The sequence below is a fragment of the Leucoraja erinacea genome, chromosome 2, assembly GCF_028641065.1.
Source record: "Leucoraja erinacea ecotype New England chromosome 2, Leri_hhj_1, whole genome shotgun sequence".
Lineage (NCBI taxonomy): Eukaryota > Metazoa > Chordata > Chondrichthyes > Rajiformes > Rajidae > Leucoraja > Leucoraja erinaceus.
The window spans coordinates 67,256,027-67,328,115 of NC_073378.1; positions in this window are offsets into that span (position 1 = coordinate 67,256,027).

Below are 72,089 nucleotides of genomic sequence, written 5' to 3' on the forward strand. Positions count from 1 at the left end.
GATATATGATAAGGGAATAATGTTTAGTACATGGTAAAGCCAGAAAAGGATAGTCCGAGGGACATTAAAGAGGTAGATAGTAGTTCAGCACTGTTCTCTGGTTGTGGTCGCATTGGATTCAAGTTAACAATTCACAAAGCATTTATTGCTTCTTCTAAAATGAATACCAAATGCTAGCTTCCCCTGTATAGCAGTGTTTATAGCTTGCTTTCTGAAAGTCATAGTTCTATTTTTTAGATTATATTTTTGTTGCCTGGATTCTGCAACTAATGGATATAGTTTTTCACTATGTTAGCAGTTCCAATTAATAACTTTGAACATTTCAATCTATAAGCTTGTGTGTTTGTTTGTATTATATAAGATAAGCAATCGAAACATGTGTAGGCCTTTGAATTGCTCATATCTGAATGAATGGCTGAAGACTTTATTGTCACATGTGACAAGTCACAGTGAAATTATTTGCTTGTATACACAAGGTATGCAATAATCGCCCCATAAAGGGCGTCGACAAATTTATTAAGTATTCCGCGCCAGGTCCACCTTTGTTCTCCCCTCCCCCTCCCTCATGCCGGGTCCTCCATTGTTCATTGCTCTTCCCCCTCCCTCATGGCAGTCCCCCCATGTCAGGTCCTCCTTTGCTCCTCCCCCCGGCAGCGGCGTCCTCATTCCCACATGGTCTGACCTCTCCACTATTGCTGCCAGTTACCTTCCTGATGTCTCTGTAGTGCCTAAACAGGCCCTAGCCGCATGTTCCATCAACCCAGGGTCTGATGGCCGCGGGCTCCGTCGACTCACGGGGTTCTGACTCCAACCTGCAAGGCTCCACCAACCCACGAGGCTCCTAATCTGATCCACGAGGCCCGGGCTCCGATCGCTATTATACAATAAGATTGTGGCTGAACTTTAAAGTCAGTGTTACCTTGCAATAAGTCTATATACCCAAATACACAGACATGCAAAATGGTTGATCTCATGTGGCTGATGATAGAGAGTTAAATCCAAACATAATGGGTCATAGTGACCTGAAACCAGCTTGCTGTCCATGCTGCACACTTACTTTGTCTGGAAGCCTCTAAACAATCAGAAAAATTATGCCAACTTGAATCATCACCTTTCCTTGTTCACCAGAGATGCTGCCTGATGTGTTGTGTTATTCCAGCACTTTGTGCATTTTTGTAAACTGATATATGCACGTCCTTGTGTTTTCATACTTATCTGCCTGCTGAACTAAAAATTTACAGAGGTAAACTCAATAATTTGTTTTTGTAGAAGCAAGGAACTGAGGAAGCTGGTTTACAAAAAGGACAGAAAGTCTGAAAAAGGATCCTGACCCAAAACATCACCTATTCATGTTCTCCTGTCTGGCTTGCTGAATTACTCCAGTGCTTTGTGCCAAGTTCGGTTTTATTATTGTTGAAATTTCAGCCGAAAACTTCAAAGATTTTGGTTTACCCTGCCAACAAAATATGATGTTGGAATAATGTATATATCTGCTGATTTGCAAGACTTTGATTCTTTTAAGACTTTCTACATTTTATGCCAAAGGCACGCAATTGATAAACACAAAATCCACATTCCACTATAATCTGGCTGTTTCTATATGAATTAAACTGCAGAAATATACATTTTGACCCTACTAGTCCATGTATTTATCCTGTTCATGAGCTGTAGTCTTGGAAGCTAACAGCTTCTGCAGGGTTTTATGTTAAACAAATACAGAAGGCAGCCCATTAACCACAATTAAACTAATCTCTACACATCCATGATTACTGAGAATGTTTACATTTAAATATTCTTAATGTATTATTTAACCTCAAGATCAGGCTGTTGATAAAGCAGTGTCACTGTCAAAGTTATCTTACGTTTTTACTCTTTACATTTTTAATCAGAAACATGCTTGTCTCTAATCTACGTGCCTCAAGAGTACCATGTTTTGTGAAATGATTTAAAAACATATCACTTTACGTTATTTCTAATCAAATTCACATTTTATTAAATTTAATTAAGAAGCGAGAAATTAATTTTAACTTTGTGACAAGAATGTGAGGGAGCAGGTCTCACACATTTGGGAATCATTTCTTGAAGGTGTGCAACATTTTTTTTTTTTAATCCAGGAATAGAGCTAATTCTTTCCCATGCTGCAGCTTGTCAATTTTTGCCAAATTACCCCATCTCAATGGGACAGGTGACTGCAGTGCTACTTTGGGTGCACAGCCTGTGGCATCGGTTTGCATCCTGGAGGCTCTGACATCTGCTGAATGAGGACTAGCCCTCTCCCTTGGTTAGCAACTAGCTGATCTGGCAGCCCTCAGCAGACAGAACGCAAGCGTTCACCAAAACATTCACCAAGCCTCACTTGGTCTTGTCGACGTAACAGAGGCCACATCATGGGCATGATGCTAGGATCAAAAGATGATGGGATGTAGGCAAAAATGCAGAGTTGAGGTTAGAATCAAATCAGTCATAATCTCGTTAGATGACAAAGCAAGACCGAGGAACCAAGTGGCTTACACCTGCTCCTAACTTGTGTATATTTGTATGCTACCTAGAGCTTTGACTGACACAATGGAAAACAAACAGCTGTAGATGTTCTTCACTTACTGAGCACAAACAAGAACAATTTTAATGGTGATAATTATTTGTGATTATATCAATTACAAGCTAAAGAATCAGTAATTAATTTGATTATGAATAATTTTTGATGAGAGTAGTTGTAAAGTATAAAAATGTAAGATTGCAATGCCTACTTAATCCAAATATCTTGTCAATGGTAAGGATGGTTAAAAAAGCTGAGTGAGGCTCCCAGTGCAGCATAATTTTGGAAGTTAACCCTTAAAATGTTCTCCTTGGTAGAAAATACGATCCTTCAAAGCACAGACCTCTCTGTTACGTTGCTCAGTCTCAGAATATGATTAGAATTAGATGAGAAGCAATGTCCATCCTGGCCCTCACTCTCTCTCCAGTGCTACTCCTTCCCATCCTAATGCCATTTTTTTCAGTCTGCTCATGTCACTTAGCTTGGAATGAAGTGAGGAACAATCAGATGGAAAACTTAATTGTCTCATCTGGTAATTTATTTGCTTATAGCCCTGTTCAGAGTAACTCAATCAGATCTGTTGAAAGATTAGTATTTTAAAGAAGAAAGATTGTTATGTAAATGGGAAGCCTGAAGAAAGGTCTCAACCTGAAATGTCAACTATTACTTTTCTCCAGAGATGCTGCCTGACCTGCTGAGTTACACCATATTTTCTGTGTCTAACCGGTTTAAACCAGCAATTAGAAACATAGAAACATAGAAACATAGAAACAATTACAGTGCACAAGAATCAAGAGTGTTTAATTGTCATATGTACCAACAACAAAACAATGAAATTCTCACTTGCAGCAGCATAACAAGCCTGTACACACAATACCCAGTGAAAATATAATAAACAATTATTCAATACATTATTAATCACATGCAATAAAATCCAAAGTTTTTATTGCAACCAAGGACAGTCCATACTTCATAGTTGAGATTAGTGTAGCGATTAGGAGCCTGATGATTGTTGGGAAAAAGCTATACTTGATCTTGATAGTCATGATTTTCAGAATCCTATACCATCTTCTTAATGGCAGAAGTGATCCAATTGTGGGGAGGTCAATATCCATGATGGACCAAGCAGTGTTCACCTCCTTTTGTAATCACCTCCATTCCTGGCCAATTAAATTGCCAATCCAGACTGTGATGCACAGTCAATTTAAACTCTTCACCCTATACCTGTTGATGTTCGAGAGTATTTGTTAAGATACCAAATCTTCTCAATCTTCAAAGGAAGTAGAGTCTTTAATTAAATTTATCTCTAATTGCATCCATTTGCTGGACCTAGGATAGATCTTCAGAGAAGTACACACCCAGGAACTTGGTTATTGACTCTTTCCACTGCCATGCCATTGATGAGCTCAGGTTTGTGGATCCTCGGCTGTGATATGCATCATAACCAACCTCTCAAAACACTTCAGATGTTTGTGCCACCAGTCAGTAGTCATTGAGGCATGTCACCTTACACTTCTTGAGTTATGGTAATATTAATGCCCTTTTAAAGCAGGTAGGTTTAAGAAGATGAAACCAGACAGGATCTTTGAGGAATGTAAAGCAATTAGGAATGACAGGTTGAAGATTTCCAAATAAAATCCAGGCAGTTGATTCATGCAGAAATTAAGAACATGGTCTGGTACACCTTGAGAGTTGGACATACAAACTCCATAAGTTTTAATATTGTTTTGAATTTTCACACACTGCACAGGTCCATCAAAAGATATAATTTCTGAGCTCTCAAAAGGCTGTTCATGACAAGTAGCACGTTTAACATAAAGCATAGGGATTCTCCAAATCACTTTGTGAATAATTATCCCTTAACATCACCAGAATCATCTTACCCATTCAGTTGTTTTACGACTCTTCACTGGGCCCTGCTGAGTGTAGATTAGCTCCTTTGCTTGACTATGTAATAACATATTGTCAATCAAAACTAATTGGTCATGAAACACTCGTAAATCTGTGAAATGCATTATATTAATGATTTTTTCCTTTTCCTTTCCTTTCTTAGTCTCTTTCAAAGCCTTGTATAAACTGGATTATGCAGGGAGACTCAAAAACAAATTAAGTTAGATACCACAATAAAAAAATAAAGAACAATATAGTTCACACTCCATTTTCTCAATGAACCTTATAATGTGTATCTCAGTTTCAATTTGAGAATTTACCTAATGACCAGTTTGATCACCTGTCATTGAAGCACTGGGATCAAGACGTAGTATTTTGATCGTGGCATTCTTACCACAGAAGGCTGTGGAGGCCAAGTCAATAGATATTTTTAAGGAAGAAATTGATAGATTAGTACGGGTATCAGGGTTGTGGGGTAAAGACAGGATAATGGGGTTCGGAGGGGGAGATAGATCAGCCGATGGTTGAATGGTGGAATAGACTTAATGGGCCAAATGGCCTAATTCTGCTCCTATCAGTTATGGACTTAGTTCAGGTCAAGCCTGCAATCATCCTCAAGCTATATTTAGTATGTATGCAGAATGTATACTGGTCAGAAAAACCTGTTAGTGAGCACCAGTGTTAATAAGACTCTTAAAAAGTGAAGTAAATTGCAGTTCCAAAGAATTATTCATCAATTCTAAGCAGAATTAAGCACCTGAGGATCCAAGCCTTAGTTAGTAGAAGAATGGGTGTAGCTGGACCCTGAATTCATTATCTATAGGGAGAATAAGGTAGGAACATGTACTTGGATAATGAGTTAACATAACATAATCATGAAGACTATGGAACAAGAAAAAATCGCTGTTTCTTTGGTGGCATATCCACAGCATTTAAAGGGCATCCTTCTCTGCCATAAATGTCAACTATACTTGAACAGTAGGATGGCACAGAGAATAAAGCTGATTCTACAGCCCCAGTGGCCAAAGTTCAAACCTGTCCTGCACTGTTGACTATGTACAGTTTACACATTTCTTTATGACATATGGGTTTTCTCCCACATTCGCAAGATCGGTGAGTTGGGAGGTTAATTGTCCATTAGAATTTACTGCTAGTGCATAGTGAATGGTAGACTGGGGTGAGTAACTGGGAATGTAAGGATTTTTTAAATTAGTTTAATCTAAGATTAGCAAATTTGTAGATGACACACAGCTGGATTGCAGTGTGAACTGTGAAGAGGATGCTATGATGATGCAGCATGACTTGGACAGGTTGGGTAAGTGGGCAGATGCATGGCAGATGCAGTTTAAGGTGGATAAATGTGAGGTTATCCACTTTGGTGGCAAATTATTATCTAATTATCTAAAGGCAGATTGTTATCTAAATGGAGTCATTTTGGAAAAAGGGGAAGTACAACGGCATCTGGGGATCCTTGTTCATCTGTCAATGAAAGTAAGCATGCAGGCACAGCAGGCAGTGAAGAAAGCAGCATATGTTCACCAAATGTATTCCCGTGATGGCGGGATTATCATATGTTGATAGAATGGAATGGCTGGGCTTGGAATTTAGAAGGATGAGAGTGGATCTAATTGAAACATATAAGATTATTAAGGGTTTGGACATGCTAGAGGAAGGAAACATGTTCCCGATGTTGGGGGAATCCATAGAATTCTATGACTGAAAACAGTAATACGTACAGTTTAACAGTAACATTATGTAGCTGGATTTTTCTATAGAGCTCACATAGTTTCTCAGGAAGAAAGGAAGGTGGGAAAGTATCCAAGGCCTGTGAAAGGATCCCCAGCCCCTATCTATTGTTCGGAACTATTATTGTCGCATCTGCAACTGGAGCATCTTGTTAATGACAAGCCCTGATATCAGTTAAAGGTGCGGATTGAATAGAAAACACCTTCTACAGGCACTGTTAGTGCCACATGGGGCCGATCAATTGTAAAAAGAGACAAGTAAACAGAGCTTCATCTGCAGCTTCTGTGAAGGTGCAAAGGATTCAGCAAATTACACAAGAATTCGAATAATCGCTGAGCGTTCAGATGCTGCGCGCTCCTCCTGCACCAAAGGGGGGGGGGGGGGGGGGGGGGGGGGGTGGTGAGGAGTGTGTGTCGTCACACACAAAGATCTTGTAGTGGAGAGCTCCGCTATAAGATCTTTGGTCACATACAAAGCACGCACCTCCACAAACAGATGAGCATCTTCTTGAATGAAGAGCGCGTGGCCGCCTCGACAAACAGTGGTCCCGCCCCCACAAAAAAGTATTGTGTGAGGAAGGGGAGGACGAGGGTGGGTGGAGAGGGAGAGGGGGAGGGGGGGAGGGGGGGGGGGAGAAGAGGGGGAGGAGAGGATGGGGGAGAGAGGTGTGAAGGGGGGGGGGAGGGGTTGGAGCGTGCGTGCATGAGTTGAGAGAAGATAGAAGGGCAGAGAGAGAGAGAGGCTGGTACAACAACAAAAAATCTGGATAAACTCAGCGGGTGCAGCAGCATCTATGGACCGAAGGAAAAGGGCAACGTTTTTGGCCGAAATCCTTCTTCCGGGTTTCGGTCAAAATTCAATTCACTCCATAGATGCTGCCGCACTCGCTGAGTTTATCCAGCTTTTTTAAAGTCTACCTTCGATTTTCCAGCATCTGTAGTTCCTTCTTAAAGACAGAGACTGTGCACGGTAAGGGAATGAGGAGGGAGGGGGGAAGAGTGTGGAGGGAGGGGGAAGAGTGGGATGGGGGAGGGGAAGAGGGGTGGGGGGGAGATAGGGGAAAGAGTGTGGGGGGGGGGGGGGGGGGAGAGAGAAGTGGAAGAGTGGGGAGGGAGGGGGAGGAGGGGGGGGGAGGGAGAGGGGGTAGCAGAAGTGGTGGAAGAGGGACAGGGGGAGTGGTGGAAGAGGGACAGAGGGGTAGGGGAAGGGGTGGTGGAGAGAGGGGAAGGGAGGGGGAGACAGGGGTGGAGGATGGAGAGGGGTGGGGTAAGGGGAGAGAAGTGGTAGAGGGAGGGGTAGGGGGAGTGGTGGAAGAGGGACAGAGGGGAAGGGGGCGGGGGAGAGAGGGAAGACTGGATAGACTTGGTTTATACTCTCTAGAAACTGTGACCCCTTGTTCTGGTCTCCCCCAACATCCGGAACAATCTTCCTGCATCTAGCCTGTCCAACCCCTTAAGAATTTTATACGTTTCTATAAGATACCCCCTCAATCTTCTAAAATCTAGCGAGTACAAGGCGAGTCTATCCAGTCTTTCTTCATATGAAAGTCCTGACATCCCAGGAATCAGTCAGGTGAACCTTCTCTGTACTCCCTCTATGGCAACAATGTATTTGAGCATTGGGCATTGTGACATCACACGATGGAACATTCACCATTGGCTGGGGCTCCTGCAAAGGCATATAACCATATAACGATTACAGCACAGAAACAGGCCATCTCGGCCCTACAAGTCCATTCTGTTTGGTCTTCTGTGAGCATCGGGCATTGTGACATCACACAATGAAACGTTCATCAGGGGCTGGGGCTGCTTCTATGGGTGAGAAGCCAGTTTATTTTTGAAATATTGGGGTGGGGGGGGGGGGAGAATTTGATTAAAAACATGTACTTAAACACGACAAAATGTAATGAGGAGCGGATACTTAGAAAGAAAAGTGAAATCTCTACCGAAATGGAAAAGATGTCGGCGATTGTGCGTCTGGTTTCGGAGTTGCAGTGAATCAAAGGAAGAAATGCACCCGGCAGCCATCCATGTAAATGGATCCATTCCGATTGGACATCTGCGAGCACCGGCCATTGTGACATCACACGATGGAAACAAATCAAAAGGCAGAAAGGCAGCCGGACTTAGGGCACACAGTTTTATATAATAATAGATTAGGCTGGACTGGTTAAAACAAAACTTCAAAACAGTCTTGAAGAAAATAAACAACTGATGAGGTGCAAACAGTAGGCTAGCAAAAATTGAATGAAATACAACTCAATTTTTCAATGCAGTTTGAAGGATTTAACTGACTTTCATATTAGGGAGGAACCAATGGAACTTGTACTGCTGAGAAATGTTGTTCAGCAGCAAATGTGTAGAAAGTATGTGCTGGTTTATATTAAAGATAGCCACAGAGTGCTGGAGTAACTGAACGGGTCAGGCAGCATCTCTGTAGAAAAAAGATGTGATGTTTCGAAAAAGGGTCCTGACCCGAAACGTCACCCATCCTTTTACCAGCAGTGTGTTTATCTTCTTGTTCAGCATCAGACAGTTATTGAAGTATTTGTCAAAGCAGCAACAACATTTCATAAAAGGCTGCCAGATCCCAAGCATCTCTTATGCCTCTTTTGGATAGGACAGAACAGGGCAGGCAGAGACAAACTGCTTTGAGTGGTGTCAGAAATATTTTAAATGTCACTTCACATTCTCATTATATCTGCTGAATTTAATTTATTTATTTTGCATCTCTTGCAATAATTGAAGCTGGTATTCTAAATCTTACCCCTTCTGGGACATTTACCTCTAGGACATCAGTTGAAATGTAAACTGATGTGCAACAAAGGAACTAATTTTCCAATATATTTCGTGATCGCATCTTATGTTACATATATTAACAATGCCTCTGGTGTAAAAAGGAAAAATAAACTGTTTCCTCTTACTTTGAAAACTATAAAGATTTTAAATCAAACATTTGTAGGCTGTGTTTACCAACTTTATTTTGGCAACCACCAATCTATTGCCTTTATGTTATCATTTTATTATTGCTGCATAATGTTATTTTAAAGGAATTCAATCATCACAAAGTTCAACGCTTCCATATTTGGTAAAGCAGCAGAATAAATGCTTGTATTTGCCTTAAAATATTTAAGAGTTAATTAAGATCTCCGGAAGTGGCGGCGCTTTTATAAGCTGCGGCTAGCCTGCAGTCCGTCTGTCTTTACTTTTTTCTGTTGTTTTTTTTGTCTTGTTTTGGTTAAGTTTCAGTTTGTTGGGTTGTGTTAGGGGGGGGGGGGGGGGTGAAACATGTTCTCTGTCTCCTCCTTCAGGGGAATGCAACTTTTTTGTGTCGTATCCCCCTTCTCTGCCTCCGTCTGTGCTGAGGCCTAATGGCGGAGCTGACGGCCTCCAGCCAGGACTCACCAACAAGAGGCTGGCTGTCTTCGGGGCTGAGGCAGCGGTGGCCCGACTTGCTGGTGCGGCGTTCTGGCTTTCAGCGGTGGCCTGGAGCTAATGCAGCGGGGCTCGGAGTGGAGACTGCGGGACCCGGAGCTGGGGCGGCGGCCCGGAGCGGAGACTGCGGGACCCGGAGCTGGGGCGGCGGCCCGGAGCAGAGACTGCGGGACCCGGGGCTGGGGCGGCAGCCTGGAGCTGGGGCGGCTGCCCGGAGCAGATTCTGTGGCGGGCCGTCTCGGAACGCAGACGGCATTCCGGCTTTCGGCGGCGGCGACATCACCACGGAGGTCCGCTGGACTGGAGGGTGGCATCTCCGGGCTGGATCGATCGCCTCAGCGCAGAGGGAGAACAAGGAGGGAAGTGACGGAGACTTTGCCTCCATCACAGTGAGGATGTGCTTGGTGAACTCACTGTGGTGGATGTTTAATTTGTGTTTATTGTATGTTTTGTTTTTATTGGTTCTGTGTATGACTGCAGGCAACATAATTTTGTTCAGACCGAAAGGTCTGAATGACAATAAAGGAATCTAATTCTAATTCTAATTCTAAAATAAAAGAACCACCTCTTAATTAAATAGTTACATTATAATTCATTGAAAATAAATTAAATACATGCAATGGTTGGAGGAAGAATTGATGCTGCTGTCATTTTCTGCCGACCAGTTATGTTAAAGGTAGACTACTTCCAAGTCGACAATTGGCCCTGATTTCCCAGTGATGACATTAACAGTAGAAAGTCTAATACCTGGTGAAAGGTTACTTGACAAGGTGTTGTTGTGGATAATACTAAATGGTCACCTTTTCATTTTTAAATGTTGAAATGTCAGATAAGGAACATGCCTTCTATGTACAGCCACATCAAAACTCCATTCCCAGCTTAATATAGCAATGGCTATAGTTCACCATTTGCACACTGTCTAACTGGAGACTATGTTGTTTGTTCCAGTTGCAAAGCATCCAGGGCTTCGTCCATCTCTCAGTATTATATTAGCCATCCTAGCTAATATTTCTGAAGTAAGCTCTCATTCCAGAAATATTACCATGTCATTAAATGAAGGAGTGAGTATAGTTTAGTTTTGTTTAGTTTAGTTTTGTTTAGAGATACAGTGCGGAAACAGGCCCTTCGGCCCACCGAGTCTGCACCAACCAGCGATCCGCGCATATTAACACTATTCCACACACACTGTGGACAATTTACACATACGCCAAGCCAATTAACCTAAATACCTGCACGTCTTTGGAGTGTGGGAGGAAACCGAATGTCTCGTAGAAAATCCACGCGGTCACGGGGAGAACATACATAGAAACATAGAAAATAGGTGCAGGAGTAGGCCATTCAAGCCTGCACCGCCATTCAATATGATCATGGCTGATCATCCCTCAGTATCCCGTACCTGCCTTCTCTCCATACCCCCTGATCCCTTTAGCCACAAGGGCCACATCTAACTCCCTCTTAAATATAGCCAATGAACTGGTCTCAACTGCCTTCTGTGGCAGAGAATTACAGAGATTCACCACTCTCTGTGTGAAAAATGTTTTCCTCATCTCGGTCCTAAAAGATTTCCCCCTTATCCTTAAACTGTGACCCCTTGTTCTGGACTTCCCCAACATCGGGAACAATCTTCCTGCATCCAGCCCCTCCAACCCCTTAAGAATTTTGTAAGTTTCTATAAGATCCCCCCTTAATCTTCTAAATTCTAGCGAGTACAAGCTGAGTCCATCCAGTCTTTCTTCATATGAAAGTCCTGACATCCCAGGGATCAGTCTGGTGAACCTTCTCTGTACTCCCTCTATGGCAAGAATGTCTTTCCTCAGATTAGGAGACCAAAACTGTATGCAATACTCCAGGTGTGGTCTCACCAAGACCCTGTACAACTGCAGTAGAACCTCCCTGCTCCTATACTCAAACTCCATACAGACAGCACCATAGTCAGGATTAAACCCGGGTCTCTGGCACTGCAAGTGTTGTAAACCACTGCGTCACCGTCATCCAAGATTCACAGAACTCAAATTTACACTTATATGGAAGTTCAAGGGATTCGTCTCTCATTGTGAAACTTTGTGGCTTTCTCTTTCCATTCAACAGCTAAGTCTATAATGGGCAACCAATCCATTTTTAAGAGTGTGTGCTCACACACTCTTTAATTCTCTACTGATCGACAATATATATCTGTTTCTTAAACTGGTCTCCAAAGTTGTTTTATTTTTCAAACCATTTATTTGCGGGAAGGCAGAATTCACCTCCAGTGGCATCCCACCACTAGCCACATGTTCCCATCTCCACCGCTTGTCGTTTTCCACAGAGACCATTTCATCCGCAACTACCTGGTTAACTCATCCCTTCCATTCCAAACCACCCCCTCCCCAGGTTCTTTCTCCTGCAACTGACCGTCCTTTCTGGTGAGGCAGAGGTTCACTTGCACCTCCTTGAACCTCTGTATCCGCTGTTCCAGCTGTGGACTCCTGTCTATCAGTGAGACCAAGTGCAGGCTCGACAATCTTTTCGCTTAACACCTCCGCTCAGTCTGCTGGACCTACCCAATCGTCCATTTGCTAAAATCAAAATTCCTTTGCGAATAATAATTGCGGTGCCTCTGGATTTCGAAGTATATGAGTAGTGAAATGTTTGGCCTATCCAATTCGCCCTCAATCTCATCTGATCTTGATGGTGCGTTTCTTGTAGAAAAGTAATGTCCGTGTTATATGATTTCAACTGAGCTAGTATTTTGCCCCTTTTAATTGGTTCATTAATACCCCTTATATTCCAGCTACACAGTGTGATTCCTCCCATTTTCTTTTGTTGCATCTTGCATTTTCTCTGATTTTAATACCCTTATTTATTACGGTGCATCCATACCTCAGGACTCTGGATATTTGGGGGGCGTTTATATTATTAACTTCCTTGGTAGATCCCTTTTGCGATTTTCCTTGAAAAAAAGCACATAGTAGTGACATATTGTGATTAAAAAAAAATTGAACAAGTAAAATTACAGTGCCTGAGCTGTGGGATTCGACATCCCATTTCAAAATCAATTATATTTCACCCAATTACACTATATATATATATATATATATATATATATATATATATATATATATATATATATATATATATATATAGTGTAATATATATATATATATTTCATTCAGACTTATCAGATCTGTGTTCAGCTCCTGTGAAATGTATTTATCTAACACTTTCATCTACTAATTATTTATAATTAGTTATACCTTTGATAATAGTAAGGTGTTAGCTGTAAGGGTTAACCAGAAACAGGCTCCTGGAATTGTGCCAGGTGCCTGAGTCTCCTCCCTTCTCCACACAAACTACATAACGTTTACCTTTCAGTATTATCTACTTCAATTCTAAAATTTGTTATCTCTATATACGAGCTAGTCAGTCTTATTAGCAGATTATTACATTTTGCCCATTCAATAGTTCAGATTAGTTTCCATTTATATTTATATATTAGTATTGTTCATTATTATTAATTCTCTATATTTTGTAAATCTGTTTTAATATCTTAAACCACCATTTGTCCTTGTGGTGTTTTCCACATTCGGCTCTGCTGTTCATCTCTGCGTTGCTTATCAGTCTTTCCTTCATTTTGAACAAAGAATGTCCTTGAGTTGAATTCCAAAGCATCCAAAGGAGATAAGGTGTCTAGACCGGCGCACGTGAAAATGCTCTTCCATTTTAGAGAATGGTGTTTCTTCCCTTATCTTTGGGTGTTCTCTGTGAAGTAATAAAAGGAAAGAAATTGTCCATATCGTCCCACTGCCTTGATTAATCTTCTGTTTCTGCCACAATCTCTTGGGCATATTTATAAGATGCGTCCGAATTAGTGAAAGTTTTCTCTTTTCCCTTGAAAGTAATGCGCATCCTGGCCGGATAAAAAACGCCACGTCTGACATCTTTAACTCCATAGAGAATCTGTCTTGTCTGTGCAAACTTTCTTCCCTTTTGCACGACCTCATAGGGATAATCCCGGAGGAGTTTGATAGAGTCGTTTCCATAGGTCATCTTCACTCTGTATTTGATTTTTTCATCAGCTCTTCAAGTGCTGAAATGTCCAGAAGTTTGACTATGATCTGTCATGGGTGGGCTGGATCTGCTTGTGATCTTGGCTTAAATCTAGGTATTCGATGTGCCACTTCAATTTCCGGTTCCACAGGTAAATTGAGTACATGTTTGATTAAGTTGGCAGTGAACTCATGGGCGTTGTTCCCCTCTGCCCCTTCTGTTACTCCCAGTATTCGTAGATTTTGGGGTCGTGAGCGAGCTTCGAGATCAAGACATTTATCTGAGACTTTTGCCAGTTGACTCTTGAGGCTGTCTAGTTCTAGCGTCATTCCCTGCATATCTTCAGCCATTTGATCAACAATTGTTTCCATGTCTTTTATGTCAGTTACATGTGAAGAAACAATTACATGCACAGCCTCAAACTTCTTCTTAGATTCTTCTTCCTCTTTATTAATTCTCCCCATTAGCTCTTCATGCGCATCCTCAATTCGTTATTGTATAATGCCAATGCAGTCAATAACTTTTTGATTACCAGCATTGATGTTCGACATATTTTCCATCAATTTAACATTAATATTTTCCATCATTTTTGAGTTTCCAGCCTCAATATCCTTTCTCAGTTCTCTTACCGAGTTCTTTATCTCCTCCGTTTCATTTTTCTCCTTAGTAGCCATCTCAGTCTTGGCCCTTGTAGCCATTGCAGAACCCACTTCAGAGGTCTGTTCTTCAGTTTTCTGTGTTTCAGCAGTTTTGAGATTGTTCTTATGCTAGTTTCACTGCCTTTCTGATTAATTTACTAATTAAATACCTCCTTGTCACCTTCCCCTCAGCAAACAAAGAACCATTCTACATTTCTTTATCATCGTCTGCTTTGACGTTGTTTTCACACCTTACCCATCCACATCTCTAGATGGGGGGATAGGAGGGGGGAGAGGTGGGGGGGGGGGGGAGGGGGGGGGGGGGGGAGAGGGGGGGAGACGGAAAGAGAGGGAGGGAGAAAGGGGGAGACGGAGAAAGGGAGAGGGGGAGAGGGGAAAAGGGAGGGGAGGGAGGGGGGGAGGGGAATGGGGGAGGGGGTGAAGGGGGGAGAGGAGAGGGAAAGGAGGGGAGGGGGCAAGAGAGGAGGAGGGGAAAGTGGGGAGTGGGTGAGAGGGGGTTGGGAGGAGAGGGGGGGAGAGGGGGAAAGGAGGGGGAGGAAGGTGGGGGTGAGGGAAGAGGGGGAGAGGGAGAGAGGGAGAGGGAGAGGGTGAGTGGAGTGGGTGAGGGAAGTTGGGAAGAGAGAGGAGGGGAAAGAGAGGGGGGAGGGGGGTGGAGAGGAAGGCAGAAGGAATAAGAGGAGCGAAAAGGGAGGGGGGGAAAGGGAGGGGGAAAGGGAGGGGGAAAGGAGGGGGGAAAGGGAGGGGGAAAAGGTAGGGGGGAAAGGTAGGGGGAGGGGGGGGGGAGGAGGGGGGGGGGAGAGGGGGGAGTAGAGGAGGGAGAGAGGGGGAGGGGGAGAGAGAGAGAGAGGGGGAGAGGGAGAGAGGGGGGAGGGGAGGGAGAGGGGAGAGGAGAGGGGGGAAAGATGAGGGGGAGAGGGGAGAAGGTGGGAGGGGTGGAGGAGAGGAGAAGGTGGGAGGGGGGGGAGGGGAGCGGGTGTGGAGGAGGCTAGTGGGGAGAGGGGGTCAGGGGGGAGGGAGAGTGAGGAGGAGGGGGTGTGAGGGGGGGTTAGAGTGGGGGGGGGGGGGGGTAGAGGGAAGGGGGAGAGAGAGAGGGAGGGTGAGAGGGAGGAGGAGATGTGAGGTTATCCACTTTGGTGGCAAAATCAGGAAAGTAGACTATTAGCTGAATGGTGGCCGATTAGGAAAAGGGGAGATGCAACAAAACCTGGGTTTCATGGTACACCAGTCATTGAAAGTAGGCGTGCAGGTGCAGCAGGCAGTGAAGAAAGCAAATGGTATGTTAGGATTCATAGCAAATGGATTTGAGTATAAGAGCAGTGAGGTTCTACTGCAGTTGTACGGGGTCTTGGTGAGGCCACACCTGGAGTATTGCGTACAGTTAAGGGTGACATTTTTTAGGACCGAGATGATAAAATCATTTTTTACACGGAGAGTGGTGAATCTGTGGAATTCTCTACCATAGAAGGTAGTTGAGGCCAGTTCATTGGCTATATTTAAGAGGGAGTTAGATGGGGCCCTTGTGGCTAAAGGGATCAGGGGGTATGGAGAGAAGGCAGGGATGGGATACTGAGTTGGATGATCAGCCATGATCATATTGAATGGTGGTGCAGGCTCGAAGGGCCGAATGGCCTACTCCTGCACCTATTTTCTGTTTCTATGTTTCTATGTAAGGGTGTTGTGGGCCGAAGGGACTGGTTTCCAGCGGGCTAGTATGGATATTGTGGCCGAATGGATTATTGGGCTGGCTGCTCAGTTACTCAGACTTGGCAACTCAGTCACTCAGGCAAGGCATCTCAGTAACTCAGGCTTGGCGGGCTGGCAGCTCAGTAACACAGGCCTGGCGGGCTAGCAGCTGAGAAACTGCCAGACATTCTGCTGAAAACAGGTGACAGACTGTGAGAGAGAAGGGGGAGAGGGTGGATAATCAATTTTACACATTTTCATCTTGTTTTACAGATCACAGCAATGAAGGAGGAAAGTCTATCCTTGCGTGCATCTCTGGAGTGCTAGTATGGGCGTTGTGCACTGAAGGGACTTGTTTTCAGAGGGCTAGTATGGATACTGTGGACTGAATGGATTCTTGGACTTATGTTCAGTGAGTCATGTCTGGTGGACTGACAATTCACTAAGTCATTGATGGTGGACTGGCACTTCAGTCACTTATAGCTGGTGGACTGGCAGTTTACTCATGGCTGGTGGGCTGGCAATGCAGTCACTCACGGCTTGTGTGGTGGCAGTTCACCCCATCACCACTCTCTTCCCTTCACCCCCCCCCCCCCCCCCCCCCCCCTCTGATCCTTGCCATTCCCCACCCCCCACACATTCAGTCCATCTCCTCTCAATCTCCCCCATGCACTTTTAGTGGCTCTCTGACAGCACAGCCATTCCTGCCTATAAGGTTCCCATTGCGATGAAGAACATGCAGGGATGGCGTGGAAAAACGATGTATTAAAGTTTAAAATGTGAATGACTCTTAAAATATAACAACAATTTAAATGGTAAAGATGAGATTCATTAAGTTATTTCTTGTTGTGTCTCTTGTTGTGTTCTTCTGCTCACTGCCTCTTGATGCCTCGTTGCAGTTGATTAAATAAAAATACACAATTTTATTATATGGAGTTTGAGTGGTCAAATTTTAACAAAGAAAATCTGGGAATTTACCTCAAAAGTCATTATTCAGTGCAGACCTTCAAATCCAATCTCACAGCACTTGAAGCAGAGTACAGGCTGCAAATCCAACCTCACAGCACTCCAAGCTGTGCAGCCAGCAAATCCAGCCTCACAGCACTCCAAGCAGAGTGCAGGCAGCAAGTCCAACCTCACAGCACTCCGAGCGGAATGCAGGCCAGCAAATCGAATTTTAAACAGAGTGCACACACATACACTCATATGCACACAGTCACTCTCACACTCACACAGACAGACACTCACACAAACACACACTCACAGACATGCACAGCCAGACACACACACAGACAGACACCCACACAGACACAGACAGACACTCATACACAGACACTCACTCAAAGACACTCACACACAGACACTCACACACAGACACTCACACACAGGCACTCACACATACACAGACAGACACATAGACAGACAGACAGACACATAGACAGACAGACACATAGACAGACAGACACATAGACAGACAGACACATAGACAGACAAACAAACAGACAGACAAACAAACAGACAGACACATGCACAGACAGACACAGCCACACAGACACAGCCACACAGACACAGACACACACACACACACACACTCTTACACCATATATATGGCAGTAAATGTTTTTAAATACTCAAACGGTTGAGAGTGGCGTCTCCACTTTGGGCTTTCCGCAGTCAGCAACACTTCCGCATTCAGCACAACCTCTGCACTCACCGGAAATGACGCAATCAGCGTGACCTGTCCAGTAAGCGGAAATCACAAAATGAGTGGGACTTTTGCAGTAAACACGGTTGGACCTAATAAAGCGTTTATTACTGCAAAAGGCACACAGTTGCAAAAGCCACACCGTTCCAATAGCCACACCATTCCAATAGCCACCACTTTTCCAATATCCACCCGTTATCAATTAGCCACACTTTTTCAATTAGTCACACAATTTCAATTAGCCACACATTTTCAATTAGCCACACAGTTTAAAGGCACGGTTTACAGGCACGGTTCGGAGGCGCCGTTCAGAGGCGCCGTTAAGAGGCACATAACATTTATTCCTTTCAAACACAGTTCCAAATAAACCACATAAAACCAAACTCACAATTTAGTAGACGTGTTCAGTTCAGTTGATTCACAGCTCAGACAGAGAGTCGTGGGCTCTCCCTCCCCAATCTTGCAGTCCCACCCCCTCCCACCGGAAAGGGCATGGCCTTCATGATGTGATTGACAGGAGAGAGAATCTCAACTTTATAAAATCAGTAATAACTCTTTTATTTTTCATTGATGGGGAAAAATCCTCTACCCCTGATGAGCGGAGGGGGACTCTGAGTAAGATAAGTAAGTAAATTTATTGGCCAAGTATTCACATACAAGGAATTTGACATACAGTGACAGTTATGAATGACTCAGAAAACACTAAACATTAATAATAATAAAGCTTTAATGACCAAAAATCACAGCTGTAATTGCAGCGTTTTTGCCAAAATCAATATACAGCACAAACAGGTAGTAGTCAAGTTTAGACTTTTAATTATATAGATATGATATGATATGATATGATGTAAAGTACGAACTTACTGTTGCAGTTTGTGAGTGGTTCTGACTATTTATCCCTGTGTCTGCCATCCCATTTCCATACATGATCCTCTGAAGCAGTATTGGTGTTGAAAATAATGAAGAATATTATTATGGATAACGTCAAATATATTCTTCCGGGTATCAGAGCCCAATTGACCAAGCAATCTTGAAACTCTTTCTACTCTTGAAATCTCCCCAAGGCCTCTTTCTGGCAGACAATTTCCCTTAATAGTGACTGCTTGTTTCCGGTTTCAAACCACCTTCATCCTTGCATCATTTCCTAATTCCATCCTAGTTGTAATAGCTGTTTATGATGAATTTGAAGTTGGTTTAGTTTAGTTTAGAGATACAGTGCAGAAACAGGTCCTTTGGCCCACCAAGTCCGCATCAACCCGCGATCCCCGCACTATTATACTATCCTACAAACAAATAGGGAAAATTTACAATTATACTAAAATAATTAGCCGACAAAGCTGTACGTCTTTGGAGTGTGGGAGGAAACCAGAAATCCTGAAGAAAGCCCACACAGGTCACAGGGAAAACGTACAAATTCCATACAGCCTGCACTCATTGTCAGGTTTGAACCCGGGTCTCTGGTGCTCCAAGGCAGCAACTCTACCACTGTCCCACCTTGCCGCTCTTTATTTCAGAAAGTTCTGAAGTTGCGAGTATATATTCATTGTTTTTCCTGTTGTTGATCCATTAATACTGACTGACTTTTTACAAATGCTGATGGCTCTCTGTCAGAAAATATTTATCCAAGGTATCTATGACAATCTGTGTGGTGGAACATTGGACTTGTACATCACTGACTGTCACTTGTACATACAACTGTTTTTTTCCCCCAACCCCTTTAGTATATCTGCTAGGTACAAGAGCTCTGCTCGTTTGTGGCTCGGTTAGTAGCCCACACTGTTCTGAGTGTGAAGAACCCACTCAAGCCACCTGCGGACTAAAACATTCAAGTTTATTTTGGGTTTTCCTCACTTTTTTATCACCATTGAGTCAAACAATCAATCTCCCTCTTTTACTCTGACATGATAGATAGATAGATAGATAGATAGATAGATAGATAGATAGATAGATAGATAGATAGATAGATAGATAGATAGATAGATAGATAGATAGATAGATAGATAGATAGATAGATAGATAGATAGATAGATCCTTTATTGTCATTCAGACCTTTCGGTCTGAACAAAATTATGTTGCCTGCGTTCATACACAGAATCAATAATAATATACAATAAACACAAATTAAACATCCACCACAGTGAGTTCACCAAGCACATCCTCACTGTGATGGAGGCAAAGTCTTAGTCTCCGTCTTTTCCCTCCTTGTTCTCCCTCTGCGCTGAGGCGATCGATCCAGGCCAAAGATGCCACTCTCCAGTCCAGCGTACCTCCGTGGTGATGTCGCCGACACCGAAAGCCAGAACGCCATCTCCGCTCCGAGACGGCCCACCACAGCATCAGCTCCAGGCCACCGCCGCAGCTCCGGGCCGCCACCCCAGCTCCATGCCACCGCCCCAGCTCCAGGTCCCGCAGTCTCTGTTCCAGGCCGCCGCCCCAACTCCGGGTCCCGCAATCTCTACTCCGGGCCACCGCCCCAGCTCCGAGCCACCGCCCCAGCTCTGGTCCCGCAGTCGCCGCTCCAGGTCCCGCAGACTCCGCTCCGGGCCGCCGCCCCAGCTCCGGGCAGCCGCCCCAGCTCCAGGCCGTTGCCTCAGCTCCGGGCAGCCGCCCCAGCTCTAGGCCGTTGCCCCAGCTCCGGGTCCCGCAGTCTCAGCTCCGAGCCCCGCTGCATCAGCTCCAGACCGCCGCCGAAAGCCAGAATGCCGCACCAACAAGTCGGGCCACCTTAGCCCCGAAGATGGCCAGCCTCTCGTTGGTAAGTCCTGGCTGGCTCTGCCTCCGGAGCCTCGGGGTCGGTCGCAGGTTGGAGGCCGCCAGCTCCGCCATTAGGCCTCAGCACAGATGGAGGCAGAGAAGGGGGATACGACACAAAAAAGTCGCATTCCCCAGAAGAAAGAGACAGAGAACATGTTTCTCCCCCTCTAGCACAACCCAACAAACTAAGACTTAACCAAAACAAGACAAAAAAAACAACAGAAAAAAGTAAAGACAGACGGACTGCAGGCGAGCCGCAGCTGTTAACAGCGCCACCACTTCCGGATCATCATCCGTAATTCACTCAACAACGGAAGACTCAACGGCAAATTTAAAAATATAGTTGGAGCTGTGACCGGCTACACAACCATGGTTATAGAGTGAGTAGAGCAGGGGGCTGAGCACACTTATGTGCTGATGGTTATTGAGGAGGATATGTTGCTGCCAATTCGTACAGATTGTGTTTTGTTGATGGGAAGTTGAGGATCCAGTTGCAGAGAGATGCGTAGAGTCCCAGTTTCGAGAGCTAGGTAACCATTTTAGAGGGGATGATGGTGTTGAGCGCCAATCTGTAGTCTATGTAGAGTAGTCTAACCAAGCTTTAGTCTAACCAGAGCGCAGATAAGAAGGGTACAGCATGAATTACCGTGTTATAACTACAAAGAAAGTGCAGATAAATAACAGTGCAAGGGCCGCAACAAAGTAGTTTGGGAGATGATGATTATATCCTTAGTTTTTGAGTGGTCTGTTCAGTAATATGATGGCAATGGGGAAGAAGCAATTTCTGATATAGTGGTACAAGATTTCTAGCTTTTGTATCTTCTGTGTGATGGGAATTGGAAGAATAGGAAATGACTGGGCTGTAAATAATCCTTGCTAATATTGTGGCCCACTTTCCCTGGATGGTGTGAAAGTTGAGTCGATGGAGGAAGGGGGATGAGGCTGGATTGTGTGATAGATTGGGCTACATCTATAACTACATCATTTATTACAGTCTTGGGCAGAGTAGTTGTATCTGTATTGTGCATCTGTAAAATCTGTTAAGAAACATAGAAACATAGAAATTAGGTGCAGGAGTAGGCCATTTGGCCCTTCGAGCCTGCACCGCCATTCAATATGATCATGGCTGATCATCCAACTTAGTATCCCGTACCTGCCTTCTCTCCATACCCCCTGATCCCCTTAGCCACAAGGGCCACATCTAACTCCCTCTTAAATATAGCCAATGAACTGGCCTCAACTACCCTCTGTGGCAGAGAGTTCCAGAGATTCACCACTCTCTGTGTGAAAAAAGTTCTCCTCATCTCGGTTTTAAAGGATTTCCCCCTTATCCTTAAGCTGTGACCCCTTGTCCTGGACTTCCCTAACATCGGGAACAATCTTCCTGCATCTAGCCTGTCCAACCCCTTAAGAATTTTGTAAGTTTCTATAAGATCCCCTCTCAATCTCCTAAATTCTAGGGAGTATAAACCAAGTCTATCCAGTCTTTCTTCATAAGACAGTCCTGACATCCCAGGAATCAGTCTGGTGAACCGTCTCTGCACTCCCTCTATGGCAATAATGTCCTTCCTCAGATTTGGAGACCAAAACTGTACGCAATACTCCAGGTGTGGTCTCACCAAGACCCTGTACCACTGCAGTAGAACCTCCCTGCTCCTATACTCAAATCCTTTTGCAATGAAAGCTAACATACCATTCGCTTTCTTTACTGCCTGCTGCACCTGCATGCCTACTTTCAATGATTAGTGTACCATGACACCCACGTCTCGCTGCATCTCCCCCTTTCCCAATCGGCCACCATTTAGATAATAGTCTGCTTTCCCGTTTTTGCCACCAAAATGGATAACCTCACTTTTATCCACATTATACTGCATCTGCCAACATTTGCCCACTCACCCAGCCTATCCAAGTCACCTTGCAGTCTCCTAGCATCCTCCTCACAGCTAACAGTGCCCCCCAGCTCAGTGTGATCCGCAAACTTGGAGATATTGCCTTCAATTCCCTCATCCAGATCATTAATATATATTGTAAATAGCTGGGGTCCCAGCACTGAGCCTTGCGGTACCCCACTAGTCACTGCCTGCCATTGTGAAAAGGACCCATTTACTCCTACTCTTTGCTTCCTGTTTTCCAGCCAGTTCTCTATCCACATCAATACATAAACCCCCAATGCCTTGTGCTTTAAGTTTGTATACTAATCCCTTATGTGGGACCTTGTCGAAAGCCTTCTGGAAGTCCACATCCACAAGCCTTCCACAAGCCTTCCACAAGCCTTCTGGATACACCACATCCACTGGTTCTCACCTATCCATGCTACTATTTACATCCTTGAAAAATTCTATAAGATTCGTCAGACATGATTTACCTTTCGTAAATCCATGCTGAATTTGTCCAATGATTTCACCACTTTCCAAATGTGCTGCTATCCCATCTTTAATAACTGACTCTAGCAGTTTCCCCACTACCGATGTTTGACTAACTGGTCTGTAATTCCCTATTTTCTCTCTCCCTCCCTTCTTAAAAAGTGGGGTTACGTTTGCTACCCGCCAACCTTCAGGAACTGCTCCAGAATCTAAAGAGTTTTGAAAGATTATTACTAATGGATCCACTATTTCTGGAGCTACTTCCTTAAGTACTCTGGGATGCAGCCTATCTGGCCCTGGGGATTTATCGGCTTTTAATCCATTCAATTTACCCAACACCACTTCCCGGCTAACCTGGATTTCACTCAATTCCTCCAACTCCTTTGACCCGCGGTCCCCTGCTATTTCCGGTAAATTATTTATGTCTTCCTTAGTGAAGACGGAACCAAAGTAGTTATTCAATTGGCCCGCCATATCCTTGTTCCCCATGATCTACTCACCTGTTTCTGACTGCAAGGGACCTACATTTGTTTTAACTAATCTCTTTCTTTTCACATATCTATAAAAACTTTTGCAGTCAGTTTTTATGTTCCCTGCCAGTTTTCTTTCATAATCTATTTTCCATTTCTTAATTAAGCCCTTTGTCCTCCTCTGCTGGTCTTTGAATTTCTCCCAGTCCTCCGGTATGCTGCTTTTTCTGGCTAATTTGTACGCATCATCCTTTGCTTTGATACTATCCCTGATTTCCCTTGTTATCCATGGATGTACTACCTTCCCTGATTTATTCTTTTGCCAAACTGGTATGAACAATTTTTGTAGTTCATCTATGCAGTCTTTAAATGTCTTCCATTGCATATCCACCGTCAACCCTTTTAGAATTAATTGCCAGTCAATCTTGGCCAATTCATGTCTCAGACCCTCAAAGTTACCTTTCTTTAAGTTCAGAACCATTGTTTCTGAATTAACAATGTCACTCTCCATCCTAATGAAGAACTCAACCATATTATGGTCACTCTTGCCCAAGGGGGCACGTGCAACAAGAATGCTAACTAACCCTTCCTCATTACTCAATACCCAGTCTAAAATAGCCTGCTCTCTCATTGGTTCCTCTACATGTTGATTTAGATAACTATCCCGCATACATTCCAAGAAATCCTCTTCCTCAGCACCCCTGCCAATACCGTTGAAGACATGACAAATATATTTTGTCTTTTGAGGAAGTACAGGTGATGGTGCTCTTCCATGGCTGAAGTTTCAATGTCGTTGATCCAGGTCAAAGTGTTGGTGGTATTCTTTTCCAGGGACTTGAAGCTTTCAACGATCTCCACATCAGCACCATTGATGCTAACTAGGAAATATGCACCATCCTGTTTTCTGAAGTCAATGACCAGCTCTTTCATCTTGCTGACAATGAGGGAGAGACTGCTGTCTTGACACAACCTTAAGCCTCTGTCCCACTATATGAGGTAATTCAAGAGTTCTCCCGAGTTTTCCCCAGATTCAAACTCGGAGAATGTCCGTAGCGGGTCCATAAGCGTTCGTGGGTGTCTCGTAATGGCTCGTACGAGTAAAAAGTAACAATTTTTTTCATCACGAGTAATTTTTACTTGTGGACATTTTTAGCTGGGATGAAAAAACATCACAGGTTTACCAGATGTCCCGAGTACCTACCGTTTGCATTACGAGCCGCTACGAGACATCCACAAACTCCTACGGACCCGCTATGGACATTCTCCGAGTTCGGATCAGGGGAAAACTCGGGAGAACTCTTGAATTACCTTGAACAGTGGGACAGGGGCTTTACTAAGATCTCTATCTTGTTCCTGTATATTGTCATTGTTCAAGATCCAGCCTATAACAGTGGAGTCATCTGCAAACTTGAAAATGGAATTAAAGCAGAATTTGGCCACATAGTCATGAGTATATAGGAAGTATAGTAATTGGTTGTGGGATACTAATATAGATAATTATTGTGGAGGATGTTTTGTCACCTAACTTTGGTGATTGTTAACAGTACTTCATAATAGCAATCGATAAGCTGATCCTCCAAGATATCCTAAAAGTGACAATGAGTGAAGCAGCACATACCAAGGAGGGGGGGAGTCAATTATGCTATAGTTTGAATCTAACTTTATGAATTTTTCTTTCTGGACGTCTAAAAATGCGAAATAATGTAAGTTCATCATATATTTTCATCATGTTTTCCATTTCAAAAGACCTGTAGCAGCAAATCTTGGTGAACTTTACAAACATAAATAACCACTGTGGAGGAACAACAAAAGTTATAGTATGAAGCCTTGTCTAAACTTGATCAAAAGTAATTTGCTTATGATTTTTCTTTGCTTGGTTGCTAAAGCAACTTATCCCCCATACTAAAAAGAAACTACATGCTGTCACTTCAATAATAACATTGCATTAAACTTATTTTTGTTGTACTGTGAACATTCTATAAACATTATTTCAATTTATTCCATTAGAAGTGAAGCCTACTACTGTTTTCTAATGCTCATTCAATGCATTAATTGTAGACTGAAACATCAGGACTGCAATTTTCATTTCAAATCATTGCCAAAACAACATATAAATGGAAATCTTAACAGCAGCACATTAAATCTATAATTTTCACATACTACCATAAAACATCAATGAAAAAAAATATTGACGGATTGTCTGTTTATACTTAGCTATGGGTTCAGTCGGCAAATTGGAATTGATCTGAATGAAAGGAATCTGCTCTAAATGTTCACACAAAATAGGTAAGAAAGTTTGCTTAATGCAAAATGATCTTGGGTTACAAGGAATGAAAAAAAAACCCATGGAAAATAGAAAACAAAACTTGCTCTGTTTTGCAATTATGTTATTATTTAAATAAGCTTGAAATACTGAACTATCATTTGCCTAATTGTCCGAATAGATATTATTGCCCATCACATGCTTTACACCATTTCAGTCATGCAGCTGATAATCTGTACAACAATTGTAACAAACATGCTGAGGGTCAGCAATGTCCTTGAAACTGAGTATAAATGAAGAAAGAAAGTATAAAATGCCCAAAAGCAATCCCGGGCTCATGCTCCTGCTCTAAAGCAAACGGATGAACTTGCTTTAGAATAGATATCAAACTTAAATGTCAAAATAGCTAATTCAAATCATTGGATTGGTGTTATCGATATAATTAACTGCCTTTGTTTTTTCAGGTAAACCCATAATCTTTGGGGGGTTTTCGGATATGTTTATTTTAACTCATTTCTGGTCAAATTGCTTGACCCTACTAATTTTAAATTAGATTAAATTATCTTCTTGAAACGTTGGGTGACCTCATGTGGTTTTGTGGTCCATTTTTACTTCTATTTATTATAATCTTAGCTTAGTTTAGATATTTGTCTGGAACAAGGCTAATACTAATACCGTTGAAATCAAATAGGCCAAAGAAGCTAAAGACGAATCGAATGCCAGACTCAGACGAGTCTGACTTTGAGCAGCCATGAGCGGACAGTGCCCGTGAGCACCAGGACCGGTTGGAACGGCTGCAGGATCTAACTATGAAAATGGTCATGCTGATGGCTTTGGTCATGGCACAAAGGGTCCAGTCGCTACAAAAACTAAGGCTGGACAACTTGACCACTTCATCTGGGAATTTGATTTTTCTTATCCATGACTTAATAAAACAGAACAGACCGGGAACAGCAGGACAAAAAATAGAATTCAGGGCCTACCCGACGGATGACTGCCTCTGTTTAGTAACTCATTTACTATTATACATTGAACAGACAAGAATCATCAGAGGGAAAGAAATGGCACTGTTAATTAGCCACAAACAGCCACATAAAAAAGTAACAGCCCAGACCATCTCACGATGGCTAAAACTGGTCTTAATGAAGGCAGGAGTAGATACTAACGTTTTTAAATCTCACTCCGCCAGGGCTGCAGCTACATCAGCAGCAAAACAGTTGGATGTTCCTATGGACCAAATCCTCAAGACTGCAGGATGGTCAACGGAAAGAACGTTCCAACAATTTTATCATAAACCGGTCATAGAACCTGGAACATTTGCAGAAACACTTTTAAGTTCTGTAATATGATTTACCCATAAATAGGGGCTATGATTTGGATTTAATTAAAAAAAAAATTGTTGTTTCAAGATCGTATTGATATCTAATGATGTTAACACTATTCTCCCCACAATCAAGGCAGAAGTGAGGCATTGACTCGTTCCACGGCATGAAATCACAGAGCTTTAAAATCTTCACGTAGTCACTCACGTGACTCCGAAGTAAAATAGTAAGATTAAACGAGAACTTACCAGTTTGAAGTTTGATCTTTATTTTATGAGGAGGAACGTTGAGGGAATACGTGCCCTCCGCTCCCACCCTTGATCATATCCTGAACTGATATCTCTTCTCTAATCTTACTATGTTTAGTCATTATAGTTGTCTGTGATTCCACACCGCTGCTTTGAAGAATGACACGCATCCATCCTAGCAGGGTTCTTCACGTATTCCCTCAACGTTCCTCCTCATAAAATAAAGATCAAACTTCAAACTGTTAAGTTCTCGTTTAATCTTACTATTAAAGTTAAGAGAGGGACGTTTTTTGCTTGACATATGATCAAGGAATGCTCAATACACTTAAATTACATTCTATTGTCCATGATTTTAATGACTATGAATTTTGGCACATGGTGGCCGATTCGGGAAAGGGGAGATGCAACGAGACCTGGGTGTCATGGTACACTAGTCATTGAAAGTAGGCATGCAGGTGCAGAAGGCAGTGAAGAAAGCGAATGGTATGTTAGCATTCATAGCAAAATAATTTGAGTATAGGAGCAGGGAGGTTCTACTGCAGTTGCACAGGGTCTTGGTGAGACCACACCAGGAGTATTGCGTACAGTTTTGGTCTCCTAATCTGAGGAAGGACATTATTGCCATAGAGGGAGTACAGAGAAGGTTCACCAGACTGATTCTTGGGATGTCAGGACTTTCATATGAAGACAGACTGGGTAGAGTCGGCTTGTACTTGCTAGAATTTAGAAGATTAAGGTGAACATATAGAAACTTACAAAATTCTTAAGAGGTTGGACAGGCTAGATTCAGGAAGATTGTTCCCGATGTTGGGGAAGTGCAGAACAAGGGGTCACAGTTTAAGGATAAAGGGGAAATCTTTTAGGACTGAGATGAGAAAAACATTTTTTACACAGAGAGTGGTGAATCTCTGAAATTCTCTGCCACAGAATGTAGTTGAGGCCAGTTCATTGGCTATATTTAAGAGAGAGTTAGATGTGGCCCTTGTGGCTAAAGGGATCAGGGGGTATGGAGAGAAGGCAGGTACAGGAAGCTGAGTTGGATGATCAGCCATGGTCATATTGAATAGCGGTGCAGGCTCGAAGGGCTGAATGGCCTACTCCTGCACCTATTTTCTATGTTTCTATGTTTCTATCTAGTGAGCTTAAAGTAAATTCAATGAGGAGCAACTCAGAAAAAGGAAAAGTGAATGTGTTTTTCTTTCAATAAACTTTAATTTCTTAAAGCTCAAAAAATGAAGGGGTACAACAAATGTAATAAGATATTTGTGGTGTGTATTACTGTAACATATTGTACTTCTAATAAAAATAAAATTAAAAAAAAAACAAAAAAAAACTTTACCTTCCTTCATATAACCTCCCATTTGACACATATTCCATCTGGAGGTGCATACAATATTGCAGACTGCTGCCTCGAGGATGTAGCATCTAAATAGCCAATCTAATGCATTAATTGCTTTGCTGTTGTTTTCCTGCGCTTTAGGACTGAGGATGACATCAGGCAATATGTAATGATCAATGTAATGTCACAGTCCCAGAAATGTGCTTCTATCCATAAAAATGGTCCCTTCAGCCTGTCAGTAATTATAGCCACACAGTCTAAAAAAAACAATTGAACCAACAAATAGATCTTGGTTCAATTTATCTAACTTACCATTTAATTAAATGTCCACGTGATGTGCATCTTTCACATTTCAAAGTACCAGATTTCAAAACTGTAAGGAATCTTTCTCTTGACTGAGTTAATTTAATCACAAAAAATATAATTGGCTAGTTACAGCGACTAACCATAAGTAGATTGATATCAGTATATGCTGTTCAAAAGCTCAGCTTAATGAACCAGGCAAAATAAAACAGAGAGTGCTCAGCAGGTTAGGCCTTGTGCATAGAGAAGCAACATCAATGCCCTTAATATCAGAAATGACTGGATTTTCATGGAGAAGCTGTCATTTTAGGTGATAATCTGTAGACTGCAGATTGTGCTTTTCCAAACATTGTGCGTCTCTGTCCCCCGTCTGCGCTGAGGTCTAGGTGTCAACCGCGGAGCTGGCGGCCTCCAATTGGGACCAACCTCGAGGCTCCGGAGGCAGAGCCAGGACTTTCCAAAACGAGGCTGGCCGACTTTGGGGTTGTGGTGGTGTTGCGGCGGCAGCGACCCGACGTCAGAGCCTCAGAGGCTTGGCTGCGGGCCCAGTGGACTTGGCCGCGGGCCCAGTCGACGACATCGTCGGGAACTCGCAGGCCCCAGGTTGGTGACCAGGTTCTCCGGAGCGCCCACAATGACAGCTTCGTCCGCTGGACTGGAGGGTGGCAGCTTCGGCAGCTTCTACCACCCCGAGCCGCGGAGTTTGAACCAGCCCGTTTGCAGAGCTCGGATGCGGCCGCTGGACTTAGCATCACCCGGCGGGGTCCCAACATCGGAAGCCTGGATCGCTTCAATGCAGAGGGAGAATAAGGAGGGAAGAGACAAGGACTTTAAGACTTTTGCCATCCATCACAGTGAGGAGGTGCCTGGTAGACTCACTGTGGTGGATGTTAAAATGTGTTAAGTGTGTGTTTTGTTATTTTTATTCAATATTATGACTACAAGGTATACAATTTCGTTCAGACTGAAATTCCTGAATGACAATAAAGGATACTTTACTTTACTTACATAAGAGGTTGGGCCAACTTGGATTGTTTTCTCTGGAGAGGAGGTTGAGGGGAGACCTGATAAAAGTATATAAAATTATGGGAGGCATAGACATAGTAAACAGGGAGATTTTTTTTTTCTAGGCTGGATATGCGAAAGATTAGAGAATATAGTTTAAAGGTGAGAGGGCAATATTTAAAGGTGGTGTGCAGGGCAAGTTTTTACACAGAGTGTAGTGGAAGCCAGGATCATGTCACCAACGATGGCAGTCCAGGCACATATGATAGTGGCATTTAAGAGGCTTTAGGATAGGCACATAGATATCCAGGATTGAAAGCTTTGTGGCCTGATTTGCAGATGATACAAAGGTGGAGGGGCAGATTGTGTAGAAAAAGAAGGGACGCTGCAGAGGGATTGAACAGTTTGGTAGAGTGGGCTGAGAAGTAGCTAATGGAATACAGGATATCAAAGTGTGGAGTCATGCATTTTGGTAGTAAGTATAAAGGTGTAGACTATTTACTAAATACGGAGAGAATTCAGAAATCGGAGGTGCAAAGGGACTCCCATGAAGTTAATTTGTAATTCGATAAAGAATAAGGAGGGCAAATGCAATGTTTGCAGTTATTTCGAGAGAACTAGAATACAAAAACAGGGATGCAATGCTGAGGCTTTATAAGCTACTGGTCAGACAGTATTTGGATAAAATGGATGAAGGGGAGCCAGTGGATGTAGTGTATCTAGACTTTCAGAAAGCCTTTGGTAAGGTCCCGCACGGGAGACTGGTGTCTCAAATTAGAGTACATGGTTTTGGGGGTAGGGTGTTGACGTGGATAGAAAATTGGTTGGCAAACAGGAAGAAAAGAGTAGCAGTGAAAGGGCCCTTTTCAGAATGGCAGTCAGTGGCAAGTGGAGTGCCGCAAGGCTCGGTGTTGGGGCCGCAACTGTTTACCATATATATTAATGATTTGGAAGAGGGGATTAGGAGCAACACTAGCAAATTTGCGGATGACACAAAGCTGGGTGGCAGTGTGAACTGTGAAGAGGATGTTAGGAGGTTGCAGGCTGACCTGGACAGGTTGAGTGAGTGGGCAGATGCATGGCAGATGCATTATTATATACAGTAGATAAATGTGAGGTTATCCACTTTTGCGGCAATGAAAGCCAACATTCCATTATTCTCAACTCCGCTAAAATACAGTTCTTTTGAGATAGATATTTTGAACAAGAAGAAAGATTCTGGGAACAAATCATAGAGTGTGGCTTTTATGCTCAAAGGTTACTAATATGCAGCCAGTAATGATATTGAGTTGGCAGAGTTTTTGTACAAGGCAGAAAGCGAAAGGAGATTTTTAATTGGGTATCATTGAAGAGATATACTAGACAGAAGTGTGAGTAATGATAATGCCAACATTTTTAAGGAACATAGGAAAGCATTGGTCAGACTTTTAATGGGAAGCCCTTCAATGTTGCCAGTGTATTGGAGATTAATGATCCAGTAGATTATTTTAAGTATTTGTTCGTCGTTAGCAATAATAAAATTGTCAAGTTTAGCCCTTATTTATCTAGAGCAAAGAAAAACAATTTATTGCAAACAAAAGGAGAGCAGCTGGAGGAACTCAACGGGTCAGGCAGCATTTGGGAAAGGAAATGGACAGTCAATGTTTGGGGTGGAGTCCTTTCATCTAAACTTTTGCTACAGATTCTTGCCACTGCAGTCTATTGTGACTCCAGCAATATTTTATTACCGGCTGTATGTACATTTGAGATCAGGGAAAATCTTGACTGTTTTAATAAGGATACCACTGATAATCTGAACTATATGAGTTTAGATGAGGTACAGAAGATTGTTAAAGATTTCAGTACAGTTTTATTCCACTTGGTAATGAGCATCAAGATAGCCACAAGGTCATTTATCCAATAAAATTGCAAAACAATATATAATTGGAGGCTGATAACTAGAGCCAGGATTTTGCCATCAATGCTATAAATGTTTCATGTCTATTTTGATGATTTGACCAGGATAATGCCTTTTTCACAATCTAGTGCCTAAATCAGCCTTTTTTTGGCCGTTTTGCTAAAAAGTCGTGCTATTTTCTCTAGTTTACCGTGATTACAATGACGTTTTCTATGTCAACATTTCTTGCGGTCTTGGATGGAGCCATTCCCAAACCAAACTGCTATGCATCCTGATAAAATGCTTTCTATGGTACATCTGTAGAAGTTGGCGAGAGTTGTAGGGGACATGCCAAACTTCCTCAGCCTTCTAAAGGGCCTGTCCCACTTGGGCGACCTAATCCGCGAGTTCTGGTGAGTTTGCCCACGACTCATACTCGCAGCATGATCGAAACAATGTCCTAGGGGGTCTTCGTAACTCTCTTTCATGCTCGAGAGTAAAAATAGGTCACCATGGAAAAATTTGATACTCTTTTTACTCGTAGGTTCAGTCGTAGTAGGTTGTAGTAGGTCGTAATAGCTCGTAGTAGGTCGCCATGTTAGTCATAGGTAATCAAGGGTAGTCGAAGGTAGTCAAAGGTAGTCGTAGATAGTCTTCAACATAGTTGAAGGGTGGTCGAAGGAGATCAAAAGAGGTCATCTTCACTCTCCACTATTCAGTGTCCAATTTTCCTGAAGTTAGTCGTAGCTAGTCGTAGCTCGTTGAAGCTAGTCTTCAACTTAGTCGTAGGAGGTCAAAGGAGGTCTTCTGCATAGTCGAAGGAGGTCTTCAACATGTCACTTTTTCAAATTCTTCTAATCTCGCCAATTAGGTCGTCCAAGTGGGCAGCCTCTTTTGTGGTGATCTTTCAAGAATCACTAGAATCAGTAGTAGTTCCAGAGGACTGGAAAATTGCAAACATTATTCTGCTGTTGAAGAAGGGTGCAAAGAAAAAGAGGGAATGCTTTTGGCCTGTTAGCCTGACTTCAGTGGTTGGTAAGATTTTGTAGTCTCTTATAAAGGATGAGTACTTAGCACGTGAAAAAATAGGCCAAAGTCAGCATGGTTTTGTGAAGGGGATATCTAAAGAAGATGAGAGCCCATGGTATTAGAGGGAAGATACAAGCATGGAAGGAAGATTGGCTGAATAGCAGATGAAAAAAGTGGGAATAAAGGGCACATTTTCTAGTTGGCTGCCAGCGACTAGCAATGTTCCACAGGGGTCGGTGCTGGGGCTGCTACACTTCATGTTGTATATTACTGATTTGGATGAGGAAATTGAAGGCATTGTGATCAAGTTTGCTGCTTATATGAAGGACAGTGCAGAGGCAGACCCGAAGAAATGTCCTAGCCTGGAACATTACCTATCCGTGTTCTCCAGAGTTGCTTCCTGACACGCTGAGTTTCTCCAACACTTTGCGTCTTTTGTGGTAGTTGTTACCCTTCTTTATTTGTATTTATTTTTATTCAGTTTAAGTTTTATTGCAGAGGTTTTCAGTTTTAAATTTGTACGAAGAGTTTATTTATGCAATGAATAATACCCTTCATAACTTTAATGATATCAATGCATCAAATTATGTGTTTAATGCCCCCAAGGTCTGAACCGTGGCCATGTTCCTGTGGTGGGCACAACTTATCATTGGTAAATTAAAAAAAAAACATTAATCCTTTCTGGTTTAACACATGCTGGTTGTATATGCAGAGGAGCCTTAAAAATAACTCTAATGCGATAGCAATGTAGTTGCCATGTGAAGTTTGCAGATTCTCCCTTGACCACGTGGATTTTCTCTAGATGCTCCCATTTCCTCCCACATCCAAAGACGTGTGGGTTTGTCAGTTAATTAGCATCTATGAAAATTTGATGAGAAAGTAGGATAACATTGAACTAGTGTGAAATGGTGATCGATGGTCAGTGGGCCCAAGGGCCCGTTTCCATGCTGTACTGTATCTCTAAACTAAACTAAAGTAAACTAAACTAAACAAAGCATGCCTTTGTTTGACCGATGCCCCTCTATCCATGTACCTGTCTAAACTACTTTTAAACATTGTTAATACACCCGCTCTCCAACTTCCTATAGCAGCTTGTTCCATGCACACAACCACCATCTGTGTGCAAAGATTGCCCCTCAACTTTTAAATCGGTTACCTCTCTTTGGGGTTTAAATCTAGTCCCAAAACCCAAATGGGCCTGTCCCAAAGGCGACTTTTTAGGCGACTGCGGGAGACTATGCAGTCACCACATGGTCGCCACATGTTCGCGGGTGGGAGCCTGGGTATCGCCTTCATGGTCGTGAGGAATTCCCACATTCTGGGAACTAGTCTGGGAACTAGTCACAGCCTCATTATGGTCGCTGTGAATTTTTCAACATGTTGAAAAATTAGCAGCGACTAGAATGAAGCCGCAATGGATAGTAACAAGAATTTTCAAGCTGTAGGTGGGTCGCCAGGAGGCCATAATTGGTTGCCAGGAGGTCGAAGGTTCTCAGAGGTTCTGATAGGTTGTATTTTTTTTAAACAATTTTAATGTTAAATTCATCACCAATAGGTGAATTTTATTGGCTCATTGGGGGAAAAAAACGTAAGCAGTAGTTTTCAGAACCAAGGATAACCGACCGGTAATGTTAATGTCCGCCGAACCTCACAGCCGTGTATCTCTGGCTTCTTAAATGTTTCTCCACTACTTCTCTCCCCTTCTCCCCCCACTCCACTCCCTCTCCCTCTTTTAAAGGACTTACCGTACACTGTGCTTTAGCCGTCTTTTTACAGCGCCAACTTTCCTGTTCATCGCGGCGTGTGTCTTTTTCACCTTGGCTTTACACCATGTGAATTTTTTGGACAGCACTTCTCCCTCACATTTCTTTGTATTCACCCTTACTTTATTTCATAACAAACTCAGTTCTATTTACTGCTAACTCTTACCTGACAAACTCAATAATATAACGTGAACTACATCTTAATAAATGTTCCAGTGGGTGGTAAGACTTATTAATTTGCTTTTTTATGAAACCAAAGCTATTGTTCACTCTAATTGAATAATCATACACTAGTTTTTGTTTCAAATAAACGGCAGAACTTAAAAATCAGTTTGAATGGCAAGAAATGCTAGCAGCATCGTTACTAACATTTTGAATGGAAACCAAAATTTCAGATTACCCACAATTGCCTCCAACTATTTCCCAAAATACCAATTAAAATTGTAAATGTTAACATATAAATAAGGAACTGCAGATGCTGGTTTACTAAAAGGATACTTAGTGCTAGACAACATGGATGGGTGATGTTTCAGTCTGAAGAAGGGTCCTGAGCTGAAACACCACCTTATCCATGTTTTATAGTGCTGCCGCCTTACCTGCTGAGTTATCCCAGCATATTGACTTTAAAAGAGGGCGCTGTTCTGGCGGCAGCCATGGCAGCAGCGCGTCAGCCTTTCAATTTTATTTTTTATTTTTAGTATGTTTTAAAGTGTGTATTTAGTGGGGTTTTTTGTGTTTTGTGTGGGGGGTGGTGTGGGTGGTGTAAGGGGGAAACCGCTTCGGTCGCCTCCTCCATGGAGAGGCGACTTTTTCCAGGTCGCCTCCCCCGTGGCCTACCATCAAGGATCGGCGAGGTCTTTCCCGGAGACGTGCCCGGGGCTTCAGCGGCAGGCGCAGCGTGGACTCGGCGTGGAGCGGGTGAGCCCTCGCTGGGGCTCGCCGGAGGGGAGTGCTCCGTTTCACTGGCCCGGGGCAGCCGGCAGCCTGAAGTCGCAGCCTGAAGCCGCGGTCTGCAGAGTTCCAGCTGCTGCGGCGTCTACAGCCCGGGATCCCTCGTGGGGGACCCGGGGGAAGAAGAAGCTGCCATTGCCGGCCCGCGGATAACTTCTACCGCGGGCCCGGCATGGACTTACCATCACCCTGGAGGTGAGCTTCGACCGCCGGCCCTGCAGTCTACGGTGCTTCTGGCTGCGGCGGGGACTTTAAATCTCAACCGCCGGCCTGCGGCCTACACAATCTTGAAGCCGCGGTCTCCGGTGAGGAAAGACCGATCCTGGACTGGACTCTGGACTCTGGTCTTGTCCACGGGGGGGGGTGTGGGGGGGGGGGGTGGAAGGGGAAAAAAGGGGTGGTTGGGGGGGGGGGGGGGGGGGGGGGGGGGGGGGGGGGGGGGGGGGGGGGGGGGGGGGGGGGGGGGAATGGAGGAGGACGGCCAAAATTTGTTGTGCCTTCCACCACAGTGATGAATGCTGTGGTGGATGTTTATGTTACATGTTGTGTCCTGTTTATGCATTTTATTATTTTGTTAACCCATCTTTATGCTTTGTATGGAACTGATTTTTAAATTATGTAAAGCACTTTGGGGTCAATGAAAATTGACTATAAATGTGCTATATAAATAAACTTATTATTATTATTAGTATTATTATTATTATTATTATTATTATTATTATTATTATTATTATTATTATTATTATTATTATTTAAAAAAAAAAATTAATATTAAATTCATCACCAATTTCCCCAAATCCCAATTCAAATTCACAGTTTTACTTTATATATGTAGGAATCTCATATCTGGAATTGGGGACTCCCATAATTCACATCATCAACCAGAATTGAAAATGATGTTTGAAGAATTCAGGCCTTTCTATTTATTTGACTATTATAGTCAAAGTCACAGGTTTGTACAGTAAGGAAACAAGCCCTTTGACCTATTGTGTCCATGACAATCTGTTTTGTCCATCTACACTAAATTCAGATAGCAAAACAAATTAAATGACAGAATATGTGTCTAAAACAGAACTAAAATCAAATAAAATACATGCCATTTTTATTTTGGAATAATTTGCAGTTATTTGAAAATAACTGCAAATTATTTAAAAATATGTTAATTTCAACAATGCAATAAAAATAAAAATATTTAAATACAATGCAATAAAAATATTTAAATTATATTTAAATGTAAAATAAGAGATAAGAGATAAGCAGGTGTTTGAAATACACTTAAGCGAAAGAGGTCATGCAAATGCATTTCACATTACATAATATGGACATCATCTTTTATTTGAATTCTATTACCTAGAAAATCGAATCAATTGAAACATCCTCTGAACAGAGCCTTTAAAACATTTAACACCCTTTACACAAAACATTAATTTTTCACAAATCTCTGTGAAAATCACCCCTCACATTTACAAAACTACAGAACATTCAAACACTTTAAACCAGTTCATGATATAATTTACTTTCAATGAATAAACAGATAACACGGCTTCACACAATACCCATGTAATTCAAGGAAGACTTTTGAACGTTAAGATTTTAAAACAAAGGATTACTGTAGATTATTGATCATCCATCAGCGAGCATTCAAACATCAGTGGCGCAGCAGTAGTTGCTGGCTTACAACACTTGCAGTGCCGGAGACCCAGGCTTGATCCTGTCTATGGGTGCTGTCTGTACGTAGTTTGTATGTTCTCCCCATGACTGAGTGGGTTTTCTCCGAGATCTTTGGTTTCCTCCCACAGTCCAAAGACTTACAGGTATGTAGGTTAATTGGTTTGGTGTATGTGTAAATTGTCCCTAGTGTGTGTAGGATAGTGCTAATGTGCAGGAATCGCTGGTCGGCACGGACTCTGTGGGCTGAAGGGCCTGTTTCCGCACTGTACCTCTAAACTAAACTAAACTAAATCCCTGTATTAATAAGATATTGCACATTCCAATTTTCGATCTAGGATATAACTTTGTTCTTAACATCTCCTTTCCTTCCAGTCACAAGCAATGTGTCCCATCTTCGAACAACTAAAACATTTTTTTCCCCCAGATCATGCTTTATTTCAGACCTTGCATTCACATGTGTGTGGTCTATATGATCGACCAAATTCTTATAATTTTATTTCTTGATAATTATCTAAAATAATGTGTGCCACTGGTGAGGGTTTATCCTGCATCAGTTGTCTCAGCATTGCTCATTTCTGCAACACTTCAGCCTCTGCTATGTCTGTGTCTCTCAAATCAGTGTTAGTAACAGACTGAATGAGAAATATTCCGAACCACTGATGCAGATTGGCACTTGTTGATTGATAGCTGCCTAACCTTCCTGTTCTTCATTGTAAATAGGCTTCTATTTATAAGTGTATCCTTCTGGGTATTCTTCACTCCCCTGCACAATTTGTAGGATTTCCTCTCCCATATTAAACAGTTTGCCAAATGTGCAATTCAGTATTTTTTTTGTGTGTACAGGTTACCTTTGATTTTTTAGCATCTATGATAGAATCAGTCCCAGGAAGTGGGACTGAATGCATAAAGTGACCTTCCATAACTTCCAGATATCGTATAAAATCCTTTCACTGTGAAGGGATATACAGGTTTCCCCTCATACTAGTGTTATTTTTGAGTGCCTTACAGGAAACATTACTCCATGTTTTACATTCCCACTATTCTTTTTCTCCTTCCTCACCTTACCACCTTGTGTCCAAAACATTCCCTTCACCCACAACCTCTGTCATGACACAAATTGCTATATTCTTGCCCTATGCACATCCAATTTCTCCTTCCAACTCTGAATACACATATCACAAATTCTTTCAGCACCCAGAATGTTGGTTTTAAAGGACTGCACTCCTCAGACCTTCTAAAGAAGGGTCTCGTTCCAAAACGGCACCGATTCCTTTTCTCCAGAGATGCTGCCTGACCTGCTGAGCTACTCCAGTTTTTTAGTGTCTATCCAGGATTTAATAGGAACCTGAAGGGTACCTTTTTTTAATACAAAGGATGTTAGGTATATGGAACAAGTTGCCGGAGGAGGTAGATGAGGCAGGTACTATCACAATGTTTAAGAAACATTTAGACAGATACATGGATAGGATAGGTTAAGAGGGATATGGTCCAAACAAAGCAGATGGGGCTAATACAGATGGGGCATGTTGGTCAGCATGGGCAAGTTGGGCCGAAGGGTCTCTTTCCACGCCGTATTACTCTATGACTCGATGACTATGAATAAGCATGTAACAGCTTGTTCATGCCCTGGTCAGCATTGCTATTGTGACTTTGAAGTTCATAAGAATTTCTACAAAGAATGAAAGAGTGAAAAATTAACAAAAATAAAGAGGAAAGGATTGAAGGTAGAGAAACAATGAGAAGACTATTTATTAAAAAGCTGGAAAGATACCATACTCTCTCAGAAAAGAAGAGATGATAAAGTGATAGAAAATACATAATTTACATAATGTGGTCACTAAAATAGCTGCAAATAATATGAGGCATATTTGTGACATTTGGTGACAAGATTACTTTTTATTCTACTTTGTCTAAAAAATAGCTATTGTCATTAGGGAAATGTCACTTTAATTAAAGCCCTTTCACTTTATGTAACTATTAAAGGTGCTGTCTTTGATTTGGAAAATACTCACTGCACATCACAGCAGAGATATAATTTTGTGATTTTAACAGAGGGGTCTAAAATGAAAGGGAAGCATATGTATTATCTAACATCACTTTAAAACCCTAAGATCATTGCAGAAGCAGACTCCATTAAAAAAAAAGTATTTTCTAACAACCTTGGCTGCTGTTCATTTAAGTATAGACATCTACTTAAAATAGAAAAGCAGCGGATGACAGCGGCAGAAACTTCGCAGAATAATATTGCAGAAAATTTCAAGCCTCTTTTTATGTTCTAGAGTCAATCAAGTGTGTGGATTATTTTTGCTGATCCAGAGAATGTCACCATATTGCAGTCTTGTGTTATGGGCGCCCTTCACATAAGAATGCATCCATCATTTCACAAATGTCCTGATGAGCAGCACACATAAGGGTTGACTTTGACTGATGGTAGGCAGAACCCTGTGCTATGAAGCTGATACATTGATAACTGTATCCATAAACTTCTCCAAAAATGACTTGCTTATCTTTGCCTATCTGATCTTCCAACTGTTTAGCGGTTTAATACGAGAAGCATAAAACAGCCTGAGGCAAGTTATAAAGCAAACAAACTAAAAATACTTAGCATTGGATCTTCCATGCCATTACAACTGAAAATAGATACCATTTTCTGATTAGAAGGTAAGAAGTGAACCACGTTTGAACACTCACCTTCAAATGTTGGGGTACAGTGGGTACACGTCCACGATGTAGACAACCATTTTGGTCCAAACAGAGTGTTCAGGGAGCAAGAAAGGAACAAAGTACGAGATTTTTGCACATTGCTCGGAGATTTCTCACTGATGTTTGTCACCTGCTGCTGTTACAGCTGTGGTGAAGTGCTTTCATATGTCTGACATTCAAAGCTGGAATTGGATATTTTCCATCACTTCACACTTGGTTGAATAAGGGAAGCCACTTGGGCTCTGTATTCAAAGTGAGATTTTATTTACACCCTGAAGCAGAGACAGCACAAAGCTTTGCTCTAAATGTGCCCCCCCCCCCCCCCCCCCCCCCCCCCCCCCCCCCCCCCCCCCCCCCCCCCCCCCCCCCCCCCCCCCCCCCCCCCCCCCCCCCCCCCCCCCCCCCCCCCCCCCCCCCCCCCCCCCAAGAAACAAGATGTAATTGACTACCCTTGCTTTGCCCTGTGGATTTTGCATGTCAATATTTAAATACCCACTTTATGCACTAAATCATTCCATTCAACCACTGGACAACGTGGTACCCATTGGCTGGATAACTGAAGACTCAAAAGTGCAGTCTGTACCCATCAACCCCAGAATATATGATGGAATAACACATTAGTGTGCCTTACAGAACGATACTGCTGCCTGCATCATTTCACAGAAGTTCCGTGATGCTCACTTGAGCAGCTGTCAAAATTTATGTAGGTCTACCAAGTGTTGCACAACCTCTAAAAACTGAGATGAAGAGAAATTTATTCACTTCGATCTTTGTATGTCTCAAAATTCTCTGCCCAAGAGCGCTGTGTTTTTTCAGACATTGAATTCAGTATATCCTTGACAGAGATTGATGGGGTTTTGATACTAAAGGAATCAAGGGATATATGGAAAGTGCAGGGTGGTGGAAATGGAGATAAGCATAACCTTACTGAATTGTAAAGAGATATAAAGTACTGAAAGATTTCACAGTTCTATTTCTTTAGATATTCAGATTTAAACTTTATTTTTGTTTATTATCAAGGGACCATTCCCTTTGCAGTTCTTTGGTTCTCACTAACCATTTCCGCCAACTACATTCCTACATATAGGACTTTTTGCTGCAACTGCAGAAAATGCAATATCTATCCTTTCACCTCTTCCTGTTGCACCGTCCCACCCAAACATCGTTTCAGGTGAAGTAGTGTTCACTTGCAACTCTTCCAATCTAATATACCATTCTATGGACATGATGTGGTCTTCTCCATTTTGGAGAAACCAAAGACAAAGAAGGTTACAACTTTTCACTTCAGTGTTGAGTCTGCAGGGGTGATCTTTAGCCTACAATTTACTGCCATTCTAATTCCTTATCCCATTCCCACTCTGATGTATCTGCCTCTGGTGCTTTTCCAGTGAGGATGAATGCAAACTTCAGAGGGGGATGGTACAGCAAATGAAATGAAATTCACTGTTTCCATTCTGCCTAACTCCATGACTCAGTAACAGCACCTCATGTCCCATGTAGCCTCCCCAAATCAATACTGAAAGAATAGTTTCAGGTAACTCATTTTCTCAGTGTGACCACTTCCAAATCCTGGTGTAGGTTATCCATATCTCATACTGATTCAGTATTTCTGTCACCACTGATGTGCCGGGCACCTTCTATAGGTGCATTTCACAGAATGCATACATCATTTTGAAGATAGACACAAAAAGCTTGAGTAATTCAGCGAGACAGTGAGCATCTCCGGAGAAAAGGAAAGGGTGACATTTTGGGTCGAGAACCTTCTTTAGATACATAATTCTATTGTTTAATAGACAATAGACAATAGACAATAGGCACTAGGTGCAGGAGTAGGCCATTCGGCCCTTTGAGACAGCACCGCCTTTCAATGTGATCATGGTTGATCATCCCCAATCAGTACCTCGTTCCTGCCTTGTCCCCATATCCCCTGACTCCACTATCTTTATGAGTCCTATCTAGCTCTCTCTTGAAAGTATCCAGAGAACCGGCCTCCACCACCCTCTCAGACAGAGAATTCCACAGACTCACAACTCTCTGTGGAAAAAGTGTTTCCTCATCTCCGTTCTAAATGGCTTACCCTTATTCTTAGACTGTGGCTCCTGGTTCTGGACTCCCCAAACATCGGAAACATGTTTCCTGCCCCTAGCGTATCCAAACCCTTAATGATCTTATATGTTTCAATAAGATCCACTCTCATCCTTTAAACTCAAGAGTATACAAGCCCAGCCACTCCATTCTCTCAGCAAAACTGCACTCAATACTCCAGGTGTGGTCTCACTAGGGCCCTGTACAACTGCGGAAGGACCTCTTTGCTCCGATACTCAACTCCTCTTGTTATGAAGACCAACATGCCATTCGCTTTCTTCACAGCCTGCTGGACCTGCATTCTTACTTTCATTGACTGATGAACAAGGACCCCCAGATCCCATTGTATTTCCCCTTTTCCCAACTTGACACCATTTAGACAATAATCTGCCTCGCTGTTTTTGCTACCAAGGTGGATAAATCATCTCACATTTTTCCACATTAAACTGCATCTTGCATGCATCTGACCACTCAACCAACCTGTCCAAGTTACCCTGCATGCTCATAGCATCCTCCTGACAGTTCACAATGCCACCCAGCTTTGTGTCATCTGCAAATTTGCTAAAGTTACTTTGAATCCCTTCTTCTAAATCATTGATGTATAGTGTAAATAGCTGTGCTCCCAGCATCCAGCCTTGCGATACCCCCTAGTCACTGCCTGCCATTCTGAAAGGGACCTGTTAATTCTTACTCTTTGTTTTCTGTCTGCCAACCTATTTTCAATCCATGTCAGCACTCTCCCCTAATACCATGTTATTTATTTAACAACCATCTAAACATCTTACAGCTAGGTAACCATCGTATGGCTAGCTGAATCAAGGATTATGCGGAGAAGGCAGGATCGGGGTACTGATTGTGGATGATCAGCCATGATCACATAGATCGAAGGGCCAAATGACCAACTCCTGCACCTATTGTCTATGTATCTATGTATCTATGTGACTTTATAAATAACATATCATCATGGCAAACCCATCCTCACCTCCTAATTTGTTCAATCCATTGCTTCCTCACCTTCTCTGCAACTTGTTGTTTCTCTTTCCTAGACATGATTTGACTTGCGTAGGAATGTAGAAATGATTGCCCACAGTGTACTTTTTTCCAAAGTTATTTTATAATTACATTAAAATATTGAAAATAATATATGCCAAGCAAAAAATTAAATCACCTATCTGCTATTATCGGTAGCAAAGATAGGTAGTATTGACCAGCATTTTACAACATTGTAACCAAATAATTAAGTCAATTGCCTTAGCTTGCCAACATTGATGTATCATCAATATCTTGATGAGTTATACTAAACATAGAAAATAGGTGCAGTAGTAGTCCATTTGACACTTCGAGCCTGCACCACCATTCATTGTGATCATGGCTAATCATCCACAATCAATAACCTGTGCCTGCCTTCTCCCCATATCCCTTGATTCCGCTGCAGGAAGTTAAAGAGAAGCATTCTCATGAAGAGATTCAAAATCAAGCATAAGAATTTTAATGTCATAATTTCATAATTACAAAATCATGAATCAATGTTGTTTGGCATGGACATGGGTTGCGAAGGAGTTTGTTTGAATCTCAGGTAGACACAAAATGCTGGAGCAACTCAGCGGGACAGGCAGCATTTCCGAGGAAAAGGAATGGGTAATGTTTCGGGTTGAGACCCTTCTTCAGACTGATGTCAGGGGAGTGGGCGGAACAGGGTTGGAATGTAATTGGAGATAGTAAGACTGGTGGGAGGAAGGGGAAGGGGACAGAGAGAGAAGGAAAGCAAGGGCTAATTGAAGTTAGAGAAGTTAATGTTCATACCGCTGGGGGTGTAAGCTTCCCAAGTGAAATATGAGGTGCTGTTCCTCCAATTTGCCCTGGGCCTCACTCTGACAACGGAGGAGGCCCAGGACAGAAAGGTTAAATTGGGAATGAGAGAGGGAGTTAAAGTGCTGAGCAAATGGGAGATTAGGTAGGTTAAGGCGGACTAAGCGGAGATGTTCAGTGAAAAGATCGCCGAGCCTGCGTTTGGTTTTGCCGATGTACAGAAGTTGACACCTGGAACAGGGGATACAGTAGATAAGGTTGGAGGAGGTGCAAGTGAACCTCTGCCTCGCCTGTTAAGACTGTTGTGGTCCTTGGATGGAGTCAATGGGGGAGGTAAAGGGACAGGTGTTGCATAGAAACATAGAAACATAGAAATTAAGTGCACGAGTAGGCCATTCGGCCCTTCGAGCCTGCACCGCCATTCAATATGATCATGGCTGATCATCCAACTCAGTATCCTGTACCTGCCTTCTCTCCATACCTCCTGACACCTTTAGCCACAAGATCTACATCTAACTCCCTCTTAAATATAGCCAATGAACTGGCCTCAACCATCTTCTGCGGCAGAGAATTCCAGAGATTCACCACTCTCCTGCTGTTGCAGGGGAAAGTACCTGAGGAGGGGGTGGTTCGGGTGGGAAGGGATGAGTTGACCAGGGAGTTGTGGAGGGAACGATCTCTGCAGAAAGCAGAAAGGGGTGGAGGTGGGAAGATGTATCCAGTAGTGGGATCCCGTTGGAGATGGCGAAAGTGTTGGAGGATTATATGCTGTATGCGACAGTTGATGAGGTGGAAGGTGAGGACAAGGGGGACTGTCCTATTGCGATTGGAGGGAGGAGGTGCAAGAGCGGAGCTGTGGGATATCGAGGAGATCCTAGTGAGAGCCTTATCTATAATGGAATAGACAAACCCCCATTTCCTAAAGTTGAGGACATCAATGATCTAGTATTTAAAGTCTCATCCTGGGCGCAGATGTGGTGTAGACGGAAGAATAGGGAGTAGGGGATAGAGTCATTGATTGAATCTCAGATGCTTTGGAGGAGTTCTGGTTTATAAATAGAGTCATAGACTCTTGCAGTATGAAAACAGGCCCTTCGGTCTAATTCACCCATGCCATAATGAAAAGTGAAAAGGCCTTCCTGGAATCCATTGTATTAGTCAAGTCAAGAAATAACAGGCAATGAATTAAGGTTTTATTGGCTGACTGGAGCTAGGGACAATGTTACATTAATAGAAATAAGTAATGAGTTAAAGTAGCAACTCCATCCTGTTTGTGTCAATTGCAATAGCAAGTTTGCAAACAGAATGGTGACCTTCAATTACATTATTAGCATTGAAGATGGGATCATGCATATCTGTGATGACGAGACTTCTGAAACGATGTGTTTTAATAAATCTGGTAATACATTACATTATCTTTGAACCTGATTTTAGGTACTCTCTAAACTTTGAGGTAATTCCCTTAGGGGCACTTATTTGTGAAAGATTGAATTGACCTGGCAGGCAGCATTACAAATTGCTCAAGAATAAATCAGTAGATTTGTTTTTTGAATCACATTTAATTTGTCGGCATCTTCAGATTTTAAGGGTGGTAAAGAAAATGGTAGACATATGAAAAATAAATACATGTCAGCTGAGGATATGCCACAAGCTTAACAGCATTCAATAGATGTAAAGCTGAAATGCAAAAAAAATTACAATACAGAAACTGGCTACTTGTTCCAAATAGTCCATGCAGGCAGTCATATTTCAGATTAGTGTCCTACTCTTTCTCTTCATCTCACTTTAGTTTAGTTCAGCTTAACTTATTATTATCATCATCACGTTTACCGAGATGCAGTGAAAAGCTTTTGTTTGCATGCTATCCAATCAGAAAGATCATACATGAATTAGAAGACTATACCTCCACCAATCAAAGTGACAAATGAACACATCTATGCAGGAATTCTTAACAGGTATCTTGCCTGCAAAATATATGGCTGCTTAACTTATCTCTGTGAAGTTATGATAATGAAATCTAAAATGCAGACGTTTGTTAATTGTTTGGATCATACCCCACTAAATGTTTCTTATCCATTCACCCGTCCAAATGTCTTTTAAATGTTATAGGGTGATACAGTGTGGAAACAGGCCTTTCGGCCCAACTTGCCAACACCAGCCAACATGTCCCAGCTACATTAGTCTTACCTGCCCACATTTGATCCATATCCCTCCAAACCTTTCCTATCCCAGTACCTGTCTAACTGTTTCTTAAATGTTGGGATAGTCCCTGCCTCAACTACCTCCTCTGGCAGCTTGTTCCATACACCCACCACCCTCTGTAGAAAAGTTACCTCAGATCCCTATTAAATCTTTTCCGTTTCACCTTAAACCAGGGGTTGGCAACCTACGGGCCGGATCCGGCCAGTAACTCGAAATCATCCAGCCCACAGGTGTTTTTTTTCTCAATTCATCTTTGCGACCTGGGAACTGCAGCTAGACCCGGGGCTCACAGGCGACATGGGCACTGTAGTCAGTCCTGTAGCACGCAGGCGACCTTGGAACTGCTGCTAGTCTGGGGGCCACGACGTATCTGGGAACTGCTGAAAACTAATTGAAAAACACGTGAAAACTAATGCGAAAAACAACACCTCATCAGAGACCACCATCATGAACACCGGGGTCCCACAGGGATGTGTGCGGAGCCCCCTGTTGTTCACGCTCATGACTCATGACTGTAGTGCCAAACACAATTCGAACCACATCATCAAGTTCGCAGATGGCACTCATCAGCGGTGGGCCTCATCAGCCACGATGATGATTCAGCCTACAGAGAGGAGGTTCAGCAACTCATCAACTGGTGTGATATCAATAACCTTCAACAATGTAAATAAAACAAAAGAAATAACTGTGGACTTCAGGAAGAAACAGACAACACACACCCCACTTACCATCAATGGCAGTGCAGTGGAGTCTGTGAAAAGCACCAAGTTCCTGGGAGTGCACATCACAGATGATCAGACATGGTCCACCAACACCATCTCCCTAGTCAAGAAGGCACAGCAACGCCTCCACTTCCTTTGACGGATGAGGAGAGCTGACCTCCCCCTTTCTGCCCTCATGACTTTTTACAGGGGTGCCATTGAGAGCATTCTTACCAGCAGTCTCTCAGTCTGGTATGGCAGTTGCTCTGCTGCTGACCAGAAGGCCCTACAAAGAGTGGTGAGGACAGCGGAGAAGATCACCAGATCACCCCAACCAGCAATCCAGGACCTATACCCTTCTCGCTGTCGCAAGAGAGCAAGCAATATCATCAAAGACACCCAGCACACAAACTGTTCACCCTCCTACCTTCCGGTAAGCGCTACCGCAGCATGCGGAGCAAAACCACCAGATTCAAAAACAGCTTTTCCTCTCAGGCCATCAGACTACTCAACACACTTAAGAAAATTCCATGAACAGTACCCAAACAAAGACAAACAAACTGTGAAAATAACTTTGGCTCAATGTCTCCAGTACGAAATTTGCACTTTTTCTATATTGCAATACTCCAGGTGTGGTCTCACCAAGACCCTGTACAACTGCAGTAGAACCTCTCTGCTCCTATACTCAAATCCTTTTGCAATGAAAGCTAACATACGATTCGCTTTCTTTACTGCCTGCTGCACCTGCATGCCTACCTTCAATGACTGGTGTACCATGACACCCAGGTCTCGCTGCATCTCCCCCTTTCCCAATCGGCCACCATTTAGATAATAGTCTGCTTACATCTCTATAAGATCACCCCACATCCTCCTGCTCTCCAAGGAATAGAGTCCCAGCGTATTCAATCCCTCCATATTGCTCAGACCCTGTAGCCCTGGCATCATCCCTGTAACTCTTCCCTGTACCCTTTCCAGCTTGACAACATCTTTCCTACAACATGGTGCCCAGAACGGAACATAGTACTCTAAATGCGGCCTCACCAATGTCAAAATGACCTCCCAGCTTCTATACTCAAATGTTGTTATAGTGTCTGCATCAACTACCTCGTCTGGTAGCTTGTTCCATATATCTACCACCCTTATGTTCCTATTGAATATTTCTCTTTTCATCATAAACCTATGTCCTCTGGTTCTTGATTTCGCTACTCTGGGTAAAAGACACTACCCTTTCGATTTCCCTCTTGTTCGTATACACTTCTATAAGATCACCCCTCATCCTCCTGCACTCCTAAAAAAAATTCCAAGCCTGGCCAGCTTCTACCTATAACTTATGTCCTTGCAACATCCTTAAAAATGTTATTTGCACACTTTCCAGCTGAAAAAAATCTTTCCTATAGCAGGATGACCAAAACTGAATATCTATATTATTAAAGTAAGATCTTGACCACTTCCTGTTTTTCTGTTTCATGATTTTAGAAAAAAAACCCTGCCACTTACAGCTTTGAGTTTTGGACATCTTACTCAGAGTCCCCCTCTGCTGCGCAGGGCAAGAGGATTTTTCCTATCGGTGAAAAATAAAAGAGTTATTAATGTTTTTAATGGAGGGACTATAAAACCCGGAAGTGTTGTGCCTCACTCAGTCTCTGCAAGATGGAGGAAGCGAGAGAGTCATGTCTCTCTGAGCTGTGAATAACACTGAACACATATCTACTCACCTGTGAGTGCTCTTAATGTGGTTTGAAAATGAAAATATGGTTGCTTTGAAATACTGCACTGCAAATGGTTGTTGGTAGTGGTAACTGCTTTGAAATGCTGCACTGCAAATGGTTGTTGGTGGTGGTAACTGCTTTGAAGTGCTGCACTTGCAAATGGTTGTTGGTGGTGGTAACTGCACTGAAGTGCTGCACTGCAAATGGTTGTCGGTGGTGGTAACTACATTGAAGTGCTGTACTGCAAATGGTTGTCATTGGTGGTAACTGCACTGGAGTGCTGCACTGCAAATGGTTGTCAGCCGTGGTAACCGCACCGAAATGCTGCACTGCAAATGGTTGTTGGCGGTGGTAACCGCACTGAAATGCTGCACTGCAAATGGTTGTTGGCGGTGGTAACGGCTTTGAAATGCTGCACTGCAAATGGTTGTTGGTGGTGGTAACTGCTTTAAAATGCTGCACTGCTAATGGTTGTTGGTGGTCATAACTTGACAGTTCCAGTTTGCACTGTATATTGAGTTTAGATAAAACGCTACCACTGAGGGCTGTGAATTTTGGCCATCTTACTCAGTCCCCTTCTGCTCAACAGGTGCAGAGGATTCTTGCCATCAATGAAAAATGAAAGTGTTATTAGTGTTATGAGAGAATCTATCTACTCTCCGGGGAGGGGGGAGGGATTATAAAATGTGTCGGTGTGGCTCAATCTCTGCAAGATGGGGGAGGGAGAGGTCACGACTCTGAGCTGTGAATCAACTGAACACACTGAATGTCTACTGAACAGTGATTGTGGTGTTTATGTGGTGTTTTTGTGGTTTTATGGTGGTTTCACCCTGCTTGAAATGGTATGAAAATGCACTTGAATTCAGTGGCCTTGTGCCCTGCTTGAAATGGAATGAAACTGCGCTTCAATTTGGTTGTCTTGCACCCTGCGTTGAAGTGGTATGAAACTGCACTTGAATTTGGTGGCCTTGCACCCAACTTGAAATGGCATTAAACAACACTTGCATTTGGTGGCCTTGCACCCTGCTTGAAGTGGCATGAAACTGCACTTGAGTTTGGTGGCCCTGCACCCTACTTGAAGTAGTAGGAAACTGCACGTGAGTTTGCTGACTCTGCACCCTGCTTGAAGTGGTAGGAACCTGCACTTGAGTTTGGTGGCCATTCACCCTGCTTGAAGTGGTTGGAAACTGCACTTGAATTTGGTGGCCTTGCACCCGGCTTGAAGTGGTAGCAAACTGCACTTGAATTCGGTGGCCTTGCAACCTGCTTGAAGTGGTAGGAAATTGCATCTGAATTTGGTGGCCATGCACCCTGCTTGAAGTGGTATGAAACTGCAATTGAATTTAGTGGCCTTTCAACCTGCTTAAAGTGGTAAAAAAACTGCACTTGAATTTGGTGGCCTTGCACCCTGCTTGAAATGGTAGGAAACTGCATTTGAATTTGGTGGGCTTGCACCCTACTTGAAAAGGAATTTCAAGGAATAGCCATGAGTAAACTGCTTGCCCACCAGCCGTGAGTGAGCTGACAGCACAGCAGGCTTGAGTGACTGAGTTGTCACCCCAATAATCCATTTGGCCCACAATGTGCATACTAGCCCACTGGAAACCAGTCCCTTCAGCCCACAATACCCATACTAGCGCTCCAGAAAGCTCCACCCCCCCACACACTGGCCACCAATATTGGAATTGGTGGTGAGGTAGAATATTGCGTTGGGGGACCAGCCCCCCCAACGGGTCCCACTTAGTCTAGTAAAAGTAAATATAGCCTCACCAATATACAATTATGTACAACTGTAACATAACATCCCAACTTCTACACCCAATTTGGTAATTGATATGTATTTGGTACCTGAAGAAGGGTTTCGGCCTGAAACATTGCCTATTTTCTTCACTCCATAGATGCTGCTGCACCCGCAGAGTTTCTCCAGCATTTTTGTGTACCTTGGCATTTGATAAGCTCCACAGCTGGAGTATTGTGTGTAGTTTTGGTCCCTTAATTTGAGGAAGGACATTCTTGCCATTGAGGGAGCGCAGCGTAGGTTTACAAGGTTAATTCCCAGGATGGCGGGACTGTCATATGCTGAGAGAATGGAGCAGCTGGGCTTGTACACTGTGGAGTTTGGAAGGATGAGAGGGTATCTCATTGAAACATATAAGATTGTTAAGGGTTTGGACACGCTAGAGGCAGGAAACATGTTGGGGGAGTCCCGAACCAGGGGTCACAGTTTAAGAATAAGGAGTCAGCCATTTAGAACAGAGATGAGGAAACACTTTTTCTCACAGAGAGTGGTGAGTCTGTGGAATTCTCCGCCTCAGAGGGAGGTTCTCTGGATGCTTTCAAGAGAGAGCTCGATAGGGCTCTTAAAAATAGCGGAGTCACGGGATATGGGGAGAAGGCAGCAACGGGGTACTGATTGGGGATGATCTGCCATGAACACACTGAATGGCAGTGCTGGCTCAAAGGGCTGAATGGCCTACTACTGCACCTATTGTCTATTGTCTATTGTCAATTCCCTGACTGCTGAATGCCTATGTGCCGAAAGCTGTATTGATCACCCTATCTACCTGTGATGACACTTTCAAGGTACTATGTACCTGCACTCTTAGATCCCTCCCCACTCCCCAGAGCCCTACCATTCACAGTGAAGGTCCCACCTTGATTTGACTTCCAAAAATGCAATACATCATACTTATGTACATTCAAATCCATTAACCATTCCTCAGCCCACTTGCCCAACTGATCAAGATCCTGCTGTAATTTCTGATAGATATCTTCACTATTGATGATACCACCCACTTTTGTGTCAAACTTATTAATATTCTTATCCAACTCGTTGATTTAACCAGAAGCAGCAAAGGGTCCGATGCAATCGCTGGAGACACACCACTAGTGATAGGCCTAATAAACAACTTTCCACTATCAGCCTCTGCTTGCTTCCATGAAGCCAATGTTCTTCGCAGTTGGCTAGCTCTCCCTGGATCCCATGTGGTTTAACCTTCCAGAGCAGCCTTCCTTGTGAAACCTTATTAAATGCCTTGCTGAAATTAATATAGACAATGGCTATGGCTTTTCCCTCATCAACCTATTCAGTTGCTCCTTCAAAATTCTTATTCAGATTTATGAGACACGATCACTCTGTACAAATCTCTATTTAATGTTTATTTACTATCTGGTCCAAAACTTGGGTTGGTTCCACAAACTAGATCAAAATACTCTTCTGTTTCTTTCCTCTTTAACTGCCTTTTCCCAACTACCCTCTCTTTAAAAGCATCTATGTCTTTTATTTCAACTGCTTCAAAGCACATAGAACATATAAATATGGAACAAGTATGCCATTTGGTACCTTGACCCTGCTCCACTATTAAATAAGATCATGTCTGATCTGATTGTAACCTGAATTCACGATTCCTGTCACCCAGATTAAAATGTTATCCTTGGCTATTGAGGTATCTATTTATATCTTCTTTAAAAATATTGAAAGACTCTCTTTCTTGATGGGCAATGGAAGCAAATTTTCAAATATTCACAACCCTCGGAGAAGAAAACAGTCTTTCTTATCTGCCTAAACTAAGCAACACCTTATTTTTGAATAATGGCCCCTAGTTCTAGATGTTCTCACAAGAGGAAGCCTAGTCTCCATACCCATCCTGTCTCAACCTCCAAGAATCTTAGATTAGTTACAATCAAGTACTCTCTCACTCCTCCGCAGCAGGTACTAGCACGCCCTGTCCTCATAAGACAACCGGCCCATTTCAGAGCATTATTATTCTTCTTCAAATGAGCAAACCAATGAATGTGACCTCACCAATGTACTGTGTATCTAACCCATATCTTTGTATCTCTATATCTTTGTTACTTTTCTAATTAATTCCTCTCGTAATAATCAATTTCATTATGTTACTTCTCTAATTACTTGCTGTGCCTTCAATAATTGTCTTTTGCAATTTAAGCACCAGGCGACAGATTGCTCTGCAGCTCGGAGTTCTGTAATCTCACATTATTAAGATAGAAAGATTTATGTTTTATTTTTATTTTTCCTAGCCAAAATGGACCATTTTTCATTTTGCAAACTATATTCCATTTACAAGGTTGTTGGCCAAGCGTTTAATTTATTTAAGTCCCTTTGTGTGTTCCAAAGATCTTTCTTGGAATTCACTTTCTGTAGTACATTTGTGCCATCCGCAAATTAAAAATTTAGTAGTGAACTTCATCAACTTCAAAGTGGGGATGGGGGTGGGGAGGGGATGGTGTGGGGGAGGGTGTGTGTTTGTGGGGTCTGTATGTGGGGAAGAGTGTGTGTGTGGGGAGGGAGCGGTGTGTGTGGGGGAGCGGCTGTGTGTGGGGGGGAGTGGGGAGGGGGTTTGTGGGGGTAGGGGTATTGTGGGGGCAGGGTAGGGGTGTGTTTGTGGGAGCGGGGAGGGGAGGGGTCTGGGTGGTCGGGGGGAGTGTGGGGGAGTGAGAGGGAGTGTGGGGGAAGCCAGGTGTCGGTGTGCGGTAGGGGGGAGTGGGATGGGGAGGGAGGAGGTGTGTAAGAGGGTGTGTGCAGGAGCAGTATGGTGGAGGGGGGTGTGAGGGATGGAGTGGGGGAGGGTGCGTGTGTGGGGGTGGGGGGGGTGGGGGGGGTAGTGGGGTGTGTGCGGGAAGTGGGGTGTGAGGTGTGGGGAAGAGGGGGTGTGGGGAGGAGAGGTGTGGGGGAGGGGGTATGTGGGATAGGTGAAGTGGGGGAGGGGGGTGGGGGGGGGGGGGGGGTGGTGGGGAAAGGGGGGATGTGGGGAGGGGTGTGGGTATGGGGGAGGGTGGGTGTGTAGGGGAGAGGGGTGTAGGGGAGTGAGGCTGTAGGGGAGGGGGTGTGTAGGGGAGGGGGGTTTGTAGGGGACGGGGGATGTAGGGGAGCTGGGGGCTCACCGGTTCCTGATCCCGGCTATGACTGCACTCCTGGCTCCAGGACCCGGTTCCGGACTCACTGTGCTGCTCCCGTCTCCAGCGCCTGTCACACTCACAGCCCCAGCCTGTGAACAAAGCCCGCCCCCGCCCGCGGAACACAGCACACCCTCCACTGCTTCAGCTTTATTCCCGTCGGATTCTGGATGGGCTGGCTTCTGGTCGGGCGGCTTCTGGACGTGCTCACGGACTCAGCCCGGCCTCTGGGGCTTTATTCTCCAGCGGGTCCCAGAAGGGGTGTTACCTTCATGGTGACCGACAGGCAAGAAGACCAATCTGCTGATCTCACAATTTTTTAAACCTTCATAACTTTTGTAATCTTCCACCGATTGGAACCAATCTTGGTGGCTTGGAGCAGAGAACGGTGAGTAAGGTGGCTATTAATCCTAGTGATATAGGGTAAAGTTTTTGCGCAAATGTAAATACAACGCAGACAGGAAGTGGACAAGATGAAGGTTTTAGTAATAGTATTGATAATCATGATTGATGCAAATGGCTTTGAATTTAGGACTTTATCACTGGTATAATTATTAGGTTCATTTTAATATTCAAAAATAAATGTTTGCTTATGTTTAAAGTTTACAATCTTAAGAATTGGACCTGAGCCCACCATCAACCCACTTACTAAAGTTTAAATATTCTGCGTGCCATTTTTATACGGTTGACAAACTTTAATTCAATTTGCTTTGCTTTGCAAATCCAACAGCCAGAACAGTCAAGGGTAGATATGGGAGAAGGTAATGTGCTTCAAGCGAGGCAAAATTCCTTTCCTTCTCAGCACCTCTCTCATCTATATTACACAAATAAACTTGAGTTTGGAGTTCAAGACCCATCACACTAAGTGATCACGTGAGTTCTTCCAAGACCAAAAAGCCCTAATCTAAGGTTGGGCCTATTAATCAAGCTGATGTGTGCTTGATATATGGTCAGAAGATAGTTCCAACAGAGTTAATAATCTGCTCAGTATTGATCACAACTTTACTTCTTTGCCATCTAGGTAACCCACTCCATCTGATATCCAGTCTATCTTCTCTATTTATAGCTAGTCAACCCTATCTTAGTTTTGAAGACACTTTATAGTTTTAATTCTCAAATTTCTTGTGAAAATCATCTAACCAGTTCAGATTTTTCCAGAAGTTCCCAGCGGAACCAATGTCGGAATATTGTCTTGTCCTTTCTCCCGTGCATCTATATCCTTAAGAGAACCAGGATGTCCACATGATATGAAAGGTAAAAAAAATATCTATATGGGTTTAATGGTATTTCTCTGATTGATCTTTCTATCCTTTTGTGTGTCTTTTCTTCTTTTTATGGTCGTATGAACCTGCATTGCTACCCCAACATCAATTTGTCCCTCAACCTATTATTTTTCCTTCTGTACTGAATGTTTCTAACCCATAATTCATAGGATTGTGTTGTACAGGAAAGTCATGAACTGATATTGCCATGCCTGCTCAATGATAGCCAGAGCACATGACTGCCTGGCTGCTCTCGAAGCATAGTTCACACTGCAAGATGCATTAACCAGTCTCAAAAAGTTAACATGGCAGATGTTGTAACATTAAATATATATATATTTCTGGCCTTTCAGTAGGCATGGTAACAGTGTTATATTTCAATTTTCAAATGCTGTCCTTTCTGTCAAATGAACATTACAAATACAAATTGCCTTTATTGTCATTCAAACAGACAGAGGTTTAAAATTTTGTTCCCTTCAGTCATAACAATAAAATAAACATAACACACAATTAGCACAGTTTCACACAAACATCCATCACAGAGTATCTCCAAACATCTCCTCACTGTGATGGAAGGCAAAAGTCTTATCTCTTCCCTGTTCTTTATTCTTCTCCCACGTCAAGGCGATCAAGGCTCCTGAAATTAAAGCCCCCGGCGGACATTGGTAAGCCCCGCGGCCCGATTAAGCCGCACCGGGCGATGTAAGATCCTGCGACAGGCCGATTCAAACCCCGCGATTCAGGGCTGGCGAAGTTGCCTTTGCGGGACCTCTCGGAAATCGGTCTTCCACCAGGGACCTGCGAGTTCCCAATTTTACCATCCACAGGGCCCGCGGCCTAGACCTCCGAAGCTTTGCAGTCGGGTCACCGTCGCCTCGCCACCTCCGCCTCTGCGCCAGCCAGCTCTGCGATGGTAATGCCTCTGAGGCTCCGCAGTCGGGTCGCTGCTGCCGTGCCACCACAGCCTCCGAGTCAGCCAGCTAGGGTAGGTGAGTAGTAGGTGAGTCCGCATGCTCTGCAACTGGAACCCTCAGGTCGTTTCCGGTTGGAGGCCGCCAGCTCCACGATGTTAGGACCCAATGGTGTTCTACAAAGCATTTTCTAAATTATCAAACTTACTGGAAACTTTTGCAGCAGCAAACATCATGAGTGAAGAGTGACGAACATTGACATTCATGATCTGCAGAGACAATTTTTCATCCAGTACTCAATTTGTGTTCTTTTGGGCCACGGAAGTGGTGCCAGATAGTTGAGAAATTATTATTGCTTAGTGGTTGGCTAAACCCATCGATCAAAGGCACAGGATTAGCAAGCACATTAAACAAGAGTGACCAGGCAAATGGGTTTATTTTTAGAAGCAATCCTATTAGGTAATAACCTTCACAAGAGGTTATTATCATTATCAGACCCTTGGCAAGCTGCACATCCTTTGAAAATCTTGACCAATGCCAACATTGATTATGTGTCAAATGCCTCAATCTTGATTTCAGTAAGTGCTTTTCAAAGGCACATTTCAGAAATTAGGTTTTATACACAAGGCATATGGTGGTCTCCTGCAGTAGACCTTTGTGGTCTGTTGCCTGCTTAGATCTCTGCTGATACCCCAACCATTCATCAGTGCAATGCAGTCAGCACAGCTCAGTCAAGCGCATCAAACATCTGCAGTCATAGCAGGTAGCATTTACCTCTGGCATTGCTCATGAAGTAAACACGGCTTATTGCAGAAAGAAACATAATTTGCTCAGGTTATCCAGAAAACACAGAAAATGATTTTTTAAAACATAGGAGCTGAAAAATCCCTGTTATTGATTGCATTACAAAATATTGCCTTGTGTTCTCCTCTTTTCCCTTTCCAATTTGGAACATTTTGCTTTTATTAGCCATTCTACCTCGTGTTCTTGCCGTGAGCTGATATTACCCATTCATTGCTGACAAGAATGTGGTGAGTGACAGCCAAGGGATTTGAATGACAGACTATTTCAACAGCAGCTAATGCTGCAGCTACTAGGCCCACTAGGTTGCTGGTAAATTATTCACTAATGAACGGAAAAGCAAGCAGTTGTGAAAACTTTGAAAACTATTAAAATGATTTTTATAAACAGCAGATTTCTGATCCTGCATGGATTCAATATTATAATTGGGGGAGATGCATATCTGTAGGTTTAGTTTTATTATTGTCACATGGTTGTCAGATTTTGCAGAAGGATCTTGATCAGTTGGCCAGGTGGGCTGAGGAATGGTTGATATAATTTAATACAAAAAAAGTGAGGTGTTGCTTTTTTGAAAGTCTAACATGGGCTAAACCGACACAGTGAATGTCTAGCTCTATGGAGTTTTATTGAGCAGAGGGACGTAGGAGTGCAGCTACATAGTTCCTCGAAGGTGGCATCACAGGTTGATGGGGTGGTCAAAAATGCTTTTGGCACATTGACCTTCATCAGTTAGAGTACTGAGTATAGAAGTTGGGACGTCATGTTGCAGTTATATAAGATGTTGATGAGGCCGCATTAAGAATATTGTGTTCAGTTCAATGCAGGCAAGTGGGACTAGTGCAGATGGGACATGTTGATTGGCGTGGGCAAGAGGTGAATATGCTACCTAATGAGGTGCAACTGACTCTTCAATCATGATTGATTGAATTGAATTTATGGTGGGCATGGACTCGGTGGGTCAAAGTTTCCTTGCTTTAACGATGTATCTTCCATGCCCACCATCAATCGCCTGTTCACACTAGTTCTGTGCGTCCCTGTTTCACATCCACTCTTTACACACTAGGGACAATTTACAGAGCAAGTTAACTGACAAATTCACATGTCTTTAAGGGCCTGTCCCACTGCCGGGATCTAATTTGCGAGATTATAAGAGTTTGCGCTCGACTCAAGCTTGCAGCATGGTCAACACGTGGTCCTAGGTGGTCCTAGGAGGTCACTGTAACTCTCCTTCATGCTTGAGGGAAGTTCCCGCATACTCATGGTCTCAGTTTGGTCGAGGAAAAATTTTCAGCATGCAGAAAAAATTTCCGCGAGTAAAAATTGGTCGGCATGGTTCTTTTGAAGTGGTAGTGGGGTTGCCATGTAGTTATAGGCAGTCAAGGTAGCCATAGGCAATCTCCTTTGCTTACCAGGCATCAGAACCAAAGAAAACCGACCGGTAATGTTAAATGCCCGCTAAACTTTATTAAAAGTTGGCTGGCTTCTTAAAAGTGTCCCCACTCCTTCTCTCTCCCCCCCCCCCCCCCCCCGCTTCCTCCCCCTTCTCCCCCTCTCTCTCCCCTCTCTCTCCCCTTCTCTCCCCTTCTCTCCCCTTCTCTCCCCCTCCCCCCCCCCCCCCCCGCTCTCTTTAAAGGAATTAGCGTACACTGTGCCAGCCCGCCTTTTACCTTCCTGTTCATCACGGGTGTGAATTTGAGCCAGCGCTCCCCCGCTTTCCCTGGCCCCCGCCTTTGCGATTTGTTTGAGTGCGTGTGTGTGTGTGCTGACGGTCGATCCAGCTCGCGGTTTCATTGCTGACGGTTGATCCAGCTCGATCCAGGTTGAAGACAGTTGCTGAAAAGTTGTGTTAATGGGACAGGCCCTTTAGGGTGTGGAAGGGAAGTGGACCACCTAGAGGAAACCCATGCAGCCAATACCAAGATCGACCGCTGGTCTCTGGTTCGTTGAGGCAACAGCTCTATCAGCTGTGCCACTATGCTACCCTGTATAATGATTTCTGCAGACCTACTTTATAAGACCTTGTTGCTTCTGAATTCACCCCCATATTCTCAGTTTATCCTTCACTCAATAATGATTAACTCTAAACTGCAAGGTTACAGCAATTGAAAAGAATATTACGTAAATTAAGTACTATTAAGACAAATATATTGATCTAAATTTGGAATTAGATTGCAGGCATCACTTATGTTGACATTTGGACACTGTTTACTTTTAAATTTGCTGCTTTATGAGGAAAAATTATGATGATAATTTATTTCTGACATGTTTATTGTGCCTTCAATGTGATAGATGTATTTTTTTGTATTTAAATGGCTTCTACAGCTCATTGAATGCCCCCAACCTGCTGACAACAGACAGACACTCTAGTGATGAGAAAATTGCTGTTGCCTTCTCCAGATCTGCTAAATTGTTGTTGAAACGGAAAGAAAGAAAATGATTCAAATTGGTAATTATGGTTATTACAGAATTCTACTTCAAATCAAGAAACTCAAAAGGTATAATTAGGTATGGTTATTATCTCAATGCTCTCAAATTTGTAAGCAGTCTTATTAATATGTAAACTAAGAGAACCTGCAAACTGTTGGACACATCACATGAGGTGGAAAGACATACCAAATCTTAATAGCATTCTGTTCTTTTAATGCCAAGTGACTAGATCCATTTATTATGATTTGACCAATATTTCTTCATTGTAAGTAAAAACCCAAAGCTAGTCAGGTTGAAGGACAAATTTGAGGATGGTTTCAGTCCATGAGCAGTAGTGGAAATGATCTAATCACCGGAGATGTGCATGTTCAGTTCCCGAGCATCAGTAAATGCAGGAAGAGCACAAGGATGTTAATAGTAACAGAGGCAATATGAGGGACACTTTGGGAGGAGTGGACCAAAGGTTTTTATTTCAAAAGCTCAAGACAAATGATAAAAATCCCTTATTCAGTAAATTATAAAAAAATAACTACAAACGTTTTCAACCTTCTGATTCTTCTTTGCTTTGTGCTTCCATTATGAACCAGCATCAGGTTCTAATAACACAGAATACTGGTAGAAATAGTATTGTTGTCCTAACTGCAAACTGTAACAAACAAAAAACCCTGGTGAAATGATGCCTGGCTGGAAGTTGTTGAAGATTGAGGGAATTCAGCCGACCAATACACTAAATACCACATACTTGATCCCACCAAGCTCGAAAGGATGGATTCTGGATTTTAATCTCCACTACTAATTATAATGCCTAGCGTACTGTGAAGGAAGACTGTTCTTTTTAGGCAATCCATTGGGATCGAGGATGACTTACATCCACTCCAGTTTGCAGTTTCTGAGTTGGCTAATGAGGCCATTGGAGGACCTATGGATTCTTCCGCAGATTTGGTAGGTGGTGGCTGACAAGGTGAGCAGATGGGTACTTTATAAATGCTTTGACTCCGGCAGACACATGGTCTCTACGTGATCCTGATGTGTGGAGTCAACCATCTCATTCCCATCCCAAAAACTACTTTTCTACTTTGGGCAGTATTGGACAGAGGTTTCCTGATGTCAGTAGGGAACATTGCACAAGGAATGTATACATCTTTGAGTCTCTCTGTTTGTTTCAGTTACCTCCTCCGACAACAGATCTCAAAATAGAATGTACACAAAATTGCTGGAGAAACTCAGTGGTTGCAGCAGCATTTATGGAGCGAAGAAAATAGGCAACGTTTCGGGCCGAAACCCTTCTTCAGAATGTCTGCTTTGGGACTGTGATACTGGAAGTATGAACAAGGTGGCTTGCCCAACAAAGCAAATTGATTGTTGGGCTGGACGACAACACTAAAATTGGCTCACCTGTACTTTCAGTGAATTTGAAGAATTTTCTGGACAAAATATTGATGATATTTTCCCATTTCCATGATGTGCTTGCAGGTTTGATGTATGATCATCAAATATATCTTTCTTCAATTCATTAGTTTTATTTTGTTTTAGAGATACATTGTGGAAACAGGCCCTTTGGCCCACCGAGTTCCCGTTGACTAGCGATAACCCGTTCCCACTAGTTCAATCCTACACATTAGGGACATTTTACAGAAGACAATTAAGCTACAAAGCTGCACGTCTTTCGAAAGAGGGAAACTGGAGCACCCGGAGAAAACCTGCTCAGTCACAGGGAGAAAGTACAAATTCCGTATAGACAGCACCCAAGGTCAGGTTAAAACCTGGGTCTTTGGTATTGTAAGGCAACATCTCTACTGCTGCGCCACTGTGCTGCCCCTTAAGGCATGATGTCATGTTGAAGATTGTGGTGAATTTCATCCTAGATTCTACATCCATTGCGAGGAGGCAGCTGAGATATAGAAAGTGGTCCATATTCTTTTAGGGTGTTGCCATAGACATTTATTGTCAGAGAGTAGTGTAGTGTGACAAGTGTAGGTCGGCCTTAGAGGTGCAGATGTTGAACATAAGCTCGCATCTTCTGTTGCATGCTTTGGTGCAATTAGAGTTTGGAGCTCGGCGTCTGTGCAGGCCCGATTGCAAGCATCATCTGCACTTTGCAGCTTGACTACTGAGGTCTTGGGGATATTGGATCTAGGATGTGGTTGCTGGAGGTTGAGATTTTTCCCTACAGTTCTGAAAAATAGCTTCACTGATGTGCAAAGGTTGGATGGAAGTGAGATGGAACATTGCAGCAAAATGGATAGGGGAAAGACTTGGGATAATGATGCACCCTTAGTTGAAACAAATCCTCACTGAAAATGATTCTGTTGCAGCCCATCGGTTAGTGCCATGGCTTGCATGCTGAACAGAAGCAAGCTGGAAGGGAAATTAATTACGAACAGTTAAATTTGCAGAGACTGTCCGCAGTCCATTCCTAATGATGGAGTCCAAGACATTGCAGAAGTTGTTAAACTAGCTGCACCATGCATTTTCCATGGAATGATCATTAATGATGTCATTCCCTTGTGTACATATGATTTTTTTTTAAAGAAATTGTGATATTCATGGGTCTTGGTTGAAAAAATTGGTTGGTCAGCAGCACTTTCCCAGTCTAATCTGTAAAAAGTGTTTGAAAATGTTGCCAATCACCAGTCTCCCAGCTTTTGATTACCAACAAATAAACAACTTCAGGCTATTTTCTGTCCCTTAAGATTCATGTTATTTTTTTAGTTCCGACAAATCTAAATGATGTTGCACAAGACCCAAGGATATGTTAAAATGGCCAGGGAAAAAATAAACTTGCAGGTTGGCAGAACTGCTGCTTTCTAGCTCCAGAGACATGGTTCAATCTTGATCTGCAGTGCTGTTTGAGTGAAGTTTGCACATTCTTCCTTTGAGCAGTCTTCTTCAGACTCTCGACCCAAAATATCACCTATTCCTTTTTTCCAGAGATGCTGCCTGACCGCTGAGTTACTCCAGCATTTTGCGTCTAGCTTCGATGCAAACCAGCATTTGCAGTTCCTTCATACACTTCGTGTGACCATGTTGCTTTCCACCCAGTGCTCCAGTTTCCCCTCAAAGACATGTAGTTTGGTAGGTTAGTTGGCCACTGTGAATTGTCTCTTATGTCTAGGTGAATGGCAGAATCGGGGGGAATATGAGAGAGTTGCTGTGAATTGTGGGAAGTGCAGCACTGACATGCATCGTAATGAAATGTTTGCAATTTGGGCTATTCCCTAGGTTGATGTGGCCATTGACAGTATCGTATGAGGTGCCAAATTCTAAGGTGGGTAGGTTAGAGAGATTGGTTAGTTCATATATTAGGAAATGGGTAGGAGTTCCACAGTATCTCAGTAATGTGGCTTTATATGGAAAGGTATTCTCCATTTACCATTGTCCAGCCTAACACAGGAGTTTAAGTCTGCTAAGGTGAGGTTAGAGTTGCAATTATCAGGGGGCAAGGATATCTTAGTTAGTAATCTGGAATCTAGTGTAACTAGAGGGAGGAAGTGGAACTCAAAGCAGGCAGTAGAAGAAGCACAAACAGCGCTGAGGCATACAGGCATTGTTGGTAGGGTGCAGCAAGGGAAATGATGTTTAGGGCTTAGCTCAGCGAAACCAATGTGAAGTAAGGCATGTCCAACAGAGGGGAGGAAATTGGTTGTAGATCTGGTACGTTGTCAGGAGGAAACTGTGAGATGCATAAGGGCAGTAGGTCAGGTTAGGCAGGGACAGTGAATGAACTGGGAAGGTGTAGAAAGGAGGAGGTTTAGCTGGAGGGACCTGTGGTGCATGGAGGCGGGTCTTGTGATTTCCTTATAAGGGCTATTTATGATGTGCTGCCATCACCACAGAACCTCAAACAATGAGTAGGTGTGGACCCAGCGTGTCCCTTGTGTTCGTGGTAACGTTGAAGTATATTCTGTCAGGATGTAGAACTAATCTTTCTCAGGGTCTATGCTTGGCGGCCAGTGGCGTAGGGTGGGTTTTGAGCGCCCGGGGGTGCTACGCCACTGTTGGCAGGCCAGTGTGGCAGTAGCACAACTGAATTCAGTGGCATCAGGACTTTTGAGCTCATCTTGTGAGGGAGAGAAAGGTAGAGGAGGGATGTTTTCAGACAGGTATGAGTCAGGCCAGTTACAGGGAGCCAATGATTGGGAGATGCAGGTAAATTTGGGAGGAAAGCTTGTTGTTCCGCTGGAAATAATTAGTACTAGTTTGAGGCCTGAACTTGTGTTATGGTAAGTTAGTCAGCGGATAGTTTATTTTATGGAACTGAAGGTGAGCAGCAAGGATGGAGAGCAAGAGTACATCTGGTAGAGTGTCAGAAACAGAAGAGCAAGGTAGATTTACTGGAGAAGAAATAGTGTCAGTTGGGGGCAGAAAGAAAACGTATGACATGCAGTATGTGTATTTCTTTATAATTGTAGTCTGTGTAAGTGTGTGCCAGTCTTATGCAAAGGTGATATTTGTGGTGATACAAGTTTAATGATGGGCTATGATTAGTGGAAGAGAGGATGCAGGTGTTTAACATTTGTTAGAGTTAGCTAATTGGCTGCATCTTCCTTTATTTAATGGACACTGGTGGCATAGGTGGTGAGAGCAGGTATTGAGGGGAGTTGTTCTGGGATGCCAGAACCAACTGGTAAGCCCTTCTGACTTGTTGTGGGTAACACCCTAAGCCCAAAGATATCGCTCCAACTAGTTAACTAGCTGGTTTTGTATACCCCTTAGCCTGCTGGTATAATTTAATACTTTGGGCTTGGTTTTCTTAGTTGAGTGCTTTTCCTGGTGTTAAAACTTTGTGTTTTAATTCAACTATTTTTTTTGCACTCCCTTAAAAATTTGGACCAATTCATGTGGAGAGCAACAACAGGTCCCCAGGTGCTGTCTCATTGGCTCCCATTCCCCCAACAGGAACACTATGTCGCCACTGTTGGCGTCTAGAGATAACCGGGGCCTTTTGAAGCCTGCATAAGATTCTGACTTCCTCATCGGCAACCTTTAGAGGAGGAGAGCACATCTCCTCCTCATTGACCATCAACAGAGGTGTACTTTAAGACTGCGTACTTAGTTCCCTGCTCTACTCTCTTAACACCCATGAATATGTGGGTAAGAACAGCTCCAATGCCATTTACAAATTCACCGATTATACTGCTGTGGTTGGCCGAATCACGGGTGGGGATGAGTCAATCAACAGGAGGACACAGAACACCTGGTTGAGTGCTGGGCAATATTTTCACAGACAGGTAATGAGTCAGGCCTTACAGTTACAGGGAGCCAGTGATGCTGGGATTTGATCCTCCCTGCTGGTGGGTTTTGGGGAGTTTCCTCCTCCCACATCCCAAAGAAGCTTGTTGTGTCCGCTGGGCTTTGGTAAATTAATAATTAGTAGAACTAGCGTTGAGGCGACTGGCATGCACTTGGTGACCTGTTCACACTGGAAACTAAACTAAACCAAAATAAAGGAACTAATTTTTAGCTTCAACAGAACCTGAGAGATAGTTGGAGAATTAGCTTTTATGGAACTGAAGTTGAGCCCAGCAAGTGAGATGGAGAGCAAGAGTACATCTGCATTCTTAGAGGATTTGGGTTGTAGACAAATCTTACATAGCATGATCAAACCAGGTTCACTATTCTTTGAAGAGCTAGCTGCAAGAGTGGTGGACTCGGCCCAAGATTTCATATGTCCCACCATAAAAAGCATGAGGAGTTCCCATATGTCAGATCTAACAACAAAGATCTGGGCTTCTTGGCTACTGTCAGAAAGGGTATAAAAGGAGCTTTATACCACCAGGTTATGGAAAGAAATATTGGGTTCTTGCACAATCTGACCTCGGGGCAGACCAAGAAAACATTATGATCATGTATGCTAGTATCTTTTTGTGTCCAGTTTCTTTTTCTTTCAGTGTCTTGTAATTAGGGTAGTGCCTTTGTATGATTTATGTCTTTGTATAGTCCATAAGCTGGTGATGCTGCTACAAGCAAGATCTTTGTTGTGCCTGTATCTCTGTGCATATGACAATAAACTCAAATTAACTGAAATGGGTTTCGATAGAATTTGAACAAAATGGCAGCACAATGGTCAGTACAATATCAGAATTAAGTCAATAAGACTAAAATAGAAAATTGTTAACAATGGGGCAATGCATCTCAAGATACCTTCCCTAGTAAAATTAGAAATAGTGTTTGTTTTTGCGTTTGTTTTAAGGTCAGGTCAGGAGGAGTTCTCCCCCGGCACGGGTACCATGTAATCCCGTGCTACCTGCTCCATGGTCGGATAGTCGGCGACTAAAGCATCTCCCCCACCTCCATCTGCCTTCATCACATGCATTTGCCCACTCACGCAGCCTATCCAAGTCACCTTGCAGCCTCCTAGCATCTTCCTCACAGCTAACACTGCCCCCCAGCTTTGTGTCATCCGCAAACTTGGAGATGTTGCATACAATTCCCTCGTCCAAATCATTAATATGTATCGTAAATAGCTGGGGTCCCAGAACTGAGCCTTGCGGTACCCCACTAGTCACTGCCTGCCATTGTGATAAGGACCCGTTCACTCCTACTCTTTGCTTCCTGTCTGCCAAGCAGTTCTCTATCCACATCAATACTGAACCCCCAATACCGTATGCTTTAAGTTTGTATACTAATCTCTTATGTGGGACCTTGTCGAATGCCTTCTGAAAGTCCAGGTATAACACATCCACTGGTTCTCCCTTATCCACTCTACTAGTTACATCCTCGAAAAATTCTATCAGATTCGTCAGACATGATTTACCTTTCATAAATCCATGCTGACTTTGTCCAATGATTTCACCACTTTCCAAATGTGCTGCTATCCCATCTTTAATAACTGATTATAGCAGTTTCCCCACAACCGAAGTTAGACTAATTGGTCTGTAATTCCCTGTTTTCTCTCTCCCTCCCTTTTTAAAAAGTGGGGTTACATTAGCTACCCTCCAATCCTCAGAAACTACTCCAGAATCTAAAGAGTTTTTAAAAATTATCACTAATGCATCCACTATTTCTGGGGCTACTTCCTTAAGTACTCTGGGATGCAGCCCATCTGGCCCTGGGGATTTATCGGCCTTTAATCCATTCAATTTACCTAACACCACTTCCCGGCTAACCTGAATTTCACTCAGTTCCCACATCTCATTTGACCCCCGGTCCCCTGCTATTTCAGGCAGATTATTTATGTCTTCCTTAGTGAAGACAGAACCAAAGTAGTTATTCAATTGGTCTGTCATGTCCTTGTTCCCCATGATCAATTCGCCTGTTTTTGACTGCAAGAGACCTGCATTTGTTTTAACTAATCTTTTCCTCTTCACATATCTATAATCACTTTTGCAATCAGTTTTTATGTTCCCTGCCAGTTTTCTTTCATAATCTATTTTCCCTTTCCTAATTAAGCCCTTTGTCCTCCTCTGCTGGTCTCTGAATTTCTCCCAGTCCTCTGGTAGGCTGCTTTTTCTGGCCATTTTTTTTACCAAACATGGATGAACAATTGTTGTAGTTCATCCATGCAGTCTTTGAATGCCTTCCATTGCATATCCACCGTCAACCCATTAAGAATCAATCACGAGTCTATCTTGGCCAATTCACGTCTCATACCCTCAAAGTTACCTTTCTTTACGTTCAGGACCCTTGTTTCTGAATTAATGATGTCACTCTCTATCTTAATGAAGAACTCAACCATATTATCATCACTCTTGCCCAAGGGGCCTTGCACAACAAGCCTGCTAACTAACCCTTCCTCATTACTCAATACCCAGTCTAGAATAGCCTGCTCTCTCGTTGGGTCCTCTACATGTTGGTTTATAAAACTATCCCTCATACATTCCAAGAAATCCTCTTCCTCAGCACCCTTGCCAATTTGATTCACCCAATCTATATGGAGATTGAAGTCACCCATTATAACTGTTTTACCTTTGTTGTACGCATTTCTAATTTCCTGTTTGATGCCATCCCCAACTCCACTACTACTGTTAGGTGGCCTGTACACAACTCCCACTATTGTTTTCTGCCCCTTAGTGTTTCGCAGCGCTACCCATATCGATTCCACATCCTCAAAGCTAATGTCCTTCCTTTCTATTGCGTTAATCTGCTCTCTAACCAGCAACGCTACCCCACCTCCTTTCCCTTTCTGTCTATCCTTCCTGAATATTGAATATCCCTGGATGTTCAGCTACCAGTCTTGGTCACCCTGGAACCATGTCTCCGTGATCCCAATTATATCATTGATGTTTTCAACAATGAAAATGATGATGTTTGTTTTCACAATTCCAGTCAGTACATTAGTTAACATAAGTCACTAAGTTATACAGCACCCACCAGCACAACTTGTACATGCCAATCAAGGTGCCAGCCTGAGCTAATTCCATTTCCCCACAAATTACCCATATTCTTTTAAACAGTTTCCTATCCCCGGTACCTATCAAAATGTATTTTATATATTGCAATTGTTCCTGCCTCTTCCAATTCCTTTGACTTCATTTCATATACCCATCAACTCTTGCCCCTTGTTTCCTTTATATGCTTCCTCTCTCTCATCTTAAACCTATGCTCTCTATTTTTAGTGTCTTTGACCCTGGGCCAAAGATTGTGACCATACAAGTCAGTCATGCCCCTTCTCTATATAATTAAAAGTCTCATCTTGTCTACTTCCTTTCTGCACTGTATATTAATTTTAGAAAAACGCTACCATATATCGCTATGAGCTTTGGCCATCTTACTCACAGTCCTCCTTTGCTGAGCAGGCCCCAAGGACTTTTCCTATTGATGAACAATAAAAAAATTATGAGTGTTTAAAAAAAAACCTTTAGATCCTCTCGCCTGTTGATCACTGTGATGAAGGTAACGCCCCTTCCGGGAAGGGGGAGTGGGGGTGGCAGGACTATAACACTCCGGATGCCTGGACGTGACTCAGTCACTCTGCAAGATCGTGAGGGAGAGGCCACGACTCTCATTCTAAGCTGTGAATCAACTGAACTGTGAGTCAGCAATGTACTTGCAATAAATGACTTGTTAGCCCTTAATGAAAATGAAATGAGTTGTTTGGCCTACCCTGTGCTTGAAACTGCAATGGCAACAAAAATGCAATGAGCAGTTTTACCAGCCCAGTGCTTGAAACTGCAATGGCAATGGAAATGAAATGAAAATGCAATGAACTGTTGGCCTGCCCTGTGCTTGAAACTGCCATGGCAATGGAAGTGAAATGAAAATGCAACGAGCTGTTTGGCCTGCACTGTGTTTGAAACTGCAAGGGCAATGGAAGTGAAATGAAAATGCAATCAGCTGTTCATTCTGCCCTGTGCTTTAAACTGCAATGGCAATGGAAGTGAAATGAAAATGTAATGAGCTGTTTGACCTGCCCTGTGCTGGAAACTGCAATGGCAATGGAAGTGAAATGTGTTGTTTGGCCTGCATGAAACCACTAATTTCAGCCCACAAGGCGCCTATTAGCTGAGAAACCAATCCCTTTTGCCAAAATGCCCGTATTAGCCAAGGAGGAGCATTTTGGCCCAATAGGCCCATGCCAAGCCAGGAAAAGTCCAGAAAAAGTGTATTTCACTGAGATTTCACTCTTTTTTTTTTTAAGGGCCCCTTTGGCACATCAGGCCTGTACTAGCCCAGGAGGAGTCCCTTCTGCCCATCAGTAAGTATTCCCCCTGCAAGTATTAAACCTCACCCCAGTATTTTTCTCCCTCCGTTCATTGGCTCACTTTGAGATCCAGGCAAGGCTCTCTTTGAGATCCAGACTTTCACCCTTCATTGCTGTGATCTGCAGAATAAGATGAAAAATGTCTAAAATTGATTCTCCACCCTCTCCCCCTTCTCTCACCGAGTCTCTCACCTGTTTTGGGCAGAATATCAGGCAGTTTCTGAGCTGCTAGCCAACCAGGCCTGAGTGACTGAGCTGCCAGCCCACCAGGCCTGAGTGACTGAGCTGCCAGCCCACCAGGCGTCAGTGACTGAGCTGCCAGCCAAAGTATCCATTCGGCCGGCCCACAATGTCCATACAAGCCGTCTGGAAACCAGTCCCTTTGGCCCACAACACCCATAAATGTTCGCATTGGACTAGCCCTCCAATGCGAACATGGGATCCAATGGGTTCCACTTAATCTAGTGATTTAATAAACCTCCATAAGGTAATTCTTTAGCCTCCTTCAATAGACAATAGACAACTTCTTCAGGAAAATAGTTCTTGCCCGTCTATTCTTTCCTCATAACTAAAAGCTCTCCAGTCCCAGCAAAGTCCTTCTGAAACATTTTCTAAAATCCCTCTTGTTTAATTGCATTCATGCTATCTATATAACTAAAAGTCTGATATTGAACACTTCCTGGTGTTCTGAATATTGATTAGAAAAAATGCTGCCACTTACGGCAGTGATTTCTGGCCATCTTACTCTGTCTGAGCTGTGAGTCAACTGAACACACTGAAGGTCTACTGAACTGTGAGTGTGGTGTTTATGTGGTGTGTTGTGGAGTTTTATGGTGGTTTTATGGTTGAAATGGTATGAAACTGCATTTGAATGTGTTGGCCTTACACCCTGCATGAAATGGTATGAAACTGCACTTGAATTTGATGGCTTTGCACCCTGCTTGAAGTTGTATGAAACTGCACTTGAGTTTGGTGGACTAGGACTCTGCTTGAAGTGGTATGAAACTGCACTTGAATTTGGTGGCTTTGCACCCTGCTTGAAAAGGCATGAAACTGTACTTGAATTTGGTGGCCTTGCACCCTGCTTGAAGTGGTATGAAACTGCACTTGAGTTTGGTGGCTTTGCATTCTGCTTGAAGTGGTAGGAAACTTCACCTGTATTTGGTGGCCTTGCACCCGGCTTGAAGTGGTATGAAACTGCACTTGAATATGGTGGCCTTGCACCCTGCTTGAAGTGGTGAGCAACTGCACTTGAATTTTCTGGCCTTGCAACCTGCTTGAAATGGTAGGAAACTGCATTTGAATTTGATGGCCTTGCACTCTGCTTGAAATGAAATTTCAAGGAATGGTTGTGAGTCAACTGCCAGCCCACCAGCCATGAGTGACCTGCCAGCACATCAGGCTTGAGTGACTGAGCTGCCACCCCAAGAATCCATTTAGCCCACAATGTCCATACTAGCCCTCTGGAAACCATTCCCTTCAGCCCACAACACCCATACTAACACTCCAGAAAGCCCCCCACCACCACTGGCCACCAATATTGGAATTGGTGGATAGGTGGAATATTGCATTGGGGGACCAGCCCTCCCGTGTGAACATGGGTCCCAGCGGGTCCCACTTAGTCTAGTAGTAACTCAAAATTAGGTAATTAATTTGAGGCAGAGAGACATGAGGTTACAATGGGAGAATAGAATTGGTGCTGGATTACTTTAGCAAGGAGCCTGTGCAGCCACAATAGATAACATGGCCCCTTGTTTTGTGACATGAAGCAATAGTTCCATTGCTTCAACATTTCTTCAGGACTTAGAATTTTTTTGTTGTTTGTTCACCTACTTGACAAGGCATTGTATTTTATTCTTTTCATCTTGCAGAATATCAATCAACAATTATTTATTCAAACATCAAAATATATTTCCTTCAGGACATGGGAATTTAATTAACTGCTGGGTTTTAGGAGAAATATATGGATTCAGTAAAAGGCTTTCATAAAAATGAATTTTCAAGTATTTTAATTGCCTCACCATAGGAGGTTTACTGATCAGACCAATGCATTATTTTTTAATAATTTGATGTCATAAAATTATTGCAAATATTTTGCTTTTGTCTTAAACTAGGGTGGATTAAGGTCTGGATTAATCGGTATATATGAAGGAAGTCACTGGAATGTACATTTTTAAAATATGTGAATAGTTAGCAACATTCTTCAGGGTAATTTATATGCCAATAAAATTACTTTTGTTTAGTTTTGAAAGATGCTACATTTCAGAATACTGGAAATAAATTAGAACAAGAAACTGTAAAACTATCAACAAGGCAAGTTTCATCTCAGAAGCTGGGTAAATGGAATGATGAAATAACAAATGTTCATAAAGTAATGAAACTCAAACACTATCAATATGTTCTCAATTAAATAATTTTAATGTCCTGGGTCTTCCTCTTCTTTGGCCCCCTTCAGTCATGGCTGACCCTAGGTGTCTCCAGGGTGCTATTCCCCATATGGAGGACACCTGTGCGTGACTTTGTTTAATGTGGGGAGACTGGTGCACAGACAGCCTCCTCATGGTCCTTAACGGATCTGGGTCAGGATCCAGTGGCATGGAGTCCAAGCCGACCGGAGACCCTTTTCTGCTGCAGCCTCCATCCGCCTTCCCAGCAGTTGTGCGCTCCACTAAGGTCAGCCATCGCCCTCCGCTTGTTCCACCGTTGAGGTCTTGGTTGGATTGCTCTTTGTCAGAGACCTCCCCCTCAACCTTACCGCCATGGGTGGCCCTTCCAGGAGCATAGTTCCAGACGGCATCGCTCTCAGGATCTCGGGTCCACACAATTTTCTCCACCATGACAAGGTGACAATCCATGGAGATTGTCCTGGGTATAAATAAAATAATGGGAGAAGAGAAAGAAAGCTTAGAAAAGTGATATACATAGAAACATAGAAAAATAGAAAATAGATGCAGGAGTAGGCCATTCGGCCCTTCGAGCCTGCACCGCCATTCAATATGATCATGGCTGATCATCCCTCAGTATCGTGTACCTGCCTTCTCTCCATATCCCTTGATAACTTTAGCCACAAGGGCCTCATCTAACTCCCTCTTAAATATAGCCATTGAACTTGCCTCGCCTACCTTCTGTGGCAGAGAATTTCAGAGATTCACCACTCTCTGTGTGAAAAATGTTTTTCTCATCTCGGTCCTAAAAGATTTCCCCCTTATCCTTAAACTGTGACCCCTTGTTCTGGACTTCCCCAACATCGGGAACAATCTTCCTGCATCTAGCCTGTCCAACCCCTTAAGAATTTTGTAAGTTTCTATAAGACCCCCCCCCCCCTCAATCTTCTAAATTCTAGCGAGTACAAGCTGAGTCTATCCACTCTTTCTTCATATGAAAGTCCTGACATCCCAGGAATCAGTCTGTGAACCTTCTCTGTACTCCCTCTATGGCAAGAATGTCCTTCCTCAGATTAGGAGAACAAAACTGTACGCAATACCCCAGGTGTGGTCTCACCAAGACCCTGTACAACTGCAGTAGAACCTCCCTGCTCCTATACTCAAATCCTTTTGCTATGAATACCAATTGTACTTCTGCTAATCTAAATGGAAGGAAAATTAATTGGATTTGCAACCCTCCCTTTCTGGATGGAATTCGGTTATTTTCCTGATTCACACAAATTATCCCAAAATATTAGTTACTTTCCCATTTTTTAATTATTGAAATTATCACAACTAGACTACATGTACACTTATGCCCAACATACATTTAAGCTATTTAGATGATTTTAGAATAAATATCGATGCCTAGGATGAAGTATTGTGATCAATAGCAGGATGCTCTGAGATGTTATTATGTTCAATAGTGGAATACTAATTAGTATGACAGGAGTCATTTG